The sequence below is a fragment of the Dromiciops gliroides genome, chromosome 4, assembly GCF_019393635.1.
Source record: "Dromiciops gliroides isolate mDroGli1 chromosome 4, mDroGli1.pri, whole genome shotgun sequence".
NCBI lineage: Eukaryota > Metazoa > Chordata > Mammalia > Microbiotheria > Microbiotheriidae > Dromiciops > Dromiciops gliroides.
In genome coordinates, this window is record NC_057864.1 from 496,566,009 (window position 1) to 496,626,364 (window position 60,356).

The window sequence follows — 60,356 nt, forward strand, 5'->3', positions numbered from 1 at the left end:
TTGGACAGAGTCGCTAGTGGCCTGGGGTTGGGGAGGCAGGAGACTGTCTCTTTTGGAAGGCAGACTGAGATGGAGCCCCTGTGGGTGTGTGCTCATGGCCAGAGCCAATGAGATCTGGATCTGCTTACAAAACATCATGCCGTCTTTCTCCACGTCGTCCTTCGCAGAAGTCAGTTCATTTACTACCTCCAAATAATGCACAGATACCCAGCCCACATTCTACAAAGTAGTCTTTGCTTTCCATGCTCACAGGACCCTCAATGCTCAGAGCTACATGGGACTTCAGCATTCCCAACAAAGAGTTGTCCATCACTGGCTGGAAGCCCTGTAGGGGCGGGGAGCCCCACTCATTGCAGGCAGCCCTTCCCCTGTGGGCCGGCCCCATGTCCTACCTGATCCCCGCTTCTCTCCCTATGGCTTCTGCCCCACCCCCACCCCCACCCCAGTGGTCCCAAGACTAGTCCTTATAAGGAGAATTGTGTTGGCCATGATAACATTCGGCAGCCATGTATTTGAACACTGAGGGACTGAAATCTGCATTCATGGAGGGGGTGGGAAATCCCTGCTCTTCCAAAACACCAAAGAAGCCAGACTTCTGTTGTCATGCAGGAGTCTCCTCACTTTTCTTGGGCTGTGACCTCCTTCAAGCTGAATCATATCCCTCCGGTTCACTCCCCTCACCCCCAGCCTGGTAGGATCCTTTGCACAGGTTCAAAGTTCAGTCAGTAGTAACTTATCGGTTAATTGGTCATGGCGTCCATGGACGGTCTTCCACCTGATGCTCCTATGACAGCATCCTCGGCTTCTCTGGCCATTCCATAGATTGTCCATTTCCTTCCTAAAGTGAGGCCCCCAGGACTGAAGACAACCCTGTAGATGTCATCGGAGCAGGATGGGTTACGTCAGGGCTGTCACCGGACATTCTTCCCTTCCTAAAGCAGTTCAAGTACTACATCACACTGTTGACTTGTGGCACTGACCTTGTGGTCCACTGTGACCCCAGAATTTTAGATTCCATACCACCCCCATCTTACATGGTAAAGTGGATTGGGGGCTCCTTTTAAAACTCGATATTTATTCCTGTTAGAGCCACCTTATTCTATTTGGCCCAATGCTCTAGGCCACACAGATTTCTTGGATTGTTATCCAGTGTACCAGCTGCTATTCTTTCCCATTCTCTACCAAGCTGATTGCCATGCCACCCATACCCCCCAAGTCATTGATAAAAATGCTATGAGCTCATTCTCCTCAACAATCAATGAGACACATTCCCCATTCACTGGTGCCCCTTCCTACTCTGGCACGTGCATGTTCTTGGTTGCTTAGCAGTTGTTTCATCCTGTGATAACAGAATCCCTCCTCGGAGGCCTCTTCCTTGTGGGAAGGCTCTCTGGTGCTACTGGTCTGAGGAAGCAGTGGCCATGCATCCTTGACACACTATATGAGTGCCAGGCTCCTCACCAGGCTGACCTGGCTCCAATATCCAATTGGATCTCATGTACACCTAACCAGAGCAGGGTGGTGAACCGCACCAGCCTTCCTGAACCAAAGTGCTGGCCTCTAAGCACCAAAGGGCCACGCAAGAGAACAGAACATCCTCCTTCTTCTCTTGGCACCAAAAATCCTCCCAGCTCCGATTTATCCAGCCCTGACTATCCCTGATCCCCAAATGTGGGTGGGATGTTGGCACCGATGCTGCAGTTAGGGTGTTTTCACCTAACACCTGTGGCCTGACGTGAGACTCTCAGCTGGGCAGCAAATGCTGGCTGTGAGGGGGCACCAAGGAAGAGAGGGAACAACCAGGCCTGGGGGGCCCTGGCAGGTCAGTTCCTTAGAGCTGGAATGTGGGTCATACAATGAGCAATGGGGAATGTTCCAGGAACAATGCCGGATCTTGGGCATCATGGTGGGAATGAGCCAAGAGGCAGGAATTCCCTGATTTCCACATAGTCGAGTTCATGAAGTGTGGGGAGAAAGAACATCAGATCAGGCATGGGGTCTTGGGGAGGAAGGGATTCCAGAGAAAAGCTCCGGGGTTCAGGCAGAGCTGTGCATGGCCCAGGGGCCAAAATGCCACAGATTTGTCCCTTCCGAGTCACATCAGGAAGGCATGTGAGTTGGTGCTTTGGAATAAACCTGGGAATTGGGAGGCAGGGCCCTGTAAGTGGCTTAGCCTGAGGGACAATGAAGTGTAGGCCCCTGGCTCACCTGCCTTCGAACGCCTGCAGGAAACTTAAGTCCACAGAAGTTCAGGACCCCCCCACCCCCCATTCAGCCCACACCTGTCCTGATCCCTCCTCAGCATCTACAGGCCAACCCAGACAGAAGAGGGCAGCAGCAGCGTGGGAGGAGGAGCCAGTGAGTAGGTTTAATGTCACGTCTGTTACCAGGGCCCTCCTCCTCGGAGCTATGGGCAGATGCCATGAGAAGACACTGGGAAGGCTTTGTCAGGGCCCTTGGGATCTGGGCACCAGCCCACCCACCCTGGTGGCCCCATGAAGCCCTGGGACACTCCATGCCTATGACCATTTGGCACCTGCTGTCAATTGGGAATGTCCCCACTGTCCCCAGACCACAGACGAGCTCCGCTGGCCTGAGACTTCACTGGGGAGGGGTGGGCACCTGGGGGTGTTAGAGCCATGCTAAGTCCCAGTCACAGACAGAGGCTCTGGGGGCAACCTCAGGAGAACACGGAGCCCAGCAGTAATTGGAGGGCCCTGGGCAGAGACAGGGAAGATGTTCTGGAAAAGACCAGAAGGACAACATGGGCTGGAAACCTGTGGGTCTCTCAGGTTCGCCTCTCCCTGGGGCCTGGGGGTGGGGAAGAAAGGGGACGTATCTCCCCTGATGACACTAGCAGAGAAGGCAAGTCCCTGGCCCTCCCTGTCCTTCACCCTAGGCCTGGGTCTTCAGAGCCACACCCCACCCACCACCGGCATCAATGCCTCCTGAGCAGCCTGGCAGCCAGTCTGGATTGCAGGGAGGCAGTATGGCATGGGGGAGGTCGGGGTCAGCACTCTGAGATGGATCCCAACACTTCTACTGGCATCTGGCCCAGGTTGGCAGCTGGCAGCCACCGGGAGTCTCACTCCCGCCTCTAAGAGAATAGCAGTGAGTCCACAGGGACTGGAGAACAGGGTGAAAATCTTTCTCATCATGGCAGACATGGAGCTCAATGGACCAGACGGCTCATTTCTGGCCAATAAGAACCCAGGTCTCTGTTGTCTTCTCGCGCCAAGGCACACGGAGTTTTGGGGTGGCCCTAGTAATAGGCACCAAAGAGGGCAGAGGCCTTCTGGAGGATCTCCTTGTGATTTGCGTAGAGTGGGATCCTCTTGTCAACCACCTGCCATCGGATGGAGACCTCTGGGTCGCAGACTTGGAGATGCTGGGAAGAAGAGGAGGCAGCTGTCCATCACCCCAGTCTGTCTCCTCAGAGCTCCCCGGCCCCCTCGAGTCACCTTTCACTGTACAATCTTGCCCATGGGTGCTACCTTCCTTTCCCTGACCCATCTGAAACCAACCCCTCCAAGCTCTCCAGTGCAAGACATACCATGCTTCCCTGTCCTTCTGCATTAGAAATGCCCAGAGAGAGTGGGCTCCTTCACTCACCAGGTCTTCCTTGGTGTCCTCACATGAGATGTTCCTTCTCCCATCTCCTTCTGCCCATCCCCATGTCTGGAAGGCCCTTCCCTTTCCTCATAACCCCTGGCCCCCTTTAGGACGCAGGTCAGTGCCTTCCACAAAGTCTTGCACTGATCCTTGGGTCCCTCCTCCCATCCCCTTATAATTACTTTTCCACGACTTCATGGTACATGTTGTCTCTCCCAGCTAAACTGTACACTCTCTGAGGGCAAGGGCTGTTTCCTTTTCCTCTTGGTATTCCTAGTGGCTAGCACAGTGCCTGGCACATAGTAGGTACCTAGTGAATGTTTATGGATTGATCGATTGGTCGGTCCAAATCAGATTTGTTAAAGAAGGCTGTTGACTCTGCCATTTCTCCCTTTTATCATGGCAGTTCAAAGAGCTACTAGCAGCACAAGCCAAAAAGTGATGCATTGTCCGGCCAGACATCCTTGTCATCATCAAGAGTCTGCCTTAGTCTGTGATCTGTGACACAGCTCACCCTCTATCCCCTCCTTTGGCCAGGCCATCCATCAGACACATCTGTCACCCACTGCATCAGTGGCCTCCCAGTCACATCCACGTGCTCTCCAGATGGCATCCCTACTGTATACCATCACATGAATCTGCCTTCTGAATATGAGGGGGTGTTCTACGCCCCCTTCCCATCTCTCCTGTCTCTTAAGGGAGGCCTGCCAAGTCTCAATGATACCTGTGAGGTCAAACTGACCTCTGTCAAGACAACAATGTGTTTGCCTTTCGTGGTGCCCACGCTGGGAGCAGTGGCATGTGGGCATCTAAGCCCTCCCTCTTCTGAGCCATCATCTGCCACAAATTCTTGGTGATTTTCCTCTCTTAGTTCTTCCATTTATTCTCTCGGGGACCTTGGGCAAAGCATCTCACTGCCTAAGCCTTGGCTTCCTCATTTTTGAATGAGAATCACGATCCTCACACTAGCTAGAGGTTGTGAGCAAAGAGACTGCTCCACCGTGGTGGCAAATAGACTGTGCCGCTAGTGCTGGGAAGAGCCATCAGAGTGACACTGACAGCCTCCTCTGCCTGATCATGCCCTCATGACAGGTGAAGCCGACCTGGGGCAGTGGGGAATGCGTAGAAGATGCTCACAGAATTCAGCCGCTTCAGCTCCAAATCATTCTGGTCCTTGAAGTGAACACTGATGGCGATGGTTTCTATCCATGCATTATCCGTATTCCTCGGGTCATCCACATAGCCTTTATAGACCTGGGGAGGGCAGAGTGGAGGGAAGGGGCTGACTCAGTGCTCAGGAAGCACCTACTGTGTGCAGGGAGCTGTGAGGGCCAAGGAACTTCTTCCCAGATGCACTTGCATCCACCCTTTTCTTTCCAAGCCCAGGGCCACCACCTTAAGTTCCAGGTTAGACCCTTCTGCCTGGTTGTCTCCTCTATGGTGTTTCCACCTCCACATCCCCCTTCTCTGAGCCATGTCCCACAGCTGGGCTGAATTAATATTTATTAATTAGATTGCCCCGCTACAAGCCTGGGGCTCAATCCTTCCGTGCCTTCCCACTGTCTTCTGAATAAAGTCCCAACTTCTTATCCTGCTCATCATGACCCTCCACAAGCTCCCACCTTTCCTCTGCTCTAAGTCTAGCCAGGCTGGCCATCCTGCTAGCCTCCTCCCCAGGATTTTCCTCATCCCCTGGGATGCCCTCCCTCCAGTAGCCTCTATAGGCTCTCAGGCTGCCCGGTCCATCCTCAGAAGGAGCCTCCCCAGACCACCTCCTCCCCCACGCTGAGGCCAGCCTACCTCAGCACCTTGCTTCAGCAGCGTCTCAAAGTATTGCCAGAATTCTTGGCTCAGGATCCTCTTCAGCTTTCGAGGCAGCATCTCCCCGGGCTCCAGGGACCCCTGGAGAGAACCAAAAAAGGACATGCAGATAGTAAGTCTTTTCCTGACATCCCCTTTCTACAGGTGAACAAATCAAGGATCAGAGAAGTGAAGGGCTCTACCCACAGCCACAACCTTGGTAAATGGCAGAGCTAAGACAGGAGTCCAGGACTGACCAAAGGACTACTAGAGTTGACAGGAGCCTCAGAGGCTGTTGGGTCGAATCCCTGTCTAAGACTTGACTCCCAGCATGTGGTCAGCTGGACCTTGCGGGAGGGCCTGCAGGGAGATGGTCCCAGGCAGCCTCATCCCCCCAGGACAGCTCCAATTCACAACTCCCAGATCCAGAATGTGGAAGCTCTGAGAGAGAAGGGCCCCTCCCTGTACGAGAATCCCCACGGTAATATGTCTGACAAAGGGTGTGGGGCTCAGTCCTTGAAAAGGAGGAGGCCGCCACCTCCCGGGGCAGCCACTTCCTTTTGCATTCAGGGAAGGTTTTTCATTTTGAAGAAGCCCTGTAGCAGGAGCAAAGACCTCAGGGATGGCTGTTTGTCAGAAATGAGGTCTAGAACAAGGAGAAGTGGCAAGTGAAACATTTTGTTGCACAGTGAAAAGAGCATGAGCTTTGGAGGACCTGTGTTCAAATCCTGGCTCTGTTAACTTACTCCTTGTGTGACCTCGGGCAAGTCTCTTCACCTCTGTGGTCTCAGTTTCCTCATTTGTAAAATAAGGGGGTTGGGCTAAATTACCTCTTGTGTCCTTCCAACTCTCGAGTCTAAGCCATGTCAGAGAGGGACTTGGACAGGGATGGGCGGGGGATGATCAGGGCATGGGGGTCCTGAGGTCCTAGGACATGAGGTGTGTGAGTATAGAAGAGAACAGAATATCAGGGGCTGTGCTCAGAGAGAAAAGATTCTTCTAAGTGGGCTCTTTCTTAGAGATGGGGTGGGCCAAAGGATGACTGTATCATTGTGGGGATAAAGGAGAGGAGAGGGAACCACTCAGATTGGGGAATTAGGAGGCCTGGCTATGATAAAAGTTTGTAATCTCCAAGGCTGGTGGTGAGAAGAAGGGTCAAGAAGACTAGGAGCTAGGTGCCAGAATGACCTGGACACTGATAGATGAGGAGGGGTGGTCAAAAGGGATTCCCTGCACCTCAGATGAGACCTACCCACTCTGAACAATGGGTCTATAGCCCTCCATCCACTCTCCTCTCCTGTAAGATCCCAGAGGAAAGGAAAGTGCTTTACTCATTTCTTTACTCCCACCCCATCAAAGTTCCACTTTAGTTCCTCATCATGACTTGGGAAGACCCCAGGATCTTCAAAGCCATCCCAATGGAAGCTGTAATGATGGAAGGGCTTTGACATTCATCCCAGTAACAGATTGTAGATGCCTGCTAACTGTGAACCAGAAAGGATCATCACCTGGCTTGCAACAGAGATGTGGACATTTGGACCATGGCTCCTCACAAAGACCACCTACCTGAAGCATACAAGCACTGTCCTCTGCACTTGTGAAGAGGCCAAGTTCCACATCAATTAAGTCACAGATCCTTGAAGAAATTATTCTGACACTAACACTCATGAAGTATTTACCCCTCACCTTTTAGCACAAGTCCTTGTGCTGAATATTAAATACTTAATTTAATAGATGTCTGTTGAATGAATGAATGAAAAATAGAAGGAAGGGGCACTGACATTAGCCAACTGGCCAATGGCCACATACCCCCGGTAAAGCCCAGTGCTCCGACAGGGCATGCTTGACGACCAAGATTTCCAGCATCTTCTTTATGCTTTTTCTACAAATGGCACCATCTTGATTCCGCCGCCAACTGTAAGAGAGGAAAAAGTTACCTGTCCTGGATCACACTGAGGGCTGATGCACCTCCCAACCAACCACCAACCCCGGAAAGAATTCAGGAAGTCTATTAAATGAAGTCCCTTCATTTTCCTTAAAATAATAAGCAGTATCTACCTACTTAAAACCATCAACAAACATTATATGTAATGGGAATAAGTTAGAGGCTTTCTCAATAACATCAGGGGTGAAACAGGGATGTCCATTTTCACCTCTATTATTTAATATTGTACTAGAAAGGTTAGCTTTAGCAATAAGAGAAGAAAAAGGAATTGAACCAATTAGAATAGGCAAGGAGGAAACAAAACTATCACTCTTTGCAGATTATATCAACTAAAAAATTACTTGAAACAATTAACTTTAACAGAGTTGAAGGATATAAAATAAATCCACATAAATCATAAGCATTTCTATACATGACCAACAAAGCTCAGCAGCAAGAGATAGAAGGAGAAATTCCATTTAAAGTAAATGTAGACAATATAAAATACTTGGGAGCCTACCTGCCAAGACAAACCCAGGAACTCTATGAACACGATTACAAAACACTTTTCACATAAAATCAGATCTAAATAATTGGATAAATATTAATTGCTCATGGATAGGCCGAGCTGTTATAATAAAAATGACAACTCTATTTAAATTAATTTACTTATTCAGTGCCATACCAACCAGACTACCTAAAAATTATTTTATAGAGCTAAAAATGAGGTCCCTCCAGTCTCCTCAGACTTCCTTTGTGGTACAGAAGAGGCTGCTAATCATGTTCCCAGGACCCTAGCAAGGATGCCAGGCACCAGGAAGCCACTCACCGTGTGATAACTGGGTGCAGGGCATGGTTCGGTCCAAAGCAACAGAGGCTTCCCCTGCCCCGTAATCCTGTGCGCCCCATGGGGTTCCTGGCACAAGAAGGCATGGTTAGCATAGGGACTCTCCAGGACAGAGTCCCCAAGGTCAAGGGCAGACCCATAGCTGATGGAATGCCACCTTCTTGTGATGGAGTTTGGGTTTGAGACAATGGAAGCTGCCTCTGCCAGCCTTCTGCCCTGGCATGTCCCCTGTGGGTACCTCTTTTGGAGCAGCCCTGGACCAGCTCAGTGTGTATGTGGAACATCACAGATGGCCTGAGGCTCTTGCATGTGGCAGCACAGCCAGAGTCACCTTAAGAAAACCCTCCAACACCTCACTGCTCTAGGTAGCTTTCAAAACTATTTGCTGCAAAAAGGTGCCAGCCTGTTGGGCAGAGGACGTCCCCTTCACACATGACATCAGAGCCACTGCCTTTCCAGGGAGTGGCATCGTGCATTGGATGGGGGCGGGGGTGGTGTGGGAAACCCAGGCTGTCCCTGATCCTGAAGGCTAGGGGCAGGGCGAGGGTAGGGGTGGGGAGAGGAATCCAAGCTGACTTACAGTGAGAGCCCATCCTGCACCATGTACGGTCCGTGGAAGCTCTGCCTATTGATCAGTCCATCCATGGTGTTATAATTGATCCTAGACAGAGACTCCAGAGAACTGGAAGACAGAGCAGAGGCAGGCCCTGGGGCTCTTAGTGGGGCCTCCCAGAAAAGTGGAACAGGGATGGCTGAGGGCAGCAGGGGACAGCAAGGAGGGAAAGCCTGCTTTCCCAAGGTGGCTTTAGCTCCCACAGTGTGGGAGGGCTGCAGGCTGATCTGACAGAGCCCGGAGTGATCAACACTCTCCACCTCCCCCTGGACAAGCTGGGCTGCTGATGGTGGCAGTCCCAGAATCCCAGGGTTGGCCCTAGCCAACCCAGGGTTCCATGGGTGGGTGGCTCCTCTGGCCTCTACAGGACCCCTCTCTTCCCCCCACCCCCTCTGGTGGCCCAGCCTCCTCCAGAGAGCAGGAGGCTCCTTGTCACCTGACTCACTTTCCCACAGGATCTGATGTGGCCTTTTCCTTCCTCTCCGCCGTGTAAAAGGGAGGATCATAGATATGGAATTCCTGCTGTGAAGAAACCATCTTTCAACCAATGCTCTGTGCAGGCCGTAGGGCTGGCATCTTGAGGGGGTGGCAGAGATCCAGGCTCTCTACCCACAGGTCCCTTCAATGGCCCATGGAGGCAACCTTCTCCCGAGGCCCTCTGGGCTCTTACCTCCCAGGGCACCTTCTCATTGGGCACAGGGAACCGCATGACAGTGGAGTTGGGGTACAGTAGGTGGCGGGCGTTCACATGGTACAAGTCTTCTGTATCCTCAGGCTTGTCTCCTGAGTCATACTCCTTCCCTTCTGGCATCTTCTTGGATACTGTGGGGTGAGGGGCAAAGGGGGGAGATGCCTTGGGAGCCTCCCCCCAAGACCAGGAAGCCCCAGGACTCTAGAGACTCTCCCCTCCTCAGGTCAGGTCAAGCCCATCATTCCTGACTGCCCTCTACACACCTACACACACACACACACATGTGTATGCACATGCACACGCACACACATGTGCGCATACACACACTTGGGAAAACCAAAACACATCTTCCAAAACACATGCCTAACTGCCGTTTGTCCTGGAACCTTCCAGGGGGACACACTCTGCCTCCCTGCCCTCCCTAGTATCCCCATCTGGAGTCACCTAACCCGTCTCTATCTTCCAAAATCTCCCAGCCATTCTTGCCTTCCCTGGCCCATAATCTCAGTGAGCATTTTAAGGTCTATAAAGTGCTTTACAGACATGATCTCATTTGATTCTCAAACAGCCCTGGGAGGTAGGTGCTGTTATCATCTGTTTTACAGAGAAGGAAACTGAGGTGAGGAGCCACTTGCCAGGAAGTGGCTCCCAGGTCAGCCAGACCTGACCTCCTTCCTCTCCCCCCAGCCCCCACCCTAAGGGTGAGAAGTCTTCTGGATTACTCTCCACCTCATCCACATTAGACTGTCAGTGAAGACTCAGATGTGAACCACTGGTGAGCCCTGGCCTGAGGCCAGAGTTGGGCATGACCCAGGAAGTCCCTGGGAATCCAGCTGGGCTAGGGGGACTATTCCAACCCTCCAGGAGGTGGCCAGAGGTGTTTTTCTTTTCCCGATGCCCACACAGTGTTTAAACAGAAGAAAAAGAAATCCCCAACCAGCCATCCCTACAAACCCTCTGGGAGCCAGGGCTAGGGAGGCAATGTGGTGCAGTGGGGAGAGAGTTGACTCTGGGAACAGGGAACCAGAGTTCAAATCCTGCCCCCAGTGTGCACTTGGGCACGTCACCCACAAGACTTACCCAAGATGGGCACATCCTCCTCAGAGCCAAAACCATTGTCCCTCAGGGCCCGGATGATCCAGGTCAGGGCCTTGGTTGACTGGAACATCTGATCAAAACATGCCAAGCAGCCCGGGTGAGGATTAGGGTTAGTCAGTGCGTCCTCTCGGGCACCAGCAAGCAATGCTTTGGCTGTTAGGAACTTGGCCCCACTGGCCTGCTCTGAGCATCACGGAAATTCAATTCTATTCTTGACTAAGGCTGACCCCCGAGCCCCTCACCACCATATTGAGAGCTACTTGACTGGAGACATTAGCTCAATTATCCCCAAGACCTGGGGCCCAGGGATGAGGGCCTCGGGGCCACTTCTCATCTCTGCCCCAAAGGAAGGCCCCACAGATGTGGAAGTTTTTGAGGACAGGGCACAGGCACAAACAGGGCACAGGCACAAACATCAACACCTTGCCAGATATTTGAAGCTCCTGGGCCTGGAAGAGGCCAAGATGTGGCCCCTAGAACCCCTTCTCCTCCCCTCCTCCCCAGAGAACACAAGGCACAGAGAACAGGCCTTGGGGACATGTGGGGGCCCTGGGGAACAGGGTGGCCACCTCCAAACCCAACCACGGACGAAGGCTGGGGCCCTCCCAAAGTGGATCAGTCTGGCAAGGGGCACCCGATGGTCAATGGTGCCTCATAGAAATCACACTCTGGGTATGGCCCAGGGTTCCTCCAGCTCAGTGTCTGTGTCTGCCCTAAGGAGGGGAGGGATGGGACCAAGGCAGGCCTGGCAGTCATCCCCCATGATGCCAACAGGCCTTGATATGACCCAGACACAGCCTCCACAGGGGTCGTCTGCCTCTGGAGACCCCCTCCCACCCAGCAGGTGCTGCCCTCCTGGCACTGCCCACAAGACACCTTCCTGATTCTCCCGCTGATTCTGCTCCTTAGTCTTATCTATGGCCATGTAAGCTCCCTGAGGAAAGGGCCCTTGTGTTCCCAGCCACTCACACAATGAGTATTTAATACATGTTTGTGGGTCCATTAGTCAGTTGACCTTCTGAAAACTCCCCACCCATCTCCCCAATATCTGAGGCCACCGAAGCCTCAGAAAACCTTACCCTGTGCGTGGCTCACCTGCTCTTCCAGGTACCCCAGCCGCTGCTCCACAGAGCCCATCCTTTTCAGGTGATCCAAGTCCAGCAGGTCCATCATGACGTCAATCCTGAGACAGAGCACGTGCCCCCTCCCTCAGAGAAGGCAGGTGCCAGGCAGGCCCATGGCCAAGGTGGCTCTTCTGGAGCAGAGCCCCCAGCACACAGGTGACCCGCCCATCTCCTCCCTGGTTGCTCTAAGGCCTCCCCTCCCATGCCCTCTGGGTCCTTGCTCCATCAAACGTCACTCCGCCCTCTCGCTTCTTCCGTCTTTCGGTCCCCACTGAGGCCAGAACCCCCAACGCTGCTCTATCCTCCCCTCTCCCAAAACACATCCCTAGGAATGGCCAGCAGATGAGGAGTGTGAAGAAGAGAGGGAGGCATGGGAAGACCTCTACCAACTGATGGAGGATGAAGGAGGCAGAACCAGGAGAGCGACACTGAGGCCTTGGACGCCACAAGGTCCGTGGGAAGAGCAGCGACCCCAGAAGGGTGAAAAGGGGCTCCAGAGAAGAAGAGGGAAAGTCACCTCCCCTCCCCTCCCCCCTTCCTTCTTGGGGGGTGGAGCATGGGTTCCAAATGCAGCATAGAAGACTAGACTTGGCTGATGCCCCTGGGGTTGGCAGAGGAGGTAGGGGATACATTACCCACTCAAGCCTCCATCCGCTGGACACAAAGCCAAGCTCCAGTCCCACCCTCCTCCCTGATCTCCTGCTGAGTTAACTGCTTGCTGGTCACCATCCCTCCCCACCCCTCAGGCTTCCCAAGCATCCTGTATCTGTCTCCCCAGGTGAACTCCCAAACTGCTCTTCGAGAGCAGGTCCTGGGTCTTCCTTTCCTTTCCCAGGGTGCCAGGAACATGCCAGGCTCTCAACAAAACAAGTGGTCAACCCCAGAGGGTCCATCTGTTCTGTGCTATCGGACCCTGGTGACTCTGGGCCCCCCAGTGACCCTTAGCCTGCCCGCCTGCCCACCTGACACCCCTGCTCAGGGCTTAGTCTTACTTATTGCCCATGTCCTCAATCTTCTGCTCTGTCCTTTGCTTGAGCTGGTACTGCTGACTCTGCAGGTAGTTCTCCTTCAGGTAGATCTCCCAGGAGAGCAGAGTGGCCTCTTCATTCTTCTCCAGCTTCTTCTCTGTTGGAAGGGAGGCAAAGAAGGAGAAGCCAGCATCTCCAGAGGCCTGGCCTAGGCCCACGTGCCCCCCGGCAGCCCCACCAGGTCTGGCCAATGGGTCCTGAGGCCCGGACACCAGAGAAGGGAGGGAGCAGGGCCATGCACAGAGAAGGTTGGATGGGTCTCAGCTCCCGTCTGAGAAGCGTCCAGCTCCTTGGAAAAGTCCTGCCAGCTGTCTACCCTCAGGTCCCCTCAATAGCACCAGGGTCCAGACAAGAGGGTGGGGTGAGAGGTCTCTTGTGGGCCTGGCACTGGGCTCAGGATGAAGACACAGACCCAAAAGACTCAGGACCTGCCCTCAAGGGAAGAGGGCCTGCCGCAAGGCATCATCCGAGAGACAGTGAGGTAGGGGAGCACAAAAGCCTGGAGAGCTAGAATTTAAAAAGACATTGGGGGATCCTAAAGGATGCAGCCCCAAACCTGAAAGGCGCTGGGGCCCAAACTGCCAACAACACATGCCCAGTCGATTCCAACAAAGGGCCCTTCCCCTCAGCTCCTCCCTTGCTGGGGCTGCCCCACTGGCTCCCCAGAGCCTACTGCAGGTGCCTGGCTTCAGAAAATCTCAGCCGCAGCTTGCTCACATAGCTAGCATACTTCCTGTGTCCTCAAGGGGCAGGCCCTGGGTTCCAGCAGCTGAGGGATGACCCAGGAATGAGTTGCAAACCCCTGGGCAGAAGAGGGAGGAAGGAGGAGGGAGCTCTCATAAGGTGAGAACAGCGAAATCACCTGCATCCTTGAACTCACCACCACCTAGGGGAGACCCCCTGCACGGCCCACCCCACCTAGGGGCTCCCATTTAGATGGAGCTGGGCACCCTGGTGCAATGCCCGCCCAACATCGAGATGGAGAACCCTGCCCTGCAGCTTCTGCCTCATCATCCCCCACCAAAACTACCTCTTCCTCCTTGTTCCCCACCCTCCCCCTGCTCTGATGGAGATGGGGGGGGGTTTGGACAGTGGAGAGCTCCTCCTAGCACCTTCATTTAAAGAGGTGGCCCATCACTTGGGGAAAGGCTGAACAAATTGTGGGATGAGATTAGGATGGAACACTATTGTGCTGTAAGAAATGATGAGCAGGATGCTATCAAAAGGACGTATGGGGGCAGCTAGGTGGTGCAGTGGATAGAGCACTGGCCTTGGATTCAGGAGGACCTGAGTTCAAATTCGGCCTCAGACACTTAACAATTACTAGCTGTGTGATGCCAGGCAAGTCACTTAACTCCAATTGCCTCACCAAAAAACAAAACAAACAAACAAACAAAAAAGGACTTGTGAAAATGCAATCCATCTACAGAGAAAGAACTGATGGTAGCTGAATACAGATTGAAGATTTTTTTTTTTAGTTCCTCTTTCTAAAGTTTTTTGTCTGTTTTCTTTCACAACTAGACTACTGTGGAAATGTTTTGCATGACTGCTCATGTATAGCTTATATTGAATTGCTTGAGTTCCTAAGGAGGGGTGGGGAGGGCGGGAGGAAGAGAATTTAGAACACAAGTTTTAAAAATCAATGTGAAAATCTCTTTATACATGTAATGGGGAAAATTCTAAATTAATTAATTAATTAAAAAAAAAATAAAGAGGTTGCCTAGTACAACCATCTCCTCCTTCCTCCCCCAGGTACAGATCTTCATCTTGCCCCCTCCCCACCTTTCACTTTCTTTTAATGTTTTCTCCCCTTTAGACTGGAAGCTCCCTGAAGGCAGGGACTGTCTTTTCCCTTTCTTTGTATCCACACTTCTTAGAACAGTGCTGGGCACAGATAAGGAGCTAATAAAGGCTTGTTGCTGGCCGACTGACAGGCCTGTCTCTCTCTCATCAGGAATACAGAAATGGAGGGCCTACCCCACCTCCTCCATTCAGCTCCTTCCCTTTAGGTTGGAAAACATCACTCCCCCACTCCACAACCTGCAGTGGCTCTCTATCACTTCCAGGATGAAACACAAACTCCACCCTTCATCTCCCAGCCCCTTGCGTCTATTCCAGGCTCACTGTGTCTGTCTCTCCCCTCTCTCTCTCTCTGTCTCTGTCTTTGTCTCTGTCTGTCTGTCTCTATCTCTATGTCTCTCTCTCTCTCTCTCCCCTTCCCCCTCCCCCTTCCCCACCTCCTCCTTTTTTTAGAATCCCTCCCTGCCTTATCGGCTCAGCCCAGGGCCACCTTCTCCAGGAAGCTCCCCCGATCTCGCCTTCCTTAGGGGATGGCCTGGCCTTTGCGTGTCTGGGTCCGTGTTGTTCCCCCTCCTTCCCCCGACTGTACACTTTCTGCAACCAGGCCTGCAGAATGAACTCGATTTACTTCTAGGGAAGGTTTCCAGCCTGGGAGGATGGGGAAGTGGCAGGGAGGGGGCCCCTGCCTGAACTGGCCATCTGGCCTTCGGTGGCCTCTGCTAAGCCAGTGGGTGCAGACCTGTCCTGCACCCTGGACCAACACCAAGGCTCCTCCCCCTTCTGTCTGATTGATTTCCTGTCGAGGGCAGGTGCAGGGGAGAGGGAGATCAGGCAAGTCGCTCCTGAGCCCTACCGAATGGACCTGCATCAAACAGGAGGAACAGGACCCCTAACTTCCTGGGGCTGATGGTGGAAGCCCCGGGCCAACGTGGCAGGCACGGGGTGGCAGGCACAAAGTGGTAGGCCCGGAGTGGCAGGAAAGGGGTGCCAGGCATAGGGTGGCAGGGCCCGGGTTGGCAGGAACGGGGTGCCAGGCCCAGAGTGGCAGGAAAGGGGTGCCAGGCACAGGGTGGCAGGCCCGAGGTGCCAGGCCCGGGGTGGAAGGCCCGGGCGCCGTGGGGATAGGCACGCCTGCTCCCGCGGGATGCTGACTTCGGCCTTGAGCGCCCGTGTGGACGCTTACTGAGCTGCTTGTGCCTCTTGGCGGGTTTGCCCAGGATGACTCTCTTGACAAACAGCTGCAGGTGGTTGAAGAGGATGAAGGGCGGGGGCGCGGGGGGGCGCCCATGATACTCCTCAATCAGGTCGTGCCGCTGGAACTTCCAGATCTGGTCGGTGTGCTCCTGGACCTGCTGGAAAGTGTAGCTGCGGGGTGGGGGGTGGGGGGGGAACAGCCGGTGTCGGGGCTGGGGGCGGAGGGACCCCCAGCCGCCCCAGCTCAGGGCCCCAGACTCCCTTTTTCTCCTCATTCCCGGCCATTCCCCCGCAAAGCTGAGGCCCTGAGCAGGGCCCTGACCCTGCCTCCTGGCGGAGGGTGCTCCCGGCCCCTCCCTCCAGCCCCGCGGCGGGCCCCGCCTCCCAGAGCGCGGCTCACTTGAACATGGCAATGAGAAGGTTCAGCAGCAGGATGTTGGTGAAGAGCAGATACAGGCAGAGCAGGATGACCGTCAGCCACTCGGGGAACACGGGCTTGTTGCTGACCTCGCTGCTCTCGGGACACTTAGGCTTGTAGGGGTCCGTCCCATTGGGGCTGCACTGCTCTGGATTGAAGTTCACCCCTGCGGACAAAGCCAGGTGAAGTCAGCGGTCAGTGCGGGGCGGGGCGGGGCACTGCCAAAGCCCAACGTCCTGCCCACCATGGATCTAGGAAGCTCTGGGAGGCCCGTTGACCCATCGGATCCTCTGAGGCGGGGGCAGAACCGCACTTCCATACTGGGAGCTCCCCACAGGCAAGGGGAAAGAAAAGAAGGAGGGACAGGAGCTGGGGCCAGGGGCTCTTCGCCTGGGCTTGGCTGACGGGCGCTGGTTTCTTTTCTATCTCGATAACTGTCATTTCCTCTGTGACCCCCTGGACTTTATCCTATGTGTGTAAAAACATGGCAGTCAGTGGGAGCCACCCATGCTCTTCATTCAGCAGCGTGACAGCCAAAGGGGTCACCTGAAAAAAGGGGAGGAGCCCCTCCCTGACCTGGGACCTGCTCACTTCCAAGAATTTAGCTCCCCGCCTCCAGTGCAGGAGAAACCAACATCTCAATATCTTCTCTCAAAACTCATCTCGGGGCAGCTAGGTGGCGCAGTGGATAGAGCACCGGTCCTGGAGTCAGGAGTACCTGAGTTCAAATTTGACCTCAGACATTTAACACTTACTAGCTGTGTGACCCTGAGCAAGTCACTTAACCCCAATTGCCTCACTAAAAACAAAACAAAACAAAACAAAAAAACCTCATCTCCTTGGGCAGGGCAGACTACTTATAGAAAGAGCCAACAGAAGCCTGAGCACTGTGCCCACCGCTTTGCAAATAGCATTTCACCTGATCCTCACAGCCACGCTGGGAGGTGGGCTCTGTTATTATCCCCATTTGACAGATGAAGAAACTGGGGCAAACAGAGGTTAGATAAGTGACTTCCAGGATATCCCACAGCTAGTATGTGGCTGAAGCAGGATTTGAACTCGAGTCTTTCTGAATCTAGGCCCAGCATTCTGGGCACCATGGCGCCCCCTAGAGGCATTTAGCTCAGAATCGCAAACAAGGAGAGCGGCTGAATCTGGTACCATCGATGTAGGTTGGGATCTGCCCAAAGATGGTTAGGTAGGAATGGTAAACCACCCCTCGGAAAATCCAGTCCACCCGACTCTCGTTGTGGATCAGGATGGCCTGCTTCGCGACTCCAAAGGACACAACCCAGACAGCCAGCAAGAAGAGGAAGAAGAAAACGTCCTTCATCTGCAACAACAGAGGCAGAACCAATGATGGACACGGTCTGAGGCTTCCCCGTCCTGACTATGGATGTGACATTCTTCTTGTCAGCTCCAGAGCCCTGCCCACAGAACTCATGAGCATGGCCCAGGCCACCCTGAGATGAGGTGGACAGATACGGGACTGCCATCGCTGGCCAGGCAGGCAGGATCAAGGGGATGGACCTTCTGCCCAAACTCTTCAGAAACGTCACTCCCCCCCCCACCCAGGGCCATTGTCTAAGCCCACTCATGACCTTCAGTGGGGGGACACCAGACCGAACACTAGGCCTGAGTTCCAGCTCTACCACAGCCCATCTCTCTCTAAAAGGAGGGGAGCTGCCTCTCAATACTCTGCCTCCGAATTGGCCCAGGGAGTTCCAGGAGCCCTAAAGGACTGGTTTGGAGATAGGTGCCCAGGTGAGGGGGCCTCTGGCCCTATCCTCCCTGCGTAGCCATCGTCCTCCCCCCTAGACGGACCCCCGCACAGGGCTCACATGCAGGTGCTCACCATTCTCTTCACAATGATGATCTTGGGCCCCAGAGTTTTGCTAACCGTGAAGATGTGCATCAGTCGCAGACAGAACATAATGAAGTCCAGAGACAGTATGATCCGCCCTGGGTACAGAGTCGCTGGGATCAACCTGGTCAGCACAGGGGGAGCCAGCAATGAGGGCACCTGGGACTTCCCAGAGACAGGAGAAGGACATTGTGGGGGAGAGAAGCTTGGCAGCTTTTCCTCTGCCTGGTTGGGTCCCCCAAGGCAAAACAAGCCACGGAGACCAGAGAACAGAGCAGTCCTGGAGAGCCAGGATGAGCATCTACCCTCCATCCCCCAAAGCACGTTTGGTCACCAAGCAAAACCTGCTCCAGAAGACAAGACAAGTGAGGGTTGGAGTTTGGAGGAGGAAGAAGACAAAAAGAAGTGAGAAGAAGAAGGGGAGAAAGGATGAGGGTGAGGATGATGAAGGGATGATAGGAGTCTTCTACACTACTTTAAAGGGGGCACAGCCGATTCCTAGTCTCCAAGACTCCCAGGCCTTTTTCTTGCCCTGAGACCCTCAGGAACAAGGGTTTGGGGCTAGCCTCAGGGGGTTGGCTTCAGGCCAGGCTACCTCTGGCCCAGCTCCAATGAGCTCCAGCCCTGCCCGCCCCACAGGCAGGATGAAAGAACAGATCCAGAGCTGTAACTGCCACTATTCTCAAAGAGGAGGTTAGTACAGTTAATTGGTAACAGGGAAGTCAGCGAATCTGGGCTCTGTGTTTCTGGGCTTTTCTCTCCAGCGAAGGTACTAATGATCTGAGAGATGAAAAAGGTCTGTGGAGAGGCTGCAGAAACCAAAGAACAGACAGCCCAGAGTCCAGGGATAATGGAGGAACAATGATTTCTGCCCAAATTAACAAATACAGGGGGCAGCTAGGTGGTGCTGCAGTGGATAAAGTACCGGCCCTGGAGTCAGGAGGACCTGAGTTCAAATCTGACCTCAGACACTTGACACTTACTAGCTGTGTGACCTTGGGCAAGTCACTTAATCCTCATTGTCTCCCCCCCCCCCAAAAAAAACCCCAAAACAAATTAGCAAATACTCTGGCAAGAACTCACTATTTAATACCACAAACAGTCTGGCAGAGATTAGGTCTGTGTCACACCACACATACCAGTTCACACCATAGAAACAAGATAAGTTTCAATTAGATTCTTGACAGATATAAAAGGTGGCATCATTAGCAAAGTAGGGGAACAAGAGACAGAGAAGATCACAGAAGATACAATTTTGATTACATAAGACAAAAAGTTTTGCACAAACACAACCAATTTTGCTAAAATTAAGGAAAAAACAGTTACGAGGGTTGGGGGGATCCTTGCAACAAGTTTCTCTGATAAAGGTCTCATTACCAAGCTATACTAGGAATTCAAAGACATCCCAAAAAAGACAATAAGACCTATTTGTAAAAAAATATTTATAGCAGCCCTTTTTGTGGTGGCTAAGAATTGGAAATCAAAGGAATGCCCATCAATTGGGGAATGGCTAAACAAGCTGTGAATTTGGAATTCAAAACTACAAATAAAAATGGTTTTTATTTTAAAAAAGATATATTGGGAACTGATTCAAAGTATAAGAATAAAAGCCATTCCCTGGTTGATAAAGATATTGCAGTTTTTAAAAGAAGAAACAGACGCCATCAATATGTTTTTAAATTCTCCAAAACATTAATAATTAGATAAATACAAGCTAAGACAATTCTGACCTTTTACCTCACAACCATCAAGTCGGCCGAAAAGACCAAAAGAAAAATGGGAAGTGCAGAAGGGGCTGCCGGACAGTAGGCATAGGCATGCACTGTTGGTGGAGCTCTGAATTGGTCTACCTACCCATTCCGGAGAACAATTTGGAACTATAGCCCCAGGGTTATTCGACTGTATTTTCCTTTTGACCCAGTGATAGCACCAGACTCTGCCCCAAAGAGATCAAAGAAAGAGAAAAGGAACCCATGGACAAAGGGTGCCATCTACTAGAGAATCGCTGGATGAGTTATGGTATGTGAAAGCGATGGAGAATGAGTGTGCCATAAGAAATCATTAAAGGGACAGCTTCAGAGAAGCTGGGAAATATTTGTCTGGACTGATACAAAGTCAAGTAAGTGAAATATGGAAAAGAGCATCTGCCACACCAACCACACAGACTTATGGGCTCTGATTAGTCCATTGTCCAGGGGACAGATGGTACAGCATTCTTCCCATCTCCTGACTGAGGCGGTGAACCCAAGATATGGGAGACACACATTTTTGGACACAGGAAATGTGGAAACTGTATTCTGTTTGACAAAGGTTTGGGTATTTTGTCTTGTTTTGTTTTGTTTTCAAACAGGGGCAGGGAAGAGGGAGGAAAATAGATGTTTGTTGATTGAAGAAGAAAAAGAAAAGTTAAAAAAACCCAAATCAACATTTGGACAAAAACACCCAACAACATTGGACTCAGATCTATGCAATAACTAATCAGTACTCCAGTAAGACGGCTAGGTGGCGCCATAGTGCATAGCGTGTCAGACCTGGAGTGAGGAAAACTCATCTTCCTGAGTTCAAATCCAGCCTTAGACACTTACTAGCCATGTGACCCTGGGCAAGTCACTTATCCCTATTTGCTTCAGTTCCTCGTATATAAAATGAGCTGGAGAAGAAAATGGCCAACCACTCCAGTACCTTTGCCAAGAAAACCCCAAATAGGGTCATGAAGAATAAGACGTGACTGAAATACAACTCCAGAGGCTGGTAGTGAAACCTGCTGCCTGTTCACCTTCTGAAAGATAAGTGGGAGTCTCAGAGTGCAGAATGAGGACCCAGTCAATGTGGGAATTTATTTGACTTGACTATTTGTTACAAAGTTTTTGCTCTTTAATTTGGGTGGGAATAGGGAAGTGGGAGGAAGAAGGGGGCCCAGTGATTTGAGTTCCCAAAAGAAATAAAACAAAAAAAAAAAAGAAAAGAAGGACAAGAGGACAGGTGGAAGGACAGAAAAAAATCACAGATAGCCAGAAAAGTTTTAGGAGTTACAGGTTGAAAGGAAAAGCAAGCCATCTATAAGAGAGATTAGCAGCTTCCTGTGCAATCTGACCTGTTTTGTCCATGGCAATAATAATTTTATTTGATGTTTATTAAGTTGAGAACAAAAAAATTAAAAATAAATGAGTTCTCAGCTTTTTCATTTTGGGGGAGGGGATGCATGGTGGGGGTGGGAAGACAAGAGCACAAATGGAATAAGACTAGACTAGGGTGGAATCTCAGGGACTTGCCTGCAGGTGAGCCCAGCTATGAAGATGAGGATAGCACCAACATCGAGCTTATTCCAAAAGTCATTGAAGTACAATGAGGCCATCTTCAGGAGTCCGAAGCCATCAGGGTCATAGAAAAGCTTGAAAAGAAACACAGAATGGGCAAAGGACCAAAAGTGGCCCTGGGCACTGGGCACTCCCACCAGGGAGTGGGATGTGGAGAGAAGGGAGAGCCACCTTGGGCAGGTGCCCAGGGCTTGAGGATTCTCTTGCCATAACCACACCTGGGGTGCCAAGGATGGGTGCTGTGGGACCCATGATTAGATATGGTGTGAGTGTTCTCTCAAATCAGCCTGACCAGCTTTGATGCAATTGGAGCAGACATGGGCCAGGGTGTCTATCAGGGGCAGACAAAGGACCAAAGCCAAGGCTAAATTTGGGGAAGGCTGGGACCCAGGACCCAATTCCACATGTTGGAAGGGGTGGGGCTTATGTGTAACACCTGCCGTGTCTCTTCACACACAAGTGAGAAGAGCCAGAAGTAGATGACATATTCTCTCCAAGATGGCGTGGGCTGGAAATCGATCATGAGCACATAGGCAAAGAGCCAGAGGAAAGTGAAGTAGGAGAGGATGTTGAGATGGAAGATGACAACAGGTGCAGTGAAGAAGGCGCGGAACCGGGCCAGGCAGCTCACTGGCTGGAGCCTCTTCTCCCTGAAAATGAGAAAAGAACAGGGAAGTGTGAGATGAGGACGCATCCTCTTCCAGGAGCATCCAGTCCCCAAGCAGCATCAGAACCCCTTTCTGAGTTCTGCCAGGATGTTGATGATGGAACCAACAGAGCCTGTTCCCAGGAACTTGCCCTTTCTCTTTGGAAAGCCCAGTCTAAGGTCAGACAGCAGAAGTGAGCCATCACCTATACCTCTGGAGCCATTCTCTCTTGGCTCTGCTGGTGAAGCCATTGGTCATCAGCTGAAGGGGCCGGGGACCCTTTGTTAAAGTGGGTTTTCTTAGGTTGGAGTAGAGGACCGCAGAGGTACCTGCCAACTCTGAGGTTATTCCATCTTCCTAGATGGGAGGGACAGTCCCTCCCAACTCTCAAAAGAAAAGAAAAGAAAAAAGCACTAAACCCCAAGTGGTGCTAGGTCCCAGAGGTCCAACAGTTACAGCTGTCAATGAGGCAAAAACATTAGGAACTACTGCTAGAGAACACCCCAATGGAGATCACACAGATCAACCCACCAGCTGGTGCTCTGGGACTCACTTGAGTTTTCCTGCTGCTATAGGCTCTGCTGGGCCACACTGCCCCCCCTCCTTACCCTGGAACTCTGTTGAAACAAACAGTGGACCTCAGCTCTGTCCAGTTACTGGTGGAAGGCAGGACTCTATTCTGCCCGGGGTAACCCCTAAGTGAGGAAATCCCAAAGTAGCATAAACTATGCCTAGAATGCCAGCTTTACCCTCCCACAATTCTTCAAATGCAGCAGACACTTACTTAGTCCAGCCAGAGAACTAAAGAATGGAATTAAAGCAAGGGACTGGCAGGTGGGGCTGCACCAGGCTTAAAGGAGAAGGACTGACATCCAAATGAGTTAGTGTAATCCCCCTAGAAGTCACTTGGGGCAGGCAGGGACTGAGGCTGATTAAAAGTGGATTCCCCAGGGGGCAACTAGGTAGTGCAGTGGCTAAAGCACTGGCCCTGGATTCGGGAGGATCTGAGTTCAAATCCGGCCTCAGACACTTGACACTAGCTGTGTGACCCAGGGCAAGTCACTTAACCCTCATTGCCCACACCCCCCAAAAAAAGAGTGAATTCCCCATCGTGGGAAGAGGCCACAAGAGCTTTGAGGTCCAGCCCCAGGGGTAAACTCACTCTCAAAAGGAAATATAAAAAGAATATAAGAGGAAAAGGCTAAAACCACCAAAGATTTCAAAAGGAAGAAACCTCAGCTAAAAACTGAGAGCACATATAGATAAATAAACATGAAAGATACTAAAAAGCAAGATAACTAAAAGACAGCAAATGTCTCTAAATAAATATCATAAGAAAGGAAATTGATTCAACAGTTGATGAAACACAGAACCCTATGGATTCCAAAGAAAGCATTGAACCTTAACAGGATGTTTCAAAATAGTTCAAGAGACAAATCAATTGTCTCCTGAATCAATGAACCCTAACCTTGAGAGAAGAAAAGAACCTTAGGTAAGAACAAACGGCCTGCACAACATAAATGATGAGCAGAATAGAAAAACTTGAATCCACTGTGGCAAGTGCCTCCAAAGAAGCAAAACAGAGAACAACTGAGTGGGAACAAAACAGGTTGAAGTGAAGAAGAATATGAAGGAAGAGAAGCAAAAAGCAGTAACATTAAAAGAAAACGAGCTCTCTCCATACAAGCCAAACACACTGATCTCAAAGACAAGATACATGGAGACAACTTAACAATGACAGTCTTAGAACATGACAAGTCAAAAAACCTAAAGATCATCCTGAAAGAAATAATATGATAAAACTACCCAGAGCTCCTGAATACAGAAAAAGCACCAATTAAAGCCTGAGGGAGAAAAGGTTGTGTTTTAAACTCCAAGACACATCAAAGAGGAAAATATACCAAAATATACCAAAGAATGGAAAGATCCAGAGGTTCTATCATCACCTAAAGAATGTGGGTAATAACCAACCCACACATCTTTCTTGTCTCTGTGATGTCGGGGCATATTTGTAGCCAACATATTGTGTTAATAACAATGTGAGAAGGTAACAGAGGCTGACCACACTTTTACACTACAGAATTGACTAAAAAGAGAGAGAAGCCAAGATCTTTTTGTGCTTGTTGTTTGTTGATTATCATAAAAAGCATTTGGCTCAGCAGAGCAAGATGACACCTTCAAGTCTGTCTTCTCAAGAAGACATGCCTATGCTAAGGTGACGGGGCTGGGGGGGGGGGGTCACTTGAGAAGAACAACCACAAGAGGACTATGCTCGATGCTCACATGAGGCACCAAAAAGCAAGATGCTCCTGTGCATCTGTGCACCAATGATATGGTTTGACAGATGCTTACAGAGGTGTTGGTCTTAATGATGTCTAAGATCCCCTTGAATCCTAAGAAAACCAATTTCAATGAGTTCAGTGGTTTCTGTTTCTTTTCCACATCTTTGTGCCCTCTGCTCGCCCTGGAAGGATCCTCTCAGTGTAGTCCCTACTTCTCAAAGGCTATACCAGGTGAGCATGAGCTCCAGAAGTGCCCACGTGTGTGGGCAAAGTCTGTCATCTGAGGACCAGCCAAACGAAGAACCACTTCAGCTGGTGGGCTCCACGCCAATCAGCTTTCCAGCCACACTGCTCAAGACACCCCACCCCACCAGCAGGGACCTGGCTGACCTGTGCTGGAAGAGTCACTACCCTCCCATATGAGACCACAGGTATGACGGGCAGTGGGGCAGACACCAGAGGGGGAGGGGCTAGGTGCACAGCATGCTCTTGAAACATTAGTACAAGGTTTCAGCACTGGACAATAGGAGAGCTGAGTCTCAGTTCTGTCCCTTCTGCTCTCTGTACCTCAGGCCCCTTCTCTGTGTAAGCAGGCCACTGGCCCAGGTGACCAGTAAGGCCCCTTCCAGCTGGGCTGTTCTAACCCAACAGAACCAGGTGGAACCGGGCCAGTGTTTGGAGGGAGAGCTGCAAAAGGTAAGGTGGGAGGCACTGAGGGTTCTGTAAAGATGGCCTGTTGCCCAATCTCCTCTTAGAAGTCCTGGATCCTTCAAAAATGAAAACCAAAACTCTGCCAGGCAGGAGAGCCTAGACTGCACCTGAAGGAGATGACGCCCGTGTACAGAAGGGGGAACACCAGCATGCACAAGATGACCCGCCAGAGGCCGTTGTCCACACACAGCTGCCCCCACCAGACTTTGGTCAGAAAAGCCTGGGGAGAGAAAAGGAGAGAAAGGTCACGTTGGGCTGCTGTGTGGCCAGGTTGTGCACACACACACATATACACGCAAAAACACAGACATGTGGAATGATGAAGCCAATGAGAAGGTAGCTAGCCAACACTGATTGATACTACGGCTGATGGAGCTCACTATTCCTGCTTCTCTGGCAAATAAAGAAATTCCATATAGCAATGTCATGTCTGTGAAGCCCCCCCCCCCAACATTGTGAGCACTGGGTCAGGCATGGGGGATGGGCCCAGCATTCAGGATGTTCTCAACCAGGCACAACCAAGTCTACCAGGCTGGGCTCCAGCCCCGGGCCACTCTCTTATCCTGATAATGGGTTGGATCAGAAGACTTGAAACTTCTGTGAATGTCTTGTGTAATCACGGATGCTGCCCCTGGAGGGACCTTGTGGCAGAAAAGCATCAGAGGATTTGGCAGGGCTTCAGTGCTGTCGAGTCAGAGGGTCAGAAGGATTTAGAGCTGAGGAAAAGGCCTATCTGATCCATTCTTTCATTGGGCAGAAAATGGTGCGTGCCTTGTCCAAGGTAACCAACATTAAAAAGAAGGTGCAAACCCGTGTCCTCTGCCTCTCTGACCCCTGAGGGCGCAGCTCAGAGCCCCATCTTCACCAGAGCATGCTGGTCCACCTTCTCTGGTGCTGAGTTAACCACTGTACTTCTGCCACCCTGCCTGCAACAACACACACCTGCTCCCTTCTCCCTCAACACCTATCTTGGTGCACACCCCCTAAAGCTGGGGTTTGCTAACATTGTGATAAGTGCATGGAGTGGTGCGCACAGTTGTGACCCCAAAGCAAAGGGGTGGCAGTCTCTGCTCTTACCTGTTGTGCATCCTTGGACAAGACACTGCTCTGTGAAAGAACCTGCTTATGCTACCTGCCCCAAAGTACTGCTGTAAGAAAAGCCACCCTCTATACGTGTGAGCTAGGACTAGGCATAAGCACACCACACCCCAGGCCCATGCCCGTGCAGGGAGACGGGCCTGATGCCTCAATGGTCAGTCAAGAAATAGAATCATCCAGTTCTTTGGAGGAAGACCCTATCCCTACACACACACACTCACACGCACATGCATGTGCACACACACTCACACGCACACACATGCTCCTCCAGGAAGGCTAACCTGGATGCCCCCATGGGACACAAACTTCATGTCTTTGGCCTCCAGAGCCAGCTGCAGACAGGTTGTCTTCCCCCAGGCCTCAGATACTCGGATAAGGAGCTTCTGGGCTCTCTCCTCATCCTTCCGATAGCACTCAGTGAAGACCCCTAAAAGGTCCAGGGATGGGGAGCCCATGTCAGCAGCTGCCCTGAGATCTTGCCAGGCAGGCACAGGCAGTTATGCTGGGATGGAGCCATCAAGGGATGGAAAGGGGAAACACCCAGGAGAGTCATTGGCCCCGCCTCTCACCGATGGCTCTGTGCTCATATTCCTCAGCCAGAGTGAGCATTTCCTCAGAGCTGTCCGTGTCATCCTCCTCCTTGGATAGCTCCTTCAGGATCTTGCTGCAGGCCAAGGCTGCTGCAATGCAGTCCTGGCTCTAGAAACATCAGGGGAGAGGCCCATGAGACTGCTACAGGGAGGACTCCCCTTCTGGGGGCTGAGCCCTCTGCAGAGAGGATCCCTCTGGAGGAAGGACTGCCAGGTGCCCACCAGCTAAGCAAACCCCCAAGGACTGTAGCCTGCTCTCAGAGGCACAAACAGAACTCTGCCACGGGTGCTGAGGCACGGCCACTGGCACCAGAAGTGACCGAGTTCCATTGCTGGCCCATACCGGCCCAGTTCATGCTCCTCTTAAGGGAAGGTTGGCTCCAAGCTGCCCTCCCAACTTGACCTTCATTACAGAACGACAGCATGGCCAACACTAACTTTTGCAAATTACTTGATGCCCCCTTCCCTGCCAGTTGGATAGGAGCCATGTACCTTCAAGGGCCTAAGGACATGGTGCTCGTGGAGAGATGGGTGGGACCAACACTCTAGCCACATGTGATGTTTTTGTGTGTCAGAGCTGCTATGTGGGGGTGGTGCAGGCTATACCCTGTTCCATTCCCTACCATGGGTAGATTCACTGGCTGCTTGCTGAGAGTGAGAGGTGAAGACTTGCTTAGGAGAGTAAGCAGGAGGCTATCCTCTTCCTCTCTTTATTCTTGTGACTCCTCCAATGTGAGAGCCAAGCTCCACACTTCTGATCCCTGCACCTCCAGAAAATCCATGCCTCTTCAGCATTGCTACCCTTCTACCCTGGCACAGGCCCCTTAGAAGACTGCCCACTTCTATCTACACTATCCGTCTATCCACAAATAATTCTGCACTATGGACAAGGGTGAGTCTCATGTCCCCCCCACACCAGGGCTCTCCAAGACCTGATACATCCACCTTTGTACATCCCAGGCCATTGGATACTTGCCTTGGGTAATACTGATGGCCCACGGAAGTTCCCCTTAAAGACCCTACACAACGAATGTCTTATGGACATCTACTCTCAGTCAGTTACCTGGGCCCAGATGATCTCAGCTAGTTCTTTACGGTTCTGGACAATGGCCCAAATAAGGAGGTCTCGGACGGGGTCCATGGTGAAAGTAACTCGGCCTGGAGAACGTTTGTAGAGGGAGCGGAGGCTCACTCCTTGCACCTGGTGAGCACATGACAATTAGGACTGACTCTGAGAAGATGAAGGTCAAAGCATCATCAAGATCATGGGAGGGTGTGCCCATGGCACAAGGCAGGCACTTATTATACCCACCATGCATGAGGCCTGGAGATCAGTATGAACAACATTAAGATGCACATGACTGTCTTTGCCAACCCCCCAGTGCCCAGCATGGAAGATGAATGACTGGATGGATGGATGGATGGATGGGTGGAAGATATACCAGTTTGCACCTACGCAGCTTCAGAGACTGACTGTAGGATCACAGAGAACAAGAGTTGGGAGGAAAACAAAACAAAACAAAAAGAGTTGGGAGGGACCCCTGACTTTACAAAGGAGGGAACCAGGGCAGTGAATAGCACTGGCCCTGGATTCAGGAGGACCTGAATTCAAATCCAGCCTCAGACACTTGACACTAGCTGTGTGACCCTGGGAAAGTCAAACAAAAACAAAACAACAACAAAGGAGGGAACCAAGAGTCAAAGTGGGTGGGGGCATGAGCTGCCCAGGGTTGGTTCTCTATTACATGGAAGACAGATTGTTCTACTTCACCTGAAACCAGATCATTATAACAAAACTTGTGCCTTTAGAAAGTTTCCTGGGTAATTTCATTACAGTGAGATACAGGGAAATGAGCCTTTGGCTTTCTCAAGCACCTTCAGGTCAGGCCCCTCACTGAAACTGAAAAGGGTCTGGAAGGGAAGGACCTTTGGAGCAGCCTGGCCTGGGGACTCTGCCTGCCTCAGCAGGGTCTGGGTGACTGGTCACAGGGGCTATTTTTAAGGGGATTCCTTGGGGGATGGACTGAAGCAGACACCTGCTGAAATCCCATCTGGTTAGGAGAGGCTGTGGTTTCAGGATTCTAAAAGTTTAAGCGAATGAGTTTTCTTTCGAGAGAATGATTTCCCCTGAACCTACTGTAGGGTCCTCTGTTCTTGGGAAAAGTAGCCGTGTCCCAGGTCAAAGGGGCACCAAAGCCCCTGAAATGAGGGCAAAGACTGGAAGAGGCAGGTGGGCCCAGGGGAACCCTCTTTCCACTGGGTATAAATCAGTCTCTTCTTTTGGCTCACAAGATCCGAGAACAACAGAAAGTCAGAGTAGGAAGAGACCTCAGGAACCCATCACTCCAACCCATGTACCAAAGCATTTATCCAAGTCCTCATTGTCATACACGTGGGAAGGGAAACTCCCTGTGGTCACGGATTAGCTCATTCATTGTCCTTGTATCCCATGGACTAGAATAGGTCCTGGCTAAGTGTAGGTGCTTCATAAATGCTTGCTTATTGATTGACTGATGGACTGAAAGTAATCCCTACTCTAACCCCTTGAATGATTTTTGAAGACCTCCAAGGAAGGGGAGCTCACCACCTCCTTCAGCAGCTCTCCTGGTGAGGAAGTCTTTCCTGCCCTCAAGCCTCACCTCACCCCTCCTCTCCCTACTGCCACTGCCCCTGGTTCTTCTCCCTGGGGCCAAACAGGGTAAATCAAATCCCTCCTCGAGCTCAGCCTTCTGTCATATTTGGAGAAAGCTCCCATGTCCACCCAAACATCTTTTCCTGTACAGGCCAGACAACCCAGGTCCTTCAACCATCTACATATGACATGAACTCAAGTCCCTTCCCCCTGCTGGTCTCCTTCCTCTCTCTGGACACTGTCAGGCTTATCAATGCCCTTCTTAACCCACAGAACCCAGGAGGAAATACAAGCCTCCAAACAGGTTTGACAAGGGTAAAATCCAGGGGAGCTGCCACCCTCCACTTCCTGGAGGCTTTGCCTGCCTTGATTATGCTGCAACCCAAGGTCACAGTCATGTAGGTGGCAGCAGCATCCCCTGATGACACAGATTGAGCTTGTGCTACCATCTACTCAGATCCTCAGATCCTTTTCAGAACCACTGTGGTCTAACCAAGCCTTGCCATCTTCTCCTTGTGACGATGATTTTTTGTGCCCAAGGGAAAGACTTTACATTTATTCCTACTGAACTTTATCTCAATTCAGCTCTTTGTTCTAGCCTCTCAAATTACTTTTTGATCTTGACTCAGTCATCCAATATGTTAGCTACCCCTCACTATTTGGGAGTCACGCCTTATCCAAGGTATTGATAAAAATGTTACACAGCACAGAAATGAAAAAATAAGCAAGGGAAGTGTGGTCCCTTGAGCAGAGTTAGGGAAATGAACCTGGTGGTCAAGTGGGAGTAAGAAGGTGAGCAAGGGCAGTACCGTACATTGAGCTTGATGTGTGGCACTGCCAGGGACAGCCGGGGCCGCTCGCTGTGCTTGGGCTTGGGATACAGCGGTTGCGTGAAATCTCCGAGCAGCTCCCTGAGCACCTGGGACACGTGGTGCATCTGGATCTTGGGCAGGGATGAGTAAGCTGAGCGCTCCATCTCCTCTGTCAGCACCTTCTGCAGCTTGCTGTGGAAGAGGCTGGAAGGTGCCAAGTTCTCATAGAGGTATATCAGGGTGTCCCAGGTGACAAATTCCTTCAGACGGACCCCATTCTCCAGGAAGAGCTTCACAAACTCTGGCTTGTTGGTGATGAGGGCAGCGGCCATCATCGGGTGCAGATCTGAGGGCTGAGAAGAGGGCAGACTGAGGTCAGCCGGGCAATGGGCCAGAGGGCAGGCTCTGCATTCAACCGCGATCACTTCCCATTAGCCTGTCTGGAGTCATCCAGATGAAGAATCCCACTGGATGAACTTCCTGCAGTTCCTAGTGGCTCCCCATGCATCTCCTAATGTTTCCACTTCTCCCTGGGACTGTCCTAAACATGAGCCCACACCGACTCACCCCATAGGCACATCTGTGCCCAGACTCAGGCTCAGAGGGGAGGGCCTGCAGAGGACCCTCTTTAATGCCAGAAATGCGGCAGACCCTCCTGTGCTGGTAACAGGCCATTTGCCTCCCTGGTGGACAACAAGCATCTACCAACCCAGGCTGATTTGGAGTGGGGGCATCGGCCTCTCCACAGGTTTGCAAAACAGTGATCGCTGATTCAAGCCAGAACAGTTGGGTTTGCTTCTTGTTGCCATGGAATTGCTGGCCCTGAGTAGAGGCTTGGTGTGCCCATGGATTCCCACAGTAACTCCAAAGGCCCACAAGCCACAGACTGGGGACCGTCACCTGGTCAGCATTTTCCGGGGCACCAAATTCCTAGGACTGTCTACAAAGCACCCAGTGGCCTCTCCCATCAGTCCCACAAAAGCCAAACACCAGGCTGCACCATCACCACCAGCCTTCAGGGACCCACCTTCCACTGACGCTCATCTGTGAAGATCTCACTCCGAGCAATATCTACCCGGTTCCAAGCCACAGCCAGCTTCAGCTGATGGTCCCAGTTCTCGTGGCCCACGTGGTCGTGGTTCCTTGAGGCTAAAGGTGGAAGGAAGCAGGGAAGGGAAGGCTCAGAGCATCCGAAGTCCAGGGTCCCTGGCTTTCTCACCTGCCCCAGAAGAACCTCAAGGTTCAACATTTGTCCTTGAATCCAATCCCATCATTGGCTCAAGTGAACAGAGCAGATATTTTGTCTAGCTTGTCCCCCCCACCCTTTTATCTTTGCTCCTAAGTGGAGAGGGGGAGGTCACATAAATGGCACAGTGAGTCTGAGCAGCAGCTGGGGTGGGGGGTAAGTTAGGCCACTCTCCCTCTATTAGAATGTAGGCTTCTTGTGGGTAGGGATGGTCCTGCTTTTTGTCTTTGTATCTTTAGCACCTATTGTGGTACCAGCTACATAGTGAGGACTTAGTGCTTTCTTGTTCATCCATCTATCCATCCCTTCCTCCATCAACCCCTCCTTCCAGCCATCCCTCCCTACCTCCACCCATCCACCAACCCATCCACCCATCTAATCATCTACCCACTCAACCATCCTTCCATCCATCCATTCACCCCTCTACCCATCTCTCCATCCACCACTCATCTCTCATCCATCTATCCATCCACCCGCCCATCCATTTGCTCATCCTTCCCTCCATCCACCCACCCACCCACCTTCCCATCCATCCAGCCACCCACCCTCCCATCCATCCACCCACTCATCCTTCCACCCACCCCTCTATCCATTCACTCACCCCATGCATCCATCCATGCACATGAGCCAGGAGCAAAGCAGGCATCAGCTTTTAGCAACCCCAGCCACCCCCCAGGCTCTGCTCACCCCCTCCCTGAGCACCCCCTGCCCATCTGCTCACCTTTTAGCAGGGCCTGGAGGATGGCCACATCCACATCCTGCTGACCATCTTTGCCTTCTCGGTAGATGGTCAGCAGCTGTCTCTTCCGCACAATGTCTTGAATCTGTAACAAACCCCCAGGGATGGATGAGCAATGCCAGCAAGGCCAGACCCCATGATTGTCTAAGTGGGTGCCATTTCTTGTGGCCGATTTCCCCCACCAACCCATGGGCTTGAGGGGCACCACCCAGTACCAGGCCCTGAGTCTCTGGAGCCCTGGGGCTCACTCCAGCTGTATTTGAGACAGCTGCCAATCCTGCAGCCCCTAGTGCCCACCCTTCTGCTGTCCAAGAATGAGCCCAGCTTTGGTACAGTGGGTGGTACACTTGAGACCAGGAGATGGCCGCAGCCCTTAGCTGACTGGACAGAAAATTCCCAGAGGCTCCAGGCCCCATACTGTTCATGTCTCTGAGCTGGTCCTCACATGACAGATGCACTGTCCATCCCAAATTTATTTTCCTTTTGTTCTTTTTAGTTTATAAATTTGTTTTCAAATGAAGATCTGCCTTCTCTCCCCCATTCCAGCCCTTGCACTATATTTTAAGTTTCTCCAGCTTGGCAGCACCCTGCCCCCAGACCCCCAAAGGCATCTGGGGTGGCAGAGGTGCTCCAATGAAGGTGTCTTCCACAGTGTACCCACTACTGGCCTTCTACGAGCTCCTTGCTGCTGGCACCTCCCCCACCAAATGCCTTGTATTAATTTGTACCACCCCTCATCTCTCTCTCTCTCTCTCTCTCTCTCTCACACACACACACACACACACACACACACACATACACACACACACACACACACTCATGGGTGTACATGCTAACCCCCTTGGCTAGATTGTAAGCTCCTTGTGGGCAAGAACTGCCTCACTTTTGCCTCTGTACTTCTAGGGCTTGCCATGATGACTGGCATATAGAAGGGGTTCGATAAATGCTCACTGGTTGATTTATTGGTTTGTCTGCAGTCCCCAATGTGGTTCACAAGCATGAGAGCTCTCAGGAAGGAGAGGGCTGGGCAGTGGGGCACAGGCACTGTGGGCATTATGGGCACCACAGGGCACCTCTCAGTCATTGAGAGGTCTGTATTGGAGGTTGTGGGCTCACCACTGTTTCCAAGGCTGCTCCAAGGGATGTGAGCTTGCTTAACCGTTGAAGCCCTGGGCTGGCTCTTCACTGAGGTGTGGTACCTGTCCTGGCTTCAAGCACTCCTGAGTGCAGTGCCAGCCCCGCTGCTGGCCTCCTGAGAGGGGCCAGCCACTGGCTCCTCAAAGCCATGGGCTGGTGTGTCTGAGCCTGCTGTTGCCCACACTTCTGGACAAGTATTTCCTCAGCTCCATGGGAGGTGGGAGTAGGTGGGACCTGAGGAATCCCTCCCGCCCCATCCCAGTTGCTCTGCCCTATTTTCATGGGGATTCTTGAAGGCCTCGCTTGCTCATTTCTGGACCTGTTTCCTCACTGGGGAGGGTGTGGAGTCTGCTCCTGAGGGCTCGTCTCCTCCCTCCAGGCCTGAGGACCCCAAGAAATGAGGTTCTGTTCAGGGCTTGTTTCCATTATCCTGTTCAGTCAGTTTTCTAGGAGGAGGAAGTCGAGTCCCTGGCCCCAGAGCTCAAGGGAAGACAGGACTCCAGCATGGAGGCTGCAGGTCCCAGCAGGGAAACCCCGAGAAGCCAGAGTGCCCAACTTGGTGCTGCTCCTGTGAGGAGGAACCGAGCCCCCTGCCTTCTTCGGAAGCTGGTGGGATAGTGCCCCCAGGTGTTGGGGGGATGGCCGGTTTGGGGGTGCTTGGCCTTGCTTCCTTTGGGAAAGCTCGTCTGACTATTCAGGGGTCATAGGGAACAAGAGTGCTTGGACCCCCTCAAGTAGGGGAACACAATTGGCAGACCCCTGAGGGTCTGTACAGAGAACCCTGGGAAAGGATTCATGGGAGCTACCTGACCTTCAGGCACTGGGGGCCAAGTGACCACAGCAACAACTGTGCCTGGGAGGAGCTGAAGCCCATAGACCACTTCTGCCTCCCTGCCCTCTGGCCTCTGGATCCTCCATCTTCCTCCTCTCTCTCTCTCTCTCTCTCTCACACACACACACACACACACACACACACACACACACACACACACACACACACACACACCCCTTGGGCCATCTCCATTAGTGGACATCTCCTTGAGATATTTAAACTCATTTTCCTACTAACTTGCTCCCATGATGCTTAAGACAATTGTGTTGATGGAGAGGATTCCAGCAGGACACATCCGTTCCCTTTCCACCATGGGCACCTCACAGCTTTCCTTGGTCAGTCTTTTGTATCTGCCCAGCCTCCTGGTCATCAAGGGCACCTCCTAAAACCCTTGTCCTCCCCAGCCCCATGACTGTAAATCACAGAGAAGCCTGTTGCTGCTCAGTGTAAGGAAGATCTTGCCAACGAGCAGAATGGGCTGCCCTGTGAGGTAGTGAGCTCCCTCTCACTGGCCTTGTTTGCAGAGTCTAGACAACTACTGGCCAAGGACAGCACAGAAAGACTGGGTGGAAAGTTGGTCAGCCGGCTAGATGAATGAAGCTACAGTTCAGCGACTATCACCCAGAAGAGGAAAAGATAGGCCCTACATGTCCCCAGTGTCTGAGCAGGAGGTGCATGACTGCCTGTGACATCCTCTGTCCTGGGCTGTGCTGAGGACTCAGCTGCCCAGCTTCTCTCTGGCTGTGGTGATCCAGCCCCACTGGGACTGGAGAGAGGCCCAAATAGTGCAAGCTTCTCAGGGGCAGGCACACTCTCCCTGGTGTCTGTGCACATCCAGGGCCCCTCGGGGGGCCCTCCCGACCCCACCTTCCAGGTTTCTTTTGTCCCTGCCTGGCATCTCCCGACCAATGCGCCCCAGCATGGTGCCCTATCTGACCTTGTGCCACCCTCCTCTACCAAGGCTTTCACCCCCACACTGGCCTCACCTTCTTTGTCCACTCCACAATCTTACTCTCAGTAAACGTCTCAAAAGTCTCATGGAAAAGCAAGCTTAGCTTCTTCTGGATCAGGGAGATGGTGATTTCTGAGATGGGCAGGTTCGCCACCTGCGCAATGACATCAGCCACACGGCCCGAGCCCTCCACAATCACACAGGGAGTGCCGTTGGTCATGGCATTGAAGATGGTCTGGGGCACAGAGGAGAGGGTGATGAGTCTAGAAGATGCTTGAAGAGGCCTGGGGTGGGGTGAGCCAAGAAGGCTCCCTGGGGGTAACCCTCTAAGTCACAAATCACCCACAAGTCATTGAAAAGAATACAGAATAGGGAATGGGCTGGACCTTTGACCTCATTAGTGTAAGGGACTCCCAGGCTAAAGGAGGCTCAGGTGGGTCAGTCAGGACTTGAACCAAAGACTGCTGGCTCTAAGGCCCGCTCTCCCAGCTCCTGACTTTCAGTAATCACTAACAAAACAGCCACCTCCCTTCTGCTAACACTTTCCCGGCTATCTGGTTTAAGAGTGATTTCCTTCTCCCTTAATGCTGCTTTCTCTCCCTTCTTTGGGATGCCATCCCCTAGCCCCTATGGTCCCTGATCTATACTTACATCCAGTGTGCCAGGCCCTCCCTCCAGAACCACACAGACAATTGGAATCTTGATGGCCACCCCTGAGGACAAGCACAGGGACAAAGGTTAGTCAGAGGTAAGCTCAGTCCCAGGAAGAGCCCAGGTGAGGACTCCAATGGGGACGTCACCTCGGGTTTGGGGCCTGTTATAGGCAACATGGCCACCCACAAAGAGGGAGAGGAGGAGGTCACCCCGCCCATCTACAACTACTGGTTCAGGCTCTGCACTTCCTTTGTAAGTGATGGCACACCAGTGGGGGCTCTTCATCAGTACCACACTCCCCCCTTTAATCCCTGCACCTGTTACCTCCTTTTTCTTTTGTCTGCTCTGAGATGAATTTTTCCAGCTTGGTCCTCAGGAGAATCTCCACACCATATCTGCCATGGGTCCCATCATCCACGAGGATGAAATGGGAGTGATTGTTGTCCAGGCACGAAAGATTTCCCTGGCTTTCCTCATCCAAGATATACTCAGCTGGGAATCCTCCCTAGGGAGAGCCGAGAAGAGCCCTGGGGTCCTGGGTCCCAGGGCTCTCAGAGGCCCATACAGGCAGAGAGGGAGTGGAGTGGGGAAAGGACCAGACATGAAGCTGCGTGCTGTGTCTGCTACTCAAGGGCTGCCCTGGGTAAGTCAGAGGGCACCACGCCAGACTGGCTGCAATGCAGGAGGCCTTTCCAGCCCTGGCCAAGCCCCCACTGACTCTGCTATTCCTTAGAATTGAAGCCACCTCAGGGCAGGGTCGGCTTCATTTCTGCCTTTCTAGCCCTGGTGCCCAGCACAGTGCCTGGTATGCAAAAGGCACTTATGAAATCCCAATAAGAATAATATTATTAATGATTCCAATAGAACCTACTATGTGCCAGGCACTGTGCCAAGAGCTTTACAATTATTAGCCCATTTGATCCTTGAGAGGTGCTCTTATTTTACACTTGAGGAAAGTGGGGCTTATAGAAGTTCAGGGACTTGCCCGGCATCACACAGCTAAGAAGTATCTGGGTCCAAATTTGAACTCAAGTCTTCCTGACCATAGGTCGAGTGCTCTGTGCATGGTGGCACCCCCTAGTGGCTTACCTAGTTTTACCCATTCCCTTTTAAAGTTCCTGAAAATGAGACTTTAGATGACCCAACAGTGACTAACAGGCAGGTAGGCAGAGGTATTTAATGCACGCTTGTTCATTGGATGGTGGATTGACCAGGTGCTCGTCAAGCCCTAACCCTTCAAACAGTGGAGGCTTGGGATGTGTCCCGTGAAGCCCCTCCCTCTCTCTCCTTAACTCTCTCCCTCCCCTGCTTGTCTCTCCCCTTGCCTCCCTCTTCTCTTGTTTTTTCTTCCCTCCCTCCCACAAGCTATCCCAGCTCATCCTTCTGCTCTAGTTCCCCACGGTCGTGGGTCCAACTATCTGACTCACTGTGGGGTAGATCAGGCTCTCACGGTTGTGTACAGTGCCCCAAGTGGCGATTCCAATGGTGATGACTTCCCCTTCCTTGTAGCTGCTGCTCAGACTGAAGTCTCGAACAGCCTCTCCCACCTGCTTCATCACCCCTGCATGTGAGCCCCCGGTTATAATCCAGGCCCCTAGGGAGAAAGGGTATAGATGAGCAGGAATCTCAAAGCATGCACAAGGCCCTACCTTGTCCTCCAGAGAAGAACACTGAACCTGTGGGGCAACCCTAGTGTTACCACATGTCTCCTTGGAAATTCTAGGCATCATTCCAAAAGAAAACACGGGCTCCTCCTGACCCCTAACCTTTAGTTCCGTGTCCTATCTGTTATTTTTCAGGCCATGGGAGACTGGAAAGACATCTCAAACTGCATATCCAGTAGACATCTCAAGTCATCATGTCCAAAACAAAACTTATTATCTTTTCCCTTAAACTGTCTGCCCCCCCCCTTTCCAATTACTGTAGAGGGCAACACCCTTCTCCCCTGTCTCTCAACCATCTTGGACTCCTTGCTATCTCTCACTGCCCAAATCCAATATGGTGCTAAGGCCTGTTGATTTCACCTTTACTGCATCTCTTGTTGGTTTCACTTCTGAGCATCTCTAGCCAATTTCAACTTTGCAACATCTCTTGTTGATCTCACCTCTGCAACACTTCTTCTGGATGTCACCTTTACAGCATCTCTTGTCAAATTCACCTCTGTAGCATCCCTTGTAGATTTCATCTCTGTAGCATCTTTTGTCAATTTTACCTCTACAACACCTCTTCTGGATGTCACCTCGGCAGCATCTATTGTCAAATTCACCTCTGCAACATCCCTTGTAGATTTCATCTCTATAGCATCTCTTGTCAATTTCACCTCTGCAGCATCTATTGTCAAATTCACCTCTGCAACATCCCTTGTAGATTTCATCTCTATAGCATCTCTTGTCAAAGTCACCTCTGCAACATCCCTTGTAGATTTCATCTCTATAGTCTCTTCTCAATTTCACCTCTGCAACATCTCTTCTGGATGTCACCTCTGCAGCATCTCTCCAATATCCCCTTTCTCCCCTCTGACCACGTCCCTACCCTGATGTAGACTCCAATCTCCTTACACGTAGGCTACGGCCATAGCTGCTGGGACATCTGCTACCTCCAGACTCTCCCAACTCCAGTCTATCCTCCACGGAGCCACTTAAGTGATTTTCCTAAAGTTCACTTCTGATCATGTCACTCTTCACCCTTTATCAACCAGTCTCCTCCTCTCTTTTCAGTATGCTTACACCTTAGTCCCCAACTCCTACTCTTTGGTCCTGTGACCCTGGCCTCCTGGCTGTCCTGTGAACAAGACCCTCCAACTCTGGGCTCCAGGCATTCTCTCTGGCCACCCCCCCCCACCCCAGGCCCTGGAGTGCTCTCCCTCCTTCATTCCAACTACTGACCTCCCTGACATCCATTAAGTCCCAACTAAAATCCAACCTTCTACAGGAAATTTTCCCTTACCCCTCTTAATTCCAATTTCTTTAATTCTAAGGAAAATATAATCACCTTCATTTCCCAAAGTGCTTCCCAATGACCTTTATTTTTAATCCTGCTGGGACTTTGCAGCCTCAGAATCAACCTTCCAGGAACAACCAGACAGTGTAGCCCGTAGTCCTTCTGATCTGAACCACCACCCTAGCCTCTTATAGGATCATATATTTGGCACTGGGAGGGGCCTTCAAAGCCATCAAATCCAAACTCAGGTCTTTCTGACTCCCAAGCTCAAAACTCTGCTGCCCTCTAGTGTGATCTGGATTTAGCCTTAAACTATGCCAAGAAAACACATTTACAGCACTTTCAGAACATCCCTGCTCAGTCAGAGACTATTCATTGTCACAACTGATAAAAGGGCCTCCAAAGAGTTGGATCAACACCATGACCAACTGATCCCAGAGACTCATGATGAAACAGGCTGTGCACCTCCTGAGGCAGAGGTGATGGCTGCAGAGGACCAACTCTGCTTGGGTGGGTGGGTAGGTAGATGGACAGTTGGGTGCGTGAATGGATGAGGGCAATGGAGAGGTAACAGGTGGATAGAGGGTCCTGACCAGCCCCTGCACACCAGCCCACCTACCTGTTGTTTGTGCCACTTTGACCAAGCCCCTTCTGAAGATGCTTTTCAGTCTCACTTTCATGTTGAAGTTTTTCGCTCCTCCAGTGACGGAGATCAGGAGGTTGGGTACATCGAGCCCCCAGTGCTGTGTCATGAGGTGGTAGATCACACCAGGTGGAGTGTCCTGAGATACTCGTACATACTGCAGAAGGGTCAAAACACCAAGAATCCAGAAGGAAATAAAGACCCTGCAGATCCCTCATTGATCTGTCTCTGTCAGAAGAAGCCTCCAGGAGTCGTCACAAGGGGTGGAGAAGGAGGCACCAGGTGAGCTGCCTTTTCAGACTCCTCCCAATAAGTTCTAGTGGCTCCCTGTTGCTTCCAGGATCCAATACAAAAGCTAGTGTTTGGCATTCAAAGCCCTTCCCAGTCTGACTCTCCCCCTCTTTCTAATCAGCCTCATTTGGCTTATTTGCCATTCCTCCCCACAGCCTCCATCTCTTGTCTCTGCACCTTTTCACTGGCTGCTCCCCTTTCCTGGAGTGCCCTGCCTACTCACTGCCTCCTTCTCCATGAAGGTTCTCCTGTAGCTACTAGCGACCTTTCCCCACCTCCCAAAGTACTATCGGGGACAATGTGGCACACACCTCTATTTTTCCCCAGCTAAATTGCAAACTCTCTGCGGGCAGAGACAATTTCCCTATATGTCTCCAGCACTTAGCACTCATAGTGCCCAACTCATAGTAGGTGCTTAATAAATGCATATTCTTTGATTAATGAGTATCCTCTGTGCCCGTCAGGGAGTCAAGCCAGCCTGACATCCCACAGAACATTCCTTCCTTCCTTCCTTCCTTCCTTCCTGAAGCCAGAGGAGAAGAACAAGTCCCTAGGAGACCAAAGGAGGCACTACTCCTGGATGAGAGAAGGGGAAGATGCCACTTTTGGGAACCCATCTCCCCCCTTTAGTGGGATCTCTGAAGAGTGGGGTCTGGAACAGAGTTTGGGCTATGCCTTCTCTCACAGATAAAAGATGCCCATCCCCTCAATCAGATTATAGGCCCCTTTAGGGGCAGAAACCGTCTTTTCCGTTCAGCAAATATTTATTAATCACCTACTGTATGCAATGCCCTGGGATACAAACAAAATGTTCCTCATCCTCCTGGAGTTTGTTTTCTGTCCATCACTATGTCCTTTACAATGCCCAGCACAGGGTCTAAGCCATGATGTCTTCAGTCATCGTGGGCTAACCTGCACTGACTGCACCAGGAAGAAGGGCTATTCTGCCTGCACAAGGGAACACCCAAAACATCTTCCCATTTTCTTCCCCCCCCCCCGGGGAGCATGGGAGAAGAGTCGATGCCCTGGCATGGAGAGGTGGGCACTCCTTTGGCTAGAGGCAGCTGGCAGCCAGTAGATAGAGAGTGCTGGGTCTGGAGTCAGGAAGACCTGAATTTGAATCCTGCCTCGTACACTTACTAGCTGTGTGACCCTGGATAAGTCACTATTTAAGCTCTGTCTCTGTTTCCTCATTTGTAAAATGGGATGATAACAGCACATCCCAGGGTTGTTGTGAGGCTCAAACACGATCATGATTGTAAAGCACTTCGCACAGTGCCAGGAAGGTAGTAAGTGCCTAACAAATGTGCATCCGTCCCCTCCCCCTTCCCTGTGTGCTTCCCTGCCACTGAGAATCTGTGAACAGGGAATCCCCCAAGAACAATAAAGTCACGAGAACCAACCTTTCCCACCTTCTGTCCCAAGCCTGTGAAGACAATGTCCCCAAAGGCGTCGGTAGGCAGCTCCTGCACGTGCTTCTTCAGGTCCCATTCCTTGCCCTGGAATGCCTGGGGCTTGGTGGCCTCCTCCAGGTGCTGCTCTCGAGTGTAGCCACACTCACACACCACCTTCCTGAAAGGGCACAGCCACCCATGAGCACCCGGGAAACTCCTACTGTGTGCACAGAGAGAGAGGCCAGGCAAACCCAGGGAGGGGAGCAGGAGGGCACAGAGGAATGGTGCTCAGCAGTGATTCGCAGTTCTGTCTGCAGGCACGGGGAGAGGAGGAGGCCCTCGAGCTGAGCCTTGGAGGGGGCAAGGAATCCCTCTGCAGAGCGTAGTAGTCCCAGCCCCACCCGCTGCTACACCCTCCTCAAGGACAACTCAGCCTCTACTTGAATACCTTCAGTGATGGGGAAATCACTCATTTCATCCCTAGACAAATGGATTTAGAAAGTTCTTCCTCATATTGGGCCAGAATCTACATCTGGCACCTGGCATTCCTTGGTGCTGGTTCAGTAATGACATTTATCCCTCGCTGACAGCCGCAGACAACTTTGCCTTGCCTGACTCTTCCCAGACTGGCTAACCCCACCTGCTTGCACCTCTGCTCATGTGCCGCCTCTCTCTGACGAACCCAGCTTCCCCATGACCCCCTGAAGAAGTGCCGTCCAGAACTCGACACATTTCTCCTGCTGGGTCAGGGTAGAAGCAAGATTCTGCCCCCTGTCCCCATGCAAGTCCTTGAGACTGGGTTGGCTCAAGCTGTGGCCATGGCTTCTTGACCGCCTAAGCACCAACCCTGCCTGGGAGCTCCGGGCATCACTCTGAGGCGTGGCTGTGGGCTGTGACAGACAACACAGGCAGGGGAGCATGACTGGCCTGTATCCCTTCAGATGTCCTCAGTCCCTGTTCCTGCTATGGCAAAGTCTATCTCTTTCTCCTACCTGTCGAATGATCCATTATAAGCATCTCCTTTTGTTCCAATATCGAACATACAACGACCAGGGGACAAGCCTGCGGCAGGATTGAAACACTTGAGGTGGGGGATTGGGGACAGAGAGGATGGTGACCCTGGATTGGCCCTCTGAGGACACTTTAGGTAACATAGTCCAGAGAGAGAGATGCCTGTGGCTGTGAGGATGTTGGAGTCCTGAAGGACAGGATCTTGAAGATGGTTTTGGTAAAGTGGGTTTCCAGCCTGTCACTCCGCCATGCCTCCCAACCTATCCTCCTGAGGGAGAGCTTCAGAACCTGGAGGAACTGAACTGGGAGAGACTGAGGAGATTCTCCCACCTCCCCCAAAGAAAAGGACCAGCTAGAGGGACTAGGTCAATACCGCCCTGGATGGGCTGGGACCCCATGCCTTTGTCTGGCTGATGGGGAAGGCGTCCCACCTGCATGTGAATGAGAAAGGCTAGTTTGGTGCAGCCAGTGAGTGCTCTTCAGTCCCTTAATGATAAAGGGACATAGCTAGCTCCTGAGGCAATGATAGAAGGAAAGCAGACGCAGATCCTGGAATTTTAGGATTGTTTCACAACTATGTTGGGCTTGTAGGTGGCGCCATAGTACACAGAGTGCCATTCTAATTCTGTTTATGCTGCTCAAGACTCTATGGGGGGGGGGTAGCTAGGTGGCACAGTGGCTAAAGCACCATCCCTAGATTCAGGAGGACCTGAGTTCAAATTCAGCCTAACATACTTGACACTTACTAGCTGTGTGATCTTGGGCAAGTCACTTAACCCTCATTGCCCCACAAAAAAGAAAACAAAAAAGACTGTATTTGTCTAGGCTCAATCCTTTCTAACTAGCCATTAACTGAAACTGCCATACCCTTCTTCCATGAACTGTTGTCAAGTCTGATCTCCATGTCATGCTTGTTCCAGATTTTTTGGTCCTCTATGTAGGTCTTTGCTTTTGTCTCCGTTGAATTTAACCATGTTCATTTGAGCCCATCACAAAACCACCAATACACACCTTTCTCATGCACGCAGGCTGGTCCTACAGTAATAACCTCAAATCTCACCCGTAGGCTCAGACTCCAAGCCTTCCACAAGCAGGAGGACCTGCTTGATCTTTGCTGGGGTCACCAAAGTGAGACACTGGAGGAGTGTGGGAGCAGAGGGAGCCATGATTGCTTCCTCAGGTCTCCTCAGTCTGTCCCTGGGCTGATTCCCTCTAGTCATTCCCCAGTCTCATGCATCTAAGGGGCTGCTCTTTAGCACTGACTTTCCAGGCCACCACTTAGGACTTGACATCTATCCTAATTAAATGTAATCTCCCCCAGAAACTTGCCCAGCCATTGCCCCATTGTTGATCCAGAGGAAGGGAAGTCTCAGAATTTGATTCTCTGAAATATGGACATAGATGAGGGGGCTGCCTGGGCATAAGGAAGAGGGGGGCCAGGAAACCCTGCTGCAGGCACAGAGGAAGCCTCCTTGGCCATTAGCTGATGGCTGCCTATCCACACACTGATTCACAGCAAAATGGAGAAGAGAGACGAGGATGAGATTTGGGGATGAGCCCCTCCCCAAGCATCTTTCCTACCCAGAGTCAGACGTCTTAGAGCTTTCAACAAAATACACACACTCCTTCTTCTTAATGTTCTCTGGAATCCATGAGCTGAGGTTCTCCTGTGAGGAAGAAAAGCAAAGAGGTCACTTGGGCATCTTCCTCACACACAGTGTGGGGTGATGGTACAAAGATGCCTGGGGTAAACAGAGGCCCAGAGTCGCCCACCTCACATCTGTGGGCTTCCAAAGCCCTGAAACCAGCCGAGCCTTTCTCTGCATGAACTCTCAGAGCTGGCCCTAAAGAACAAGTCTCTGGTCCAATTGAAATCTCAGAGTGCCTGCACCAAGACGTAGACAGGCATCAGCAGGATATTTGGGACCACAGCCTTTTGCTTCCGATCATCCTATGATGGAGGGGGGAAACTCGGCTGTCTGCTGCTTTGAGAGCTGTGCATAGGAGGTGACAGAAGGAGAAATCCCCACAGGGCTCTAAGGCATCCATGGCTTGGGGTACTCGGAGTCAGGAAGACCCGAGATCAAATCCTACCTGTGTGACCCTAGGTTATTGATGGGTCCGGGTCAGGGGGTGCAGAGTGCAGGGCGGAGGAGGGTGGCACTGCGGAGGCTTGAGTTAATCCCCACACTCTCCCACCATAAGAGGGAGCTGATGAGGCAAAAGTCAATGGGGCAGACTGGGGGCAATCGGAATTCACTTTCTCCCTGTCCCGGGAGGGGCCAGCTTTAAAACCTCAAGGGCAAGAAAGACCTTGAAGCAGTTTGGGGCCGTCTGCAAGAAACCCTGAGCTCAGCGAGCTTCTGCTCTCCATAGTCCTGCCCCGCTTAGCGGGAGGGGGAGCCTTCCCTGACCAGAACGCCAGGTGACCTCGGTCACTTCCCTTCCCTGGGCCTTGATTTCTTCCTTGGGAAGGGCTCGCAGGGATACATGCGGCTCAGAGCCATCAACTCCCTTTTCCACAGCCCCCTAAGGCCTATAAGGGGACTCCTGGGAGGCAGGGTGACGCGGTAACTGAGCCTCAGAGACTGAGTGATTCGCACCCCTGGTGTTCTGGCTCCAACTCCCTCCACCCCAACCTCTGGAGTGCTGCCTTCCCTAAACAACTTTGGCTTCTAGAGCTGCCCTCTAAGTGCTGGCCTCAGTCAGGGGAGGGGAGCAGAGGAGCGGGGCTGGGGCAGGACAGTCTGATGAAATCCATCATTGTGTGAATCAGTGAGGGAATGAAGAAATGAATGGAATGGGCAGAAGGCTGGCTGGCTGAGGCCGAGTTTGATGGGAGAGAGATCAAGAGAGAGGGCCCCATGGTGCTTTTGGGGTGGAGTGGGAGGGAAGAGGACAGGAGGGGGGTCGCACCTTCTCATTGCTGCCCAAAGCATACTGGGGCCTCTTAGTTTTGGAGCGACCGCTGTTGCTTCTCCTGAGATTAGGGACCATGTCGAGTTTGGGGATCTTCTTGGGAGGGACGATGTAGCCGTCGTCTTCCTCGTCGTCCTCGTCCTCCTCAGAACTGGTCTTCTTCAGTCGGGAGGGCTCCATCCCGGCTCCCCGGGCTCGGCACTGGATCTGCTCCCCTCCTGAGAGCAGGCATCTCCCCCTCTCACACTGCTGGGAATCTCTGGAACGCTACGTCTGGGGGACAGTGAAGAAGATCAGAGTGGCCCAGCAGGAACAAAGTGCAAGTGGGAATGAGACATCTATCTGACTCAGAAGTCAAGAAGCCCTGGTTTCAGGTTCTTCCTCTAACGCTTGATGACTGAGTGACCCTGGGTGAGTCACTTAACTCCTCAGAACCTGAAGCAGGTGGTAACCTGCCTTGGTGGAGGAAATGCCCTCACCTGGGAGATCCTTATACCAAAGAAAGTATGGGTCCTGATTAGAGAAGAAATCAAAACCAAGCTAAAATAAGATGAGCTACTTTCTCTCCCCATTTCTGGAAGCCTCAGGAAGTTTCAAGATCCATCTGCCTCTAAACTCTTGATCTGTGATCATGGTGGCTGGGGGTAACTGTCTCTAGAAGGCTCTGTGAGAAGTTCTGGGAGGCAGCCCTCAAGTGCAGGCTGCTCCACCATGCAGGTTGCACCCCAGGTAGACACAGGAAAGACAACCCCTGTCCAGGCCTACAGTGTTGGATTTCCATCATCACCTATTGAGTGCCAGGCACTGGATTGAAGGTGACCTCTGAGCAGACACTGTCACTTCACCTCTGCCTCAGTTTCCTCAAGTGTTAAGATGGGAATACTAACAGCCCCTCCTCCTCAGAGTTGTTGTGAAGATCAGAGGAGATCATAGAGCACTCTGGTGCTGGGCCTCATCAGTGCTCAATAAGTGCTCATTTCCTTCCCTCCTGGACAGACTGACTTCTCCTCTGCTATAAACAGCCGGCTCTCCAGGTGGAGGGGTGGCCTTAAGATCCGTTCTGGGTCATGGAATCACAGGGACCAGCAGGTTTCTGATCTCTGTTTTCAGGGGATGAAACTGAGGCTGAGGGAGGCTTAGTGACTTGTCCAGGGTCACTCAGCCCTGCAGAGATGCTACCTGACTTGAGCTCCTCTGGCTCCAGGAGCAGGGCTCTCACCCCTGCACCAACACCTCTCACATGGTTGAAAAATGCACATCTGTCCTAGGAAGTTTCAATGTCCCCCAAATGAAGTCTGGGGACCAAGCATCATTCCAAGTGCTAGGCCCAGGTTGGCTGCTGTCTACCTGTGTGACCTTGACCAGGTTATTGTCCTATCTTGGGCCTGCACTGCCTCCATATCTGTAAGCTCCCCCACCCTAAAAACCTCCCCCATTGATGCTACCATCCCAGGCCTCTCTTCCCCTTTGTGGCTAAACTACTTTCTCAAGGCCATGGCTTCTGACCTCAGTGGTCAGCTGAAACTGCCCCTCAGAGTCACCAGTGATCTCTTACAGCCAGAGCAGACAGCCTCTTCTCAAGCCCTATTTACTGGTTGTTTCTCACCCTGCATCTCATGTTCATCTCATCTTCATGTCCCATCTCTCAGCATCCCTGACTTCTGCCAAGGCTCAACTCAAACTGCACCTCCTGCAAGAAGACCTTTGCGGGTGTCTCCCAACCACTCGTGCCTTTCCCTCTGGGGTCCCCTTCCATCCTTTCTGTGGCTCTGGTGCGGATCCATGTAAATGGCATCTCCCACATTAGACTGTGAAGCCTCCACAAGCCATACCTCCCCTCCATTGTAGCCCCACCCAGGAACAGTGGGGTCTATCTCTACCAGTCATCACACAATTAGTGTTTGAGAATTAGAAGGGACTTCAGCAGCTTCCTGACCTCATCCATATTTGAAAATAATACCTAGTGACTGGCCACCCAATACCCTCTGCTTGAGAAGCTCCAATGAGAAGCCTCCAGTTCACCATGGCCACCCATGCCATAGGACCGCTCTTCTGATGCCAAGTCAGCCTCCAGACAACATCTCTACTTGAGCAGATCAAGACTAGACCCTCTTCAAAATGACAATCATTCCAAATGAAGATAACTGTCACTCTCCTCCCTGCCTTCTTCTGACTGGTCCTTCAAGGGCATGGGCCTTCATCATCCTGGTCTCCTCAGCCACCCACCCACAGCACACAGGGACCACCACCGCCCCCCCCAGGGCAGCCTAAAACAACACTGGCTCTTTTGGCTGACATTTCACTCTGCTAATTCATAGAGAGCTTACAGTCAACTAAAGCTCCCAGCTCTTCCTCAGATGAGGAGCATTTTGGCTTAATGGAACATTCTTATTGGCTACAACCTGACTTCAAATCCCAATTCTGCTACTGACTGTGCAGGTATCTTCAGGTCAGGCACTTAAACCCACTGAGACTCAATTTTCTTAGCCACTTCTAGGTCTCAAATCTGATGATAGTTTTTAAGATTAGGTGTTTAAGATGGTGGTTTTGTTTTTTCTTTCTTTTTTGAGGGGCAATGGGGGTTAAGTGACTTGCCCAGGGTCACACAGTTAGTAAGTGTCAAGTGTCTGAGGACGGATTTGAACTCAGGTCCTCCTGAATCCAGAGCTGGTGCTTTATTCACTGTGCCACCTAACTGCCCCAGGAGGTGGTTTTCTTGACTGCTTCAGTAGAACTTTAAATTTGTCTCTATTGGACTCCGACTTACTAGATTCAGCCCAATGTTCTAGGTTTTCATTTTTGGCTTTCACTCCCATCCATCGCACTATCTATGACTCCCATGTCTTTGCCCAAGTCATAGATAAATATTTAGACACTCTATGGCCCAATATGGACGGATCCCTGGGGTCAGGGGAATTCTGCTTGAAGCCTTCTGCTACACTGACATCAAACTGTTCACGATTGCTCCTTGAGTCCCACCATCCAAGCCACTGTGACTCCATCTACTTGTGCTACTGTGTGGCCCACACAGCATCATCTTTTCTACAGGAATAAACTTTACTAAAAGAAAACTTTGTAAAAGAGGAAAGGTGGTGGCCTCTCAGGCATAGTCAGTCCTGGAGCCGGGCAGCTCTTGCTGACCATGACTTACCCAACCTGCTGTTCACCAGCCATCTCTCTTACAATCTCCTTTGGCATTTTCTTAAGAATCAAAATCAGGCTCATTAGCCTGCAGTTCTCTTCCCTTCTTTGAAAACCAGTGTTTTGCCTTATCCAGTCCCTGCCTGTCAGACGCCACTGGTGGGGGCTCAGGGATCACACCTGCTGATCCTGTCAAGACCCAGCCTGTTGGTCCTCTGGACTTCACCAGGGCCTCCGGGTGTTCTCTTCCCCTCTAACCCCTTGGCTACTGGGGGCTCTTATTCTCTATTGGCCATCTTTGCTCTGTGATGATTCCTTCTTGGCAAAGAAAGAAGACAAGAATCCAGTAGAGGGTGGGGTCAAAATCCACTCTAGCCCACGGAGCCCCTAGAGATTGAACAGAATACATCTCAATTATTTACTAGGTGTCAGTGAGGCTGGGTTACATCCCTACGTGTGACAGGAAGTCTGTTGGGATTAGATGAGGGATTTGGCTGTCCCCCACACCTAGGATGCCCTCTCTGCTCACTTCCACCTCACATGCTGAGCTTTGGGGCCATCTCCCATGGGAGTCCTAGTTCCTGACCCCACCCCAACTGTTCATGTTCTCTCCTCCCTGACATCGTATAGATTGTCTTTACTCAGACAAGGAAAATGTTATTTCCTGTCTGCACACAGTAGGTGCTTCACAAATGATGGGCCGCGATGAGGTGTCCCTCATCCTCTGTCCTGGGGCTCTCTCCTAGGGGGGTGGGGGTGGGGGACAACCTGTGGTCCTGGGAGCAGGACTCTGGGTGTGTAAGCACAAACCAACATCACGACCCATTTATGGTTCCCCCTCTTTGCTCCATTGATTCAATCTATACCCGGGGAGCAAGGGTCAGTGCCCCACCGCCACACAGAGGGCAAAGGCCAATGGGATGCAGCCCCACAACTCCCAGGGCAGCACAACCAAGGAGGGGCAAGGGACTCTGCCCCACTTGCTCACTGACCACCTGCTACCTGCCTGCTGCCTGCCGCCTGAGATCAGAGAGGTTTGTAACCGCCAAACCACAAACGCTAAGTGGTAAGAATCAATTTGTCTTTTACAGATGGAAGAAGCAGGGGCAGAAGGCCTCTCTGGGGCTTCCATCCCAGTAGGCCAGGCCTGCCCTCTGGACACTGCCACTCTCAGAGTCCAGCCTGCCCACAGGGAATTCCTAGTCTAGATAAGAGCAGACACAAGCACAAAGGACCATACAACCTCAGGCTACAAGGCAGGCTGTGTGAGGGGCATGCATGGGGTACTCAAGGATGGCCTCAGAAAGAAGGGGACTTGGGGGTGGTTGTTGTTGTTTGTCTTTTGTTCTCAGAGAGGACCATAACTTCGGGGTGATGTCACGACTTGCACTGAAGTGTATTAAGTGAGAGAGGGCTGTGAAAGGTCACCAGCCTCACTCTCTCCTCCAGAGCCATCCAGGTCCAGTGACAAGATATAGAGCAACGTGACTGGAGATGGCCCCGGATGTTTAAAGCAGTTGGGCTTAAGTGAGTGTCTGAGGTAATATTTGAACTCGGGTCCTCCTGATTCCAGGGCCAGTGCTCTAGCCATTGCATCACCTAATTGCCCCACTGGGGGTTGTACTTTATAGGAGAGGGGAGGACACTTGGGCAAAGGGCAACAATCTGAAGAAAATCAAGGAGAGTAGGGAAGCTCAGGGCCTGTTGGGGGTTGGGGTATGGGCTGGCCAGGATAGAGAGTGGGGGGGGGAGGGTTGGAGGGCAGGGTGATACATGGCTGGCAAGGCAGGGTGCTGTGGGGCTGGAGAAGGCAGGACTACCAGGAGAGGCAGTGGCAGAGGGGTCGTGCATTAGGAGGCCATGGTAGCAGCCCTTGTGGGTCATAAGGACTCTCCTGGCAGAGAGAAGAGACAGGCAGGAACCGGGGAGGAATGGGTTCCTTTACCCTCCTCTGGGAGCAGGAGAAAGTATGACTAATGGACCCTTTGGGGCAGGCTCCAACACTGGAAGGCCCCAAGCCAGCTCCATCAGATGGAACTTAGGTTACCTGAAAATGAATGGAAGGGATTCTTCCCAGGAAGGTCCCCAAAGCTAAACGCCCCCAGCAGAGCCGGCCCTAAACAAAACTCTGATTCCCTTGATTTATTCCAGAGGCAATAGGGACCCACTATGGGGGTTTGAACAGAAGAGCAACATGGTTGGATCTGTGCCTGAAATGATTATGGAGCCATATTAAGGATGGATTGGAAAGTGGAAAAACTAGAAGTAGTAAACCCGTCATCCAGTAGATGGGAGGGCAGTGGCCAGGAGACAATGGGGAAGCAGATTCAATAAGTCTTGGCAATTCATTAGATACTGACATTGAGAGAAAGGAGTAATAATTAATAATAGCTGGGGACACCCAGGAGAAAAGCCACCTGAGGCCAGGAGGAGATCAGAGATAGGCAAGAGCCTTCAGAAGGGTGGGGAGACTGTAGTTCTACCCCTGGGCACCTCCCTAAAAAGTGGAAGGCAGTGATAGTGTGATCCAGTGGATAGTCAGGGGGCATCTGAGACTTTATCAGCCTGTCAGTGACTTTAGGTGCTTCCCTCCCTTGATGCAAATTGCAGCCCACTTCGACCTGTTCACCCTGCCTAATACTGTCCATGTCCTCTCATGAGATCGCCACAGAGGGTAGATGCAGTGGGCCCAGGGCTTTCCCCAATTTCTCTTGATACCCCCAGGTGTATACCAATGGCATATACTACACAGGCTGTCTGTCTAGAAGCCCTTCCTCTTTTCTGATCACATGTTTATTTGATGGCATTTTTTATAATTCTTTATGTGTAATAGGCCATTCCCTTCTCACACCTTCCTTGGGCCCTTTGGACGACCCTCTGCCTCAATTCACAGACATCCGATGTGGCTGGAAGAAAAGTGGCAGAACAGCGATATACCTTTGTTCTGAGGGGGAGCTGGGGAGGGATTGGCAAGTTCCCAAAGGTCAAGCAGTCCCCTCTCCCCCTACTGTTGAGTCCTGGGACCAACTCATGGTCCATTGGCATAGATAACCCTGATCCTGAGTTGTTGAGAGACAGACATATGGGCAGATAGATAGATGGACAAAAGAGGAAATAGCCAGATGATAGAAAGATGGATGGATAGATGGACAGAAGGATTAATGGATAGACAGAAAGATGATTGATAGATAATCAAAAGATGTATACATAGATGGACAAAAGGATGGATAGATTGATAAATAGATAAACAGAAAGATGGATGGATGGATAAATCGATGGACAAAAGAATAGATGGACAGATAGATTCTAGACCAACAAACAGAAAGATGGATGGATAGATAGACAAAAGGATGGATAGGTAGAAAGATAGACAGACAGACAGATAGATAGATGATAGATGATAGATGGGTGGCTAGATAGACAGACAGAAGGAGAGACAGATAGGCAGGAATTATTTCATTCTTTATGCGGTTCCCCAGCACCTAGCAGAGTGCCTGGCTCAGAGCAGTCACTGAATACTTGTTGGTTGGCTGATTGATTGATAGGCTCTACAAGTTGTCCATGCACCTAGAGATCTCAGTCTGAGCACCAGACATTCTTTATCCATTTGGTTTTTCCTAGATGGCTTGTGACGTCAAGCTCTTCTGATTCACTTGCCAAGTGGAGAAACATGGCAGCCATGGGCAGCCCCAATTGAGAATACAAATTCACTTGTCAAATCTTATGGAGAAAGACAATTAGTCATTACAAGCATCATCACCTCATGAAACAAAACTGTCCTAAAGACAACTTGCTGAGAGCACTAATTAAGCAAAATCTGGCCAGGGGCATTTAAAAATGAAACTGGGGGAACTGCAAACAAATGGATAATGGAAAGATGTGCCAAGCTTTTTATAGCTTGTTATCTTCTTCATAAAAGGTAGTGAGCCTCCCGTCTCTGGGCTCTAACATCCCAGCTGCCCAGGTACTCATCAAGAAGTACACACGGGGGGGGGGGGGGGCAGGCAGCTAGGTGGTGCAGTGGATAGAGCACCAGCCCTGGAGTCAGGAGTACCTGAGTTCAAATCCGGCTTCAGACACTTAACACACACTTACTAGCTGTGTGACCCTGGGCAAGTCACTTAACCCCAATTGCCTCACTTAAAAACAAACAAACAAAAAAAGAAGTACACATGGCTCTGAAGGAGACAGGAGGAAGGGGAGAGCAGCCCGACTAGACCAGGTGTAGACAGGAGAGACACACTGAGGAGAGAGAGCCTGATGGGGATAGTATTCAGGGCTCAACTCCCAGGACAGCTGAAGAAGCAGAAAAGACATTGTGCTTAATTACTAGGCCAAAAAGATGGCCAAGAGAGCAACCCCATGGCTGGCTCTCCCTTCCCACTATTCACTGTTCCCCAAGATTCATTTGTTTAGAAGGGGAGCTGGCCAGCAGGCTTCCCTGCCTGGGCCCCCACTGGCAGCAGCAGCTGTGGAAACTCTCAAGGTCTCCTCCCAGAAGGGCGGGGCTCTGGCTCTCTTCCCCCTTGGGGCTTTAGTTCCCAGGGTCTCGCCCGGAACCCTCCCGGTACTATCCCAATGGAAGTCATCTTAAGAAATTGATGTGAGGATGCCTCTTGAGGTGTCAGCATTTTTCTCCAGCACTCTGGGGAAGGCTGAGGACAGGAGATGACAGGGAAGGGAAGGGACAGCCTCCTCCGCCAAACAAGCAGAAATGCCTGCATGAAAAATGAATGCCTGGATTTAGGGCACCCATCAGGGGAGCAGCCAGGGGCTGTAACTCTGACCAGGGTTTCTCCGAACAAAGCCCAGCTTTATTCACTGTCCCTTGGGCAGGGTTGGGACAGGAGACTGCCTTCCTCAACACTTTCTTAAAACTCTCCAGGTTTGCCAGCAGACAGTCCTCAAAGTCCATTTGAATTTCTGGCAGGTGGTTTGACCCTGGGACAGAAGCAGAGCTGGACCAGCACAAGCAGACTCTATGTGTGTTGAAAGAGAAGCCAGGGCTTCTTTAAGACAGGTAAGGACACTTGAGGGTACGGTAGTGAGAGTCACTGCAGGCATCCCACAAAGCTCCCACCAAGCTCATCCACCCTCATTCTCTTCCCCTTCCCCCCTGGGTTTCTGGCTACTCTCCGACCAAGAGCTCACAAGGCTGTCCCTGCATTGACCCTCTGATTCTTGCTACATCCCCAAAGGGTGTAGGAAGAGAAAGGGTCATCTGCAAACCCAGGACTTGCCCAGAAATCTGGGCCAAAGAGTTGACACACCTTTATTTTTAACTTCCCTGATTTGGGTGAAGAACTGTCAAAGGAGACTTCATGCCAGCACAGGACAAGTATGGACTAGGAGAAAGAAGACCTGGACTCCAGACTGGGCTCTGCCCCTCACTAGCCTTGGGACCCCGTGTGACTCCAATGGAAGGGTGGGGCTAGAAGATCCCCACTGGCCCTGAAATGGGTTCTGTCAAGTGGGCCAATAGTGTCTATCCCACCCCCCTCCAGATTGTTCTGAGGATCAGGGGGATGGAGACTGTGGCGGGAGGGGCTGCCCTCAGGAAGAAGCTGTTTCTCTCACAGAATCCAACACCTCAAGGTGACAAGGCCCCCAAGGACGGGCCCAACATCCCTCAAGGAAGCAAGGAGCAAGATTCAGGTTGGGGCTTGGGACAGTCTATGGAGAGCACCAGAAAATGGCCCACAGCCCCAAGGGGACACACCCAGACACACCAGCAGCTGCTGGCTCTTAGACTTGGCTGCTGCTGAGGACAGGGGCTCCAGCTTGACCCCGACATGAGCCAGGTCACCAGAATGACAGTCATCCAGCCCCTCCTGCGAGGGGTGAGATAAGAGTGTACAAGAGATACAGGTAAGGTGCCAATGAGAACTGATATATCTCCATGTGTGATGCAGGCTTCTGGAGCTGCCCCTGCATTTCCAGCATCCTGTAGGAGGGCATGGAAGGGCACAGGCAGATGTGGGGGGAGGGGGAGGGGGGAGAGAGGGAGGTACACTCAGACCTCCCCCAAGATTCAAATGCCCCACGGCACCTTGGAGAGGTCAGTGCCAAATAAGGGCTACATAGTGAGAGCCAAAAGAGAGAAAGAAAATAAATCCTGGTCCTGTCCAACAACTTCTAGGGTTCAGCCATAGGAAGACGCTGGGAAGGAGCCAGCAAGGCACCTAGTCCCACCCTGCTGAGCTCCCCACCCCCACCCCCACCCAACACTCCTACAGGGTGGGAGGTACTCTGGCTCTGCCCCCCCCCCATCAGAGGTGGATACTTGGGCCCTCGGTGGCAGGTTGGCCAAGTCCCCCACAGACAGACACACACACACACACACAGACAGACAGACACACACACACACATATATATCTGAAGAGCTGGAGCTGTCCATGGTACCTGGCCTCCTGCCGCAGGGGCTCCCCACCCGGCCTTTCTCTCTCCAGGGCTCCAGGCAAGGTGCAGGGAACACTTGACTTCCCCCTCAAAGCCAGTTGGGTTATTCCAGGAGCTTGGGCTGCTGCGGACAGAAGCATCTGCCAAAGTATGTGAGGACTGACTGCGGCTCAGAGGAGAAGAGCAGGGGGAGGGGAGAAGGAGGGAGGGAGGAGGGAGAAGCAGAGGATGGGGGGAGAACTAGAGGACCGGAGGAGGAAGGGAGGAGAATGAGGAGGAGGAGAGGAGGAGCACAGCTGCTGGTAACTCTGATCCAATCAGACTGCAGAACCCAAGCAGCTGAGGAAAGAGTGAGCTGGTGAGAGAAGGCAGAGTCCTCCCAGTGCAGGGAACATGAGGAGCCTTCCTGCACATGACTGACTCTCTCTCTCTCTCTCTCTCTCTCTCTCTCTCTCTCTCTCTCTCTCTCTCTCTCTCTCTCTCTCTCTCTCGCTCTCTCTCTCGCTCTCTTTCTCGCTCTCGCTCTCTCTCTCACTCTCTCGCTCTCTCTCACTCTCTCCCTCGCTCTCTCTCTCGCTCTCTCCTCTCCTCTCCTTTCCCTCTCTCTCTCTTTCCCTTTCTCTCTCCCTCCCTCTCTGTCTGTCTCCTTCCTGCCTTCCCCCACCCCCAAAAGGACAGCACCACACAGGAAGTAACCCAAAGGAAACTCCACTTTCCATCTCCTTAAAACTTTCCATTCCCAGCCCAGTCTGGTCCCCTTGAGGACTTGTCCTCTTCCTCTCCTCCCCCAGGATTGTCCAGGGCCTTCCTCTACCAAAGAGCAAGTCCAAACACAAAAACACAGGCAACCATAGTATCCACCGTCAACAGAGCCAAACACCCACATCCAACTGAGGGAGAGAGAGTTTGACACCGGGGGTTGGACAAGATCAAAGGTACAATGTGGATCATGGAGGTCATCTACTCCATCTTCTCTATTTTGCAGATCTGGAAACTGAGTCTCAGATTGACTAAGAGTGCCAAGATGATTCCTGAGGTCCCTTACAGTGACTTCAAAACTAGTCATTCTAGGAATAGAGGATGGGAAGAAGGGAGGAGGAGGAAGAGGAAGAGAAGGGGATGAGGAGGAGGAAAAAGAGGGGAGGAGGGAAAGAAGAGGAGGAGAAAAGGAGGAAAGAAGAAGAGGAGGAAGAGGGAAAGAGGAGGAGTGGAGAAGGAGGGGGAAAGGGGAGGAGGAGGAAGAAGAGGAAAATGGGAGGGGGAAGAGGAGGAAGAGAAGGGGGAAGAGGAAAAGGGAAGGAGGAGGAGGGAAAGAAGGAGGAGGGGAGGAGGAAGGGCAGAGAAGGAGGGGGAGAAGGGGAGGAAGAGGAGGAAGAAGAAGAGGAAAAGAAGGGGAGGGAAAGAAGGAAGAGGGGGAGGAGGAGGAACAGTACAATGCAAAGAGGCCTAGACTTGGAGTTGGGAAAACTTTGGTTCAAGTCCTGCCTCAGCCATTCGCCAGCTGCACGATTTCTGATGTTTCCTGTGTCTGAGCCTGACTCCTCCTTGATGAAATGGGGTCTTAAGGACCGTTTTCCCAAGGCTCTTGTGAGGAAGTGATGGCTGAAACAGGGATGCTGCTACGCCAAAATGTGAAGCTCACGAGGTCATGGCCTTATCCAAGAGGCAAAGCCCCAAACCCCGAGACCTCTCCCCAACAATACTGACTCTCTACCTTCACTAAGAGACCAACCAAGGGCCATGCCCCTGCCCCCAGTTCTGGCTACATAACCAATCAAAAAGCTATTCCTCATTTTAATGGAGTGAAGCCCATATCTCACATACAGAGGAGGCCAAGCTGAGTTGAAAGTAGAAAGGTTTTATTAGGAGGAAAATGAGAACCTAGTGCTGGGGTGCAAGGGATCCCCCAGTACAGGGTAGGCTTGGAAACCACAAAGGGGAGGTTCAGGGAAGGGGAAGGGGAGTGTGGAAAGGTGGGACACAAAAGCAGGAGGCTCTGCAGGAACAACTGGCCACAAGGCAGGTTTGGGGGGTGCAGCTTGGCAAAGGTGTTTGGGAGTGAGGGAGCCTTTGGCTCCTTTTTCTGTATCCGGTGCACCTGCCTGGTCAGGTAATGCATAGAAAGCAGACCTTTCCATTTTGGGGGTGCTCTCACATTTACCACATATCCAATGAGACCATATCTGTAAAGCACTTAGCACAGGGCCCAGCACATAGTAGGAGCTATACTAATATTCCTTCTTTCCCATCACCTTGTGCTAGAAGCAGCTGTAAAAGTCTGTACTTGCCTAAGCTCCCAGAAGCAGGCTCCCCAGCCCCTTCCATGGGACATGACTTGGTCAAGGTCCCAGAAATAGTAAGTATTATGACTTGAATCTGGGTCCTTTGACTCCAGATCCAGGAGTGTTTGGCTGCCATCCAATAAGGGCAGTGGAGCATATCGGGCAGGACCACCCCTCGAGGCTGGCTCCAGAGCCTCCAATGTCCCTCCCAGCTCTAGGCCTGGGCCTAGGAACTTCATGAGGCTGACCCTCCCCCCCAGCTCCCCAGAGGGCCCAGGAGGAATCTCAGCCTTTCCTGGAAGATTGGGAGCCCCTATTCCCTGGCCCGAGGTCTGTCATGGGTGGAACCACCCTTACAATTCTGGAACAAGAACATCCCTTAGCAATAGAGGGCAACGAAGGTGCTTGTCTTCTCTGGGGGCTAGCAGGGACGGCTTCTGTGCCATCTTCTCTCCCCTCCCTCCCTTACTCACTGAGGCTATGCCCCATATCAGCCACTCTGGGGATTCCAAAGGACAAGGCCTAGCCCCAAGCCTCTGGGAGCTTTCAGCTTCTGACTCTAAGTGGCTTCCTATGGTGCATGGGCCTCATTCAGTCCTTTCTTTCCTCTACCAGTTGGGGGTCAGTATTGGAATGAGATGAGGCACGCAGCTTATTCAAGGGTTAACAAAAGGAGGCTTACTTTTCAGATACAGGCATTGGCACCCAGCTTGGGTAGACACCCTCCCCCCCAACACCTCACCTCCACAGAGAACGCTGGCCAGCAAGGTAGGCTGTATTGCTTACTCTGGGACTCCACATGGCCCCTTTGAGTTACTTAAGTGACCATGAGGACATTGGGAAGCTGTGACCACAGTGATCACTTACGTTCAGGGACAGCTGGGTGGCCTTTCAGGGAAAGAAAGAGCCTTACCTCCCTGGTGGAGTGGGGAGGAGGACCATGCTTTTCAAACCTGTAAATTAGAAGGTGGGGTTGAGGTGGGGAAGCAACACGGGAACATCCCCAGGTCATCTCTACCAGGCCATAGAAGCCTCTATACCCTAGATGTCTATCCCACCCCAGGACTACTTTATCTCTGCCCTCTCCTCACTTCCCCCCACCACCTTCCAGTTGGTGGGTTCCCCCCAGAACCTCCCATTTTACAATGAGATTCAAGGCAAAAATGTCTTCTCACTCCAGGCTGTACTGCTGACTTATCTCATAGGACTTTCTTTCCCATGACCCACCCCTATTAGAATATAAGCCTCTTCTAAGAATTGGAAATCAGAGGGATGCCCATCCATGGCGAAATGGCTAAACAAGCTGTGGTATATGATGGTGATGGAATATTCTTGTTCTATAGGAAATAGCAAGCAGAATGATTTCAGAAAGACCTGGAAAGACTTGTATGAACTGATGCACAGTGAAGTGAGCAGAACCAAGAGAACACTGTGCACAGAGACAGCATGTTGTTTGATGAAGAGCTGTGAATGACTTGACTATTCTCAGCAATGCAATGATCCAAGATAATCCCAAAGGACTAGTAATGACACATACTATTTAAATCCAGAGAAAGAACTGCTATTGATAGAACACAGACTGAAGCAGGCTATTTTTTACTTTCATTTTTTTCTTTGATTCAAATTTTCTTGTACAAAATGACTAATATGATAATGTTTTACATAATTGCACATGTATAACCCACATCTGATTGCTTACTGCCTCAGGGAGGGGAGGGGGGAGGAGGGAGGGAGAGAGGGATGAAGGGATAAAAATTGGAACCCAAAACTATAAATAAAATGTTTATTACTTTTTTAAAAAAGAGAATGCAATCCTCTTGAGAGCAGGCGCTCTCTTTTTTTTTCCAGATTCTATTTTTATTCCCAGCACTTAGCAGAATGCCTGACATATAGTAACTGCATTTAATAAGGCCTTGTTGGCTACTTCATCCTTTGAAAGAATCCTCTGGAGCTAGAACAAGGAGCAATGGGCAGATGTTGCAGAGGCAGTTTTAGACTTAATGTTTAAAAGCTCCTTAATAATTGGAAGTGCCAGGGCAACTAGGTAGTGCAGTGGATAAAGCACTGGCCTTGGAGTCAGGAGGACCTGAGTTCAAATCCAGCCTCAGACACTTGTCACTTACTAGCTGTATGACCCTGGGCAAGTCACTTAACCCTCATTGCCCCATAAAAAAGTAAATTAATTAAAAAATAAAAATAAGAAAATAATTGGAAGTGTCCAAGAAGGAGGTGGTAAGCTCTTAGTGCCCAGATGATGACCACTTTTCAGGTGTGTTCTAGGGCAGATTCTTGGACAGGTCCAGGTTAAACCACATGGCTTCGAAGCTCTGTCCTCCCTCCCCACCCCCCCCACTTCACCAGATATTGTAAAAAGTCTCAGACTGCCCCTCTGCCACCTAGACTTCTCCCTCCTCACCAATGCCAAGGCACTCACTCTGTGTGAATCCTGACCCTGAACCCTCTGCTCCCCTGTAAAGCTCCCTCTGGTCTGTGCTTTCAAGTAGGCCATGTGAGGGCAAGGCAGGCTCCCTCAGGTTACTTAGCTGACCAGTGGGCAGCAGCAGGCTCCTCGCTTCCTTCCTCCGGACTATTCTGGATGCCCTGAGAACTGTCTATACCAATGAGGTCATAATCTAGGGGAAGAAAATGAGTACTTCTCAGTCATAAATAGGGATCCCAAAGGGGGCAGCTCACCAGCCCAGGCCAGGCCTGTGGGGCTGTTGATGGGCAGCTCAGGGAGGGCGCTGTCCCAGGCCAAGTCCACAGGGAAGGAATGCATTTCAGAACCCTCTATGTGAGCAAACACCTGAGCCCTTGAGCCTCTTGGAGGAGACTGGGAAGGTGGAGGAGAAGAGAGTGTTCCTTCAGCTGGGGCTCAGCTCCCAGTGCCAAAGACCAAATGTCCTCTCTCTCTAATTAGTGGAAGGTACATGTGGACCACAGAACACAGACTGCTCTGCTTGTCTCAAGGCGATGCTTGCAAGTTCAAAAAAAGGAAAATCAAGCCAGAATAGCTCTTTTACAAGTTTCAGAAGCACCAAAGAGGCTATTACACCAGGTCAGGAAGACCTGGGTCAGTACAGACCAAGGCCTGCCCATGAAAAACCGATTAGAACCAGCGGCAGAGTCTTCGCCTTCTGGTCATGAATAATAAACAGGAGCAAAGAGGCTGAGAGGGTCCTGCAGAGAAAAGCGGGGGGGGGGGGGGGCGCGCTGGGGGGAACCGGTCAGCCCAAGGCCACAGATAGTACGGGAAGAGGTCTCAGCCAAAGGGGTCTTCCTTCTCTCACCACTCTCTCAGGTCCTGCCAGAAGTTCTTCTCAGAAGTAGTTCCTCCTTCACACACATCTCGGGGGATTTATTTTTATGAACACTCAAGAGTGGGCCCCTGAAAGGTCACCACTGCTGCCTGTGGGTAGCCCTCCCCAGTGTCCTCTGGGCCAAAGAAGGGGCTAGGGGTCCTAAAATGGAGAGCACCATCTGCTAACCACCTTCTTCCAGTTCCTCCTCCCAACAGCCCAAGTGGGCCCAGAGATGGGCCATCCTTGGCTGCCCACGAGGGGGAGAGAGGTGAAGCAGCGGTGTGGACACACTGGCCCATCTCAGGAGGGTGTGGGCTAGCTCAGTGCTGCTGCTGTCAAGTCATCTTTGAAAGCCTCAGAAGAGGATGGGCA

At 51.6% G+C, this 60,356-nt stretch overlaps 1 protein-coding gene across 3 annotated transcripts; it reads right to left on the bottom strand.

Moving 5' to 3' along the window:
- Positions 1 to 2,346: 2,346 nt before the first annotated feature.
- On the bottom strand, positions 2,347 to 54,671 carry TRPM2 (transient receptor potential cation channel subfamily M member 2). 3 transcript variants are annotated; one of them, XM_044005452.1, is made up of 33 exons: positions 54,404 to 54,671; positions 44,858 to 45,133; positions 43,523 to 43,608; positions 40,949 to 41,108; positions 39,222 to 39,402; positions 37,090 to 37,256; positions 35,987 to 36,167; positions 35,660 to 35,721; positions 35,043 to 35,243; positions 32,070 to 32,172; positions 31,130 to 31,251; positions 30,105 to 30,455; positions 27,722 to 27,859; positions 26,638 to 26,767; positions 26,350 to 26,495; positions 25,078 to 25,190; positions 21,767 to 21,980; positions 21,286 to 21,404; positions 18,005 to 18,137; positions 17,311 to 17,482; positions 16,132 to 16,315; positions 15,721 to 15,902; positions 12,702 to 12,834; positions 11,681 to 11,768; positions 10,568 to 10,655; positions 9,467 to 9,618; positions 9,242 to 9,318; positions 8,764 to 8,865; positions 8,166 to 8,252; positions 7,222 to 7,327; positions 5,413 to 5,514; positions 4,750 to 4,866; positions 2,347 to 3,388 (listed from the first exon to the last, which is right to left on the bottom strand). In XM_044005452.1, exons 2-33 carry the CDS (start codon positions 45,038 to 45,040, stop codon positions 3,263 to 3,265), a joined length of 4,506 nt encoding a protein of 1,501 aa, XP_043861387.1. In that variant the 5' UTR covers positions 45,041 to 45,133; positions 54,404 to 54,671; the 3' UTR covers positions 2,347 to 3,262. The 3 variants fall into 3 exon arrangements, with proteins under 3 accessions (XP_043861387.1, XP_043861386.1, XP_043861385.1); XM_044005451.1 differs by having other exon boundaries at positions 9,242 to 9,315; positions 40,940 to 41,108; XM_044005450.1 differs by having other exon boundaries at positions 40,940 to 41,108.
- Positions 54,672 to 60,356: the final 5,685 nt, after the last annotated feature.

What these genes read in the sequence shown, in the direction of transcription:
- TRPM2 (XM_044005450.1), bottom strand. Translation starts at nt 45,040, where the DNA reads ATGGAGCCCTCCCGACTGAAGAAGACCAGTTCTGAGGAGGACGAGGAC. An exon ending in GCAGACAAAAGAAAAAGGAG is followed by an intron (nt 35,722 to 35,986) that starts GTAACAGGTGCA and finishes GCTTGTCCTCAG; the next exon opens with GGGTGGCCATCAAGATTCCA. An exon ending in CTGAGATCATCTGGGCCCAG is followed by an intron (nt 26,768 to 27,721) that starts GTAACTGACTGA and finishes TGATGTTTCTAG; the next exon opens with AGCCAGGACTGCATTGCAGC.